Source organism: Neovison vison, chromosome X, assembly GCF_020171115.1.
Source record: "Neovison vison isolate M4711 chromosome X, ASM_NN_V1, whole genome shotgun sequence".
Lineage (NCBI taxonomy): Eukaryota > Metazoa > Chordata > Mammalia > Carnivora > Mustelidae > Neogale > Neogale vison.
In genome coordinates this window covers 80,046,615-80,118,703 of record NC_058105.1, presented here as the reverse complement: position 1 = coordinate 80,118,703, position 72,089 = coordinate 80,046,615, and positions in this window count along the sequence as shown.

The window sequence follows — 72,089 nt, the reverse complement described above, 5'->3', positions numbered from 1 at the left end:
CGAAGGAAGCCCAACCAAGAAAAAACAGATGGTGTGTGTGTATGTGTGTGTGTGACCAAAGGATAGTGTTCTGAATGACACAGTGGCCTTTTAGTTTGATCAGAGTTGTCAAGGTCCCCAGAGAGCTGCTATCCTGGCTTGGTCATAAAACAGATCTTCAGGTGGTAAGGATGTTCTAAAGTCAAGGAGAGGTGATTTCTGTGGTTCTGGGGTGTCTGTTCCACTTGGATCTGGGCCAGCCTTCAGAGGAGGGGTCTGGTTTAAGCAAGTCAAGATCACAGGGGCTCTGCTACTCAGCCCCATGCTTAGGATGTACCTCCAGCACTGAATAGAGCTCCAGCTGTGTCATATAGGAAACTGAGGCAAGTGCTCACACATACAGACTGTGGCTCTCAGGTGGTCATTCCAGGTAGCTGTGATTTGTTCAGTGGGGAGGCTTCATAACAATGTAAGAGGAAGCAAGAGTACTTCCACACTCTGACTTGCCAGCAGGTTTGGACCTGTGGTTATAAGACTGCCTTGAGAGTCAGACTGTTTGGGGTCAAAACTTTACTCCCCCAGTTGTTTGCTGAGTACCCTCGACCAATCCATCTGAACAGCTTCTGCAGCACATCTCTAGCTTATAAAATGGGCATCACAATATAACCCACATTATTGAGTTGTTTGGAGTATTAAGTGTTACCAAGGTGCTCTGAAGTGTGCCTGGTACATAATAGATGCTCAGCAGACAAGGAGGCTCAACAAATAGGCAGGTGCCTGACTTCAGCTAGAGGAGTTCAGTGGGGGCAGCAAGTGTAGCTGACCTATACCCAATCTGGTAACTACATGATTTGCAACTCCTTGTGCATGTTCTAGTCCTGCTCTTTTTGCAAGGTCCAAGTGCCCTCCTGCCTACTCAAGTTACTGCTCCAGCAATTCTGTCTGGTTCCTGTGCTGTTGATTTCCCCTCCTCCCTGCTGCATACTTCCCTCCAGCACAATACTATTTCTCCCATCTGAAGTAATTCTTTTCTTAACTCTCTCTTCACACACCAGATGCTGGCCAATTTCTTTGCTCCCCTTTGCAGCACCTCCCATTGTCTCTTAAACCTGTCCAAAGCAGGCCCTATCACCCAAACCTTCCGATGAAGCTGCTCTCATCAAGGTCGCCAGAGGCCTATGCATTGCTAAATCCAACGGTCAATTCTCACTTCTCTTATCTCATCTGGTGTCAGCACTTTGAGCATAGTGGACCACTGACTCTCCCTTCACATACTTTGCTTCACGTGGCTCCTGGGACACTACATTCTTGGTCTACAGTGCTGGTGGAACTTCTTAGCCTTCTCAGTCAGCATCTCCTCTTCCCCCTGATCCCTTTATGCTACAGGTCTCTGTCCATGATCTTCTGCTTTTCCTTATGTGCACTCACTCCCTAACTGATCTCATATAGTGTCATGGCTTTTAAATGCCTTCTGTACATCTTAGGCACAACTTTTCAGCCAAATTCCTGACTTCTATACAACCAAATTCTATACAACTGCCTATTCAATTCACATTGAGTGTCAAAGAGACATCTTAATTCAACATGTCCAGATCTGAATACCTGATCCTCTCCTCCAACTATAAAACCTGTTCCAGCTACAGCCAGTTATCAGTTGACAGACATTCCATCCTACTCCTTGCTCAGGAAAAAACAAACAAACAAACAAACAAACAAAAACACCCCCCCAAAAAAAAAAAAACCAAAGCAAAACAACCCCACCCTAAACCCTGGAGTCAGCGTTGACTCCTTCCTCTCTGATATTCCCCATCCAAATCATCAGGAATTCTGTTATATCAACCTCAAAATGTATCCAGAAACTGAGCAGCTGTCACCATATATACTGTTACCTGTAGATGATCCAAACCACCATCATCTCTAGCCTGACTTTCAGCAATAGCTTCTGACCAGGTGTTCCTGCTCCCACCCTTGCCTGTTTTCACTCTATTCTTAACATAGTAAGTAGTCAAAAGATAAGTGAGATTGTGCCACTCCTCTGCTCAGTCCCCCCTCACTATCCCCATCCTCTGCACCCCCCCACATTCTACTGCAAACAAGAGCCAAGTTCCTTAAAATAGCCTACTAGCCCCCACATAATGTAGGATTCTATTAATCTCTGACCTCATATCCGACTTGTCCTTTTTGCTCATTCCACAGCAGCCACACTGGACTGTCCACCCTTCCTCAAATGTGCTTAAACACTCCTGGGCTTTGGAGCCTTTGCACTAACTGGTCCTTCTGCTAGGAACAAAACTTCCTTTATATATCAGCAAGGTGGACACCCTCAACTTTTTCATTTCTTTCCGTCCTGCCTACCCTTTAGGAGAATTTAATGATTCCTTTCTTTCCTGACATTTCTAATCCACCTTTACCTTGTTCTGTGTGAGCTTACAACTCCCCCCGCCCTGCACCCCTGCCAACAAGAGTTAAGCATCACCTTCTTAGGTACTGCCTAATTTGTTATTTAAAAGGTTTACCTTTTATTTTCTGGTTTTTTTTTTCCTCAAAAGAGCTTGTGATTTGTTCATATATGTATCCCAGGTGACTGGAACTGTGACTAGCACAAATAGACCTTTGTAAATGTGTGTCAAATGAGCAAATGGATGAATTGTTAGACAATCACAACATCCAAAATAACACAGGCCTGGTTATTTTTGAAACTTTAAAGGCCGAGAATGAATCCAAGGGCCTCCTTGGTCATAGTTATAGGAGGGGTTTCAGGCACTTCTCATAGGTTGCCCACTTTGAGATAACATCTGCAAGGGTGTCATTTGTCACAAGGAACTGAGGCAGAGGTTGACCAGTCCAGAACTGGGCCTGATTTTCACCAGCAGCTTATGGGCTCTACCCTCCCCTCCAAACCACCCTGTATGAGTTTTATGTCTGTTAAGTGATGAGCAGTACAAACCTAGAGTCTACTTTCCTTCCCAAAATCTGTTCTGCAAGCCCTGGATTGTTCCAGAGCTATTCTTCTATATAGCTTTGACTGAGTTGAGACCTTCCTTTGTGCAAGCTCCTCACACAGATTTTCAAAGAAATTCCATTAGCTCTTTGATGTTTAATGGTTTCATGGCTCACAATCCCTGGAGTAACCTGTATATAGGTCTCAGTACATCTTCATAGCAATCACCCTTCTCCACCACCACCACTGCTTTCAAAATAATTCCCTTCAGAAGACTGGAATTCTTTGCTTCTGCCAAAGGAAGGAGACAGAGGGATCCTGGCCCCTACCCACCTCACGAGGTGAATGAGAACCCAGGCAGAATCCATATCTTTCATGTCTTTCACCATGTCCGTGGTCTGCTCGTCACCTGACTGCTGGGGCCATGGCCACAACACTGGTCTCAAGGAAGACTCACCCTCCAGCCTGTCTTCTTGCATGGGCAGATAGCCAACTGCTTGCCGCTTGTATCTTATCCCAGGCACTCTAATCTGCTCAAGGTAGAGTTCCGGTGACCCATCGTACCTTCTGGATTGGAAACAGCATCAGCCAGCAATATTGCAGGCCCAGAAAGGTTGCAGTTTGGTTGGTTCACTGTGTGATAACCAGGACCTGGGAATCTGAGGATTGATGGCATGCTCGGGGTGGGATGTTTCTGAGCAACATATTGTGATTGAGAAGGATACATTTGTCTTGGAAGGAAATATTCATTCTACACACAGCAGCTCTTGAAAGATGCCTAGCAATTGGGGCCACAATAATTCAGATTAAAGGAATATCCACAGCTAATCCCCAAATGGCTTACTAACCTTATTTTCCCATGCCTCCTCACCCCACCCCAGCATGCTCCTTCTCACTTTTACCCTGGGTTGTGGTGGAGGTAGAAGACAGAGGACTTCCCCAAGGCTGGGTGGAGCCCCGGGTGCCCTGGTGATGCAGTCTGTTGTTTTACTATAGTAGTGTGGGCTTCAGACTTGCTTGGCCCTGGCCCTGGCTTCCTGTCCAAGGCTGTCACTGGCCAACCAGGTGATCCTAGCAACTTGCTTCTGATATCTGACCCTGAGTTTCCTCCTCCATAAACTTGGCCTGGTGGTGCCTACCTTGCTGGTCTGTTGCAAACATTAGAGACAATGTATGAAAACAAACATCAAAGTTCCTGGCATGATTTAGGCACTCAGGAAATGGCAGCTGCCACTCTTGCTATGCACTGGGGACTTTTGAGCTCTCTATTACTGAGTCCCCTAAACAACTGGAGTACTCTAGGACCCAGAAACTCAATCTACTTCAGAGGCATTCTGGCAACTGAAACTGCAGCTTTTCCACTCACTGTGTGGAACCTCTTTGGGGATAGGGCCAGCTTAGGTTGCTGACTTACACAGCAAGAGGTTCCCAGCTTGTGTCCCCTCTAAGTACTGCTCAAAGCTCAAAGAATTTATGTAAATGAAACAATGAATATTCTCTTTTTCTCACCACCTTCCAGAAGCTCCTTTCCCTCCCTCTCCCTTAGCCCTGTCATTTTTCTCACAGCCACCGGAAATCCCACCCTTGCTCATTTTTTGCTTAATCAAATGAAGATTAACTCTTTGCAGCACCAATGTAGTGTGTTGTTGGGGGGTGCAAAGGAGTGGGAGATGCACTAAACCTCCAGGCCAAGGGAGGAATGAGTCTGGGTCATTAATTGCTTCCTTGCTGCGCTAAGGCAGGTCACCCAAGCCTCTGTGTCTCCCTGTGGAGCCTCCTGCATGAGGCCTTCAGGATTCTAGCAGTCATCTCTTCTACAGTGCAGCTTGCAGTATACTCCCACTCTCTACTGGGTACTACTGGTTCTCTGACTGAATTGAGCTTCTTGGCCCACACGTGCAAATAACCAGTTTAGACAATTGGATGATTATTCCCCACCAGAGCCAAAGAAACCATAGACTCAGGCAGGTGTTAGGACATTATTTCTTCCCCTGAGCTAGCTGGAGCTTCCTGTGAAACAGGGGTAATCTTACTGACCTGGCAGAGGTAATATGTGGCAAGCCCCTGGTATGGAGGAGATTCTCAATAATATTTGCTCTGCAGTCTCTCCCACTTACTAGCTGACTGACTTGTATGAGCCCCTTTTCTATAAAAGGGAGAGAGTTGAAAGTCAGCCTTATTCCCCAAAGGATTCAAGGCTGCAGTTGGGGTTACTGAGACCTGTCCCATGGACTTTACGTGTTTCCTTTGAAGACAGAGACCTTGCGAGTGCACTGGCAAGCAGACATGGACAGCAGGGTGGTCTATGGAAAAGCACTCTGGATTTGCAGGGGCCAGATGTGGGGTCTTGGTCTTGTCCAGGATCTGTCACTTGCCACCCTTGTGGCGCTAGACAGGAAAGTCACTTAGTAATCCGAACGTCAGATTCATACCTTATCTACCTCTGGATGTGGCATTGACAAACAGGGATCCTCTGGGGCCAGAATCATGCCTTTTCATTCTCTGCAGCCCCAGTTTCTGTCACACTGCCTGAATCATAGAATGTTCTCACTCTTTTCTTATTTGCTGAGTGAATTTGGAGCTGCTGAGGTGTCATAGTTCCCACTTTCGTTTGAAGCCTCCTGTGTCTGCAGGCTGATGTCTATGGGTCCCTGGGCCCAGGGATGTCTGTTGGTCCCTGTGGGTCCCAGGTCCTATGGGACCCGGGCTCCAGTGACTTTACCTTGTACACAGCTGGAAACAGGATAAGACGACTGGAGGCAAAAGAAAGAGGGTACCCTGGCCACTCTTTTCTGTGTGATAGCTGCTCCCTCTGAGCCCCAAAAAGCTAGATGAGGCACCTCTCCTTGGGGTTCCCTATTAGAGGACTTAGTTCACACAGTGTTTAGCTCTAAGGGTAGATGTGGTAGGTTTTGGGGGTGGCCAGAACATCTTATCCATGTTCTTTGCCTGTAGCTGAAAAGAATGTGAAGGATGACTCCTACAATCTCCAGACTTGCTGCAGGGTGAGGTAGAGGATTCAGAACTCCCTGGTGATAGAATAGATTGGAAGAGCATTGAGATTCCTTGGTACAATGACGTGAGAAAGTGTGAAAGCTCCTGGAGGTGGGCGGAAACGTGATACCACATGCTTACTGTACCATGGGCCACCATGCCAGGTAGCCCTCTGGACTCTCTACTCTGGCTGAAGGAGACAGTCAAAGTGCTAACTCTGCTCCCCTCTCCCCCTGAAATGCATACAACTCCCCCTCCACACACACACACTTTTTTAAAAAACGATTTTATTTATTTGTTTTTGACAGACAGAAATCACAAGTAGGCAGAGAGGCAGGCAGAGGGGCGGGGGGGGGGGCGGGAAGCAGGCTCCCCGCTGAGCAGAGAGCCTGATGCGATGCGGGGCTAGATCCCAGGACCCTGGGATCATGACCTGAGCCGAAGGCAGAGGCTTTAACCCACTGAGCCACCCAGGCGCCCCCCCCACACACACACTTTTAAAACAACTGGCACACCTTAACAAACTGTAGTGTCTGAGATAAGTGCCCCGTTACCTTTCAGAATTGCCACAGGTCGAGTCTTCTGACTTACCCAAGAGTCTCTGCTTGTTTGCCTTTTAAAATTATTATTCCAGGATCCTCATTATTATTAACCATCTTTGTTCTCTTTAAAATCAGCCATAGCTCCCACCCTTTGAGGCTCCAGCTCTGCTCACCTCTTCCCCACCCTATTTCTTTTTCTTGACTTTCCCCTTGACATAACCTTAATCGTTCAGTGGAGAATTTGTTTTTTCCCTAATGTCCACACTGCCGTTAGTGGCTTCACAGTTACTCCCTTCTCCATCTTCAAGAGTATTTTCAGAACTCAGGTTGTCATCTCACCAAGAATTTTCTGAAAGTCCCATCTCTTTAATTTCTGTAGTACCCCACAATGTCCTTTTTCCTGCAACCACCCCTGTCAACCCTGCCGTCCTCTCAAGCTGATTTAAGTGTATTTTCTATTTCTACAGTACCCTGTGATATACCTTCCCTTTGCCAACGCCCCCTCCCTCCAAGCTGGGTTAGGTATTCAAAAATACCCGATACACAGTATTTTCACAGAATGCTTTGCTGCCCCTTTCCAAATTCCCCCAAACTTGTTTAAGCATCTCTTGGGTTCTCATAGAATCCTGTGATGTCCCCTCTTTCCCATCCCACCCTCAAGACAGGTCACATAAGTGTTTCTGCATTTTCATGGCATGCCATACTCACTCCCTGTTACACTGTTTACCACACTGCCAGTTTACATATTTGTTTCTCCTGTGTAATCTAGAACATTCTTTTCAACTGAGGGCTGTGTGCCATGGAGTATCCCTGGAACGTAGACTGGTGCCTCACATATAACTGGTGGTCAAAAAATGAACAAGGTGTCCTTGTCATTGTGCTTTTTTTTAAAAATACAATGGAGAAACTAAGTCATGGTAATTTTAATTTTAAAAAAATTAATTTAATTAATTTATTTATTTATTTAAGATTTTATTTATTTATATGGCAGAAAGAGTACAAGCTGGGGGAGAGGCAGATATTGAGGGAGAAGCAAGCTCCCTGCAGAGCTGGGGAAGTGCGATATGGGACTTAGCCCCACTACTTCGGGTTAATGACCTGAGTTGAAGGCAGTGGCTTAACCTTCTGAGCACCCAGGCACCCTCATTTTATTTTTTTGTTTACATTGACAATGTCTACTTTAGTTTTTGAGTTTTGTGTTAATTTGTTTCCATGCAGTTTTTTTTCCAATTTATTTATTTTCAGAAAAACAGTATTCATTATTTATTCACCACACCCAGTGATCCATGCAAACCATGCCCTCTATAATACCCACCACCTGGTACCCCCACCTCCCACCCCCCCCGCCACTTCAAACCCCTCAGATTGTTTTTCAGAGTCCATAGTCTCTCATGGTTCACCTCCCCCTCCAATTTACCCAAAAGCACATACCCTCCCCAATGTCCATAACCCCATCCCACTTCTCCCAATCCCCCTCCCCCCAGCAACCCACAGTTTGTTTTGTGCATGCAGATTTTTAAATTTCATATGTGCAATATAATGCTTTAATAATTCTTCGTATCTCCCTTTTATCTACAAGGCAAATGTAGTCCTGTATCCAGTCATCTATTTAACCCATATTCCTATCCCCTCTCCACTGGTGACCAGTGGAGAGTGACCAGTGACTCTACAATTACGGCTGTTTATTGATTTGTTTCTCCTCTTCCCCCCCTTTTTCATGTTTTTTTTCCAAATTATTTATTTTCACAAAAACAGTATTCATTATTTTTTCACCACACCCAGTGCTCCATGCAAGCCGTGCCCTCTATAATACCCACCACCTGGTACCCCAACCTCCCACCCCCCACCTCTTCAAACCCCTCAGATTGTTAATCAGAGTCCATAGTCTCTCATGGTTCACCTCCCCTTCCAATTTACCCCAACTCCCTTCTCCTCTCTAACACCCCTTGTCCTCCATGCTATTTGTTATGCTCCACAAATAAGTGAAACCATATGATAATTGACTCTCTCTGCTTGACTTATTTCACTCAGCATAATCTCTTCCAGTCCCGTCCATGTTGCTACAAAAGTTGGGTATTCATCCTTTCTGATGGAGGCATAATACTCCATAGTGTATATGGACCACATCTTCTTATCCATTCATCCGTTGAAGGGCATCTTGGTTCTTTCCATAGTTTGGCGACCGTGGCCATTGCTGCTATAAACATTGGGGTAGAGATGGCCCTTCTTTTCATGACATCTGTATCTTTGGGGTAAATACCCAGGAGGACAATTGCAGGGTCATACGGAAGCTCTATTTTTAATTTCTTGAGGAATCTCCACACTGTTCTCCAAAGAGGCTGCACCAACTTGCATTCCCACCAACAGTGGAGGAGGGTTCCCCTTTCTCCACATCCCCTCCAACACATGTTGTTTCCTGTTTTGTTAATTTTGGCCATTCTAACTGGTGTAAGGTGATATCTCAATGTGGTTTTAATTTGAATCTCCCTGAGATCTAATGATGATGAAAATTTTTTCATGTGTCTGATAGCCATTTGTATGTCTTGATTGGAGAAGTCTCTGTTCATATCTTCTGCCCATTTTTTGATATGTTTGCCTGTTTCGTGCTTCAATATCAGCCACAGCAACTTCTTTCAAGATATGTCTCCAAAGGCAAAGGAAACAAAAGCAAAAATAAACTTTTGGGACTTCATCAAAATCAAAAGCTTCTGCACAGCAAAGGAAACAGTCAAAGAAACAAAGAGGCGGGGGAACAAGATGGCGGGGGAGTAGAAAGAGGCGCCTTTTCAGCCGGGACCCCAAAGTGAGCTGATTACCTACCAAAGAACTCCCATCACCAATGAAATCAGCCTGAGATCAGAATTATACACGTCTGGATCTCTACAGGGGCAGAAGACGCCAGTGGGCAGGTAAAGCGGAATGGTAACATAGGACTGATACTGGAAGATAAACAAAAGGGGGAGGGAGCCACCAGAGGCGACCGGTTGGAAAGTAATACCCCAATACGAGCGAGAGTGCCCTGCGTCTGTTGACCAGCATTAATTCAGAGACTGGTTTAAAGCACTCCAAAAGAGCAAAGGATCGTGGGGGGGAAATTTTGGGAATCGGGGCAACTAGGGACAGGGACTTAAGTCCCCGGTCCCAGGACAGCCTCCCCGGCACTGAGGTAGAGAGAGTGCGGCAGAAAAACCAGCTTCTGGTCCCTAAGCCGCCAGCACGCCTGAGAATGCATGGGTTCTGGCTCCTGTGAGGGGATGGGAGCCATGCCGGGCGGCAGAATGCGCGCTAGCCCTACCACAAAGCTTGAGATACGCGCACACGACCCTCATGCTCCCCTGAGTTACAAGGGCCCGGCCAGCGCTCTTTGACCCGCGCCATTGTTTCAAAGCCTAAGCCATGGGTGCAACTCTTCCCCTGACAGAGGTGCGCAAAAGCCCAGCCTGGGGCTTACGGACCAGCACCCCATTCTCAGTGCCTGAGCTGCGCGCCCGACCCACAGCTGCCTCTGAAAGAGGTGCGCGCAAGCCGGGCACTCCCAGCCGGGTCTAGCAGCAAAATTTCAGTGTGCGATTGCTGCTTGGAACCTCTCTGGTGGTCGGGAGCTGCCAGAAAGCCGACACTGCCTTGGCTTTGGGTACGAGCAAAAGATCCTGCGCCCCCAGGTTCTGCAACTTGGAACCTGCTTTGCCAGCGGCCAAGGGGGAACTTATTCAGGTTCTGCACCCAGACTGAGGCTTCTCTCTGAGAGGGAGATCAGGGTGCGGTTTGGTTTCCTCTAATACTACAAAAACCATCAAAGGCGGTCAAGGTGAGAGAAAAAAAAGTGAACAAGCATAAAAACCGCCAGAGAACAAAAGCCTGAAAAAAACCAGTTTCCTCATAGCCCAACCCCTTGAGGGGGGTGGGAGGACTTAACTCAGGAAACATCATTGACTGACAACCCACGTGGCAGGCCCCTCCCCCAGAAAAGGACTACAAGAGAACAACCACTACTTCATAGGAAAACTTGTATTCTTCACTCGTTCCCACTATTCCAGTTCATATATATTTTTTTACACATAGGTAATTTTTTAACCTATTTACCATCACAGCGAGTTGTACAGTACATCAAATTCCATAATACCTTTCTAACCTGAACTTTTTGATACATACACCTATATTTTTCTTTTGCATTTTTATTTTTTGAATTCCTTTTTTAAAATTTTAGTTTAGTTTAGTCTAGTTTATTCCTTTTTATATTTATCCTCTAACATTCATATGAGTTAAACTTCAAAGGAATCCCCTTTCCCCAATCAATACTACCCCTATAGGTAAACAAATTTTTAATCCCCTTTATCTTAGGAAAGTTGAGTCCTTTAACAAAGATATCAAGATACATCCAGGAAGAATCAAAATAATCTTCCTCGCACACACTGAGAATTTATAAGAACTCTCCCATCTTTTCCCACCAGTGTTTCTGTGTTTTTTGTGTTTGTCCTGATAGCATATAAATTTTACACTTTTGGTTCTTTTTGACGAGGTTCTTTCTTTATTTGCATATATATTTTTTTCTCTTGTCAAATACTTGTATCAGTCTTTTTATCTCTTTATGTTTGTGTACTTCATAAATCTTACCTTGGGGCCCATCTGGGCTGAACCTTCTTTTTCATCTTCCCTTTCTTTCCAGTATCTCTCTCTCTCTCTCTTTTCTTTTTCTTCTTTTCTTTTTTTTTCTTTTTCTTTTTCTTTTCTTTTGTCTCTCGTTTGGGTGGGGAATCCTGATTGCTCAGAAGTGTTCCAGGGTGCACCTTGACTGCACCAGAGTTGATACATCCAGCTACATCTGTTCAGTCATCTCCCACCAAAATGACAAGGAGGAGAAATGCCCAACAGAAGAAAAATACAGAGGATGGACCTTCTGCAACAGAGCTAACGGCTATCAACATAGACAATATGTCGGAAAGAGAATTCAGGCTAACAATTAACCAGGCAATAGCTAGGTTGGAGGAAGCCATGGATGACGAAACAGAATTGATTAGGGCCGAACTGAAAGCGACCAGACAGGATGTTCACAATGTTAGGTCAGAGCTGAAAGCTACCAGGGAGGAGGTTCACAATGCTCTCAATGAGTTCCAATCTAATCTAAACTCTCTCAAAGCTAGAGTAACTGAGACAGAAGATAGAATTAGTGATCTGGAAGACAAACAGAGAGAAAGGATCAGGAGGAAGCCTGGAACAAACAGCTTAGAAACCATGAAAACAGAATCAGGGAAATAAATGATGCCACGAAGCGTTCCAACGTCAGAATTATTGGAATCCCTGAAGGGGAGGAGAAAGAAAGAAGTCTAGAAGATATAGTGGAACAAGTTCTTCATGAAAATTTTCCCAATCTCGCGAATGGAACCAGTGTTCAAGTACTAGAGGCTGAATGGTCTCCACCCAAGATTATACATTCCAAAAAACATCACGACACCTGATAGTCAAATTGAGGAATTATAATTGTAGGTATAATCTCTTGAAAGCCGCCAGGGCAAAGAGGCTCCTTACTTACAGAGGGAAGCCCATCAGAATAATGTCAGACCTGTCCACAGAGACCTGGCAAGCCAGAAGAGGCTGGCAAGATATATTCAGGGCACTAAATGAGAAGAACATGCAGCCAAGAATACTTTATCCAGCAAGACTGACATTCAAAATGGATGGAGAGATAAAGAGTTTTCAAGACCAGCAAGGCTTAAGACTGTGCAACCACCAAGCCGACACTGCAGGAAATATTAAGGGGGGTTCTATAAAAGAGGAAAAATCCCAAGAATAGCATTGAACAGAAATATAGAGACAGTCTACAGAAAGAAAGACTTCAAAGGTAACTCGATGTCAATAAAAACGTATCTATCAATAATCACTCTCAATGTGAATGGCCTAAATGCACACATAAAATGGCACAGGGTTGCAGATTGGATAAAACGACAGGACCCATCCATATGTTGTCTACAAGAGACCCATTTTGAACCTAAAGATACACGCAGACTGAAAGTTAAGGGATGGAATAGCATTTTTCATGCGAATGGGCCTCAAAATAAGGCTGGGGTAGCGATTCTCATATCAGATAAATTAGACTTCAAACTAAAGACTGTAGTCAGAGATACAGAAGGACACTACATAATCTTAAAGGGACTATCCACCAAGATGATCTAACAATTGTAAATATCTATGCCCCCAATATGGGAGCAGCCAATTACTTAAGAAAACAGTTAATCAAGATAAAGAGTCATATTCATATGAATACACTAATCGTAGGAGATCTAAACATGCCTCTTTCAGAATTAGACAGATAATTGAAGCAGAAAATCAATAAAGAAACAAGAGCATTGAATGACACTTTGGACCAGATGGACCTCATAGATATATACAGAACATTCCACCCTAAAACAAAAGAATACTCATTCTTCTCAAGTGCACATGGAACCTTCTCCAGAATAGACCACATACTGGGTCACAAATCAGGACTAAACTGATACCAAAAGACTGAGATGATTCCCTGCATATTCTGAGATCACAATGCTTTGAAACTGGAGCTCAATCACAAGGAAAAGTTCAGAAGGAACTCAAACACTTGGAAGCTAAAGACCACCTTGCTTAAGAATGCTTAGATCAACCAGGAGATCAAAGAAGAACTGAAACAATTCATGTAAACCAATGAGAATGAAGACACTTCGGTCCAAAACCTATGGGATACAGCGAAGGCGGTCCTAAGGGGAAAATACATACCGATCCAAGCCTCGCTCAAAAAAATTGAAAAATCTAGAACACACCAGCTGTCTCTACACCTTAAAGAACTGGAGAATCAACAACAAATCAAACCAACTCCACACATAAGAAGGGAAATCATCAAGATTAGAGCTGAGATCAATGCGGTAGAAACCAGAGATACAGTAGAACGTATCAATGAAACTAGAAGCTGGTTTTTTGAAAGAATCAATAAGATCAATAAACCATTGGCCACACTAATCCAAAAGAAAAGAGAGAAAGCCCAAATTCATAAAATTATGAATGAAAAGGGAGAGATCACAACTAACACCAAGGAAGTAGAAACAATCATCAGAAGTTATTACGAACAGTTATATGCCAATAAGCTTAGCAACCTAGATGAAATGGATGCATTCCTGGAAAAATATAAACTACCAAATTTGAACCAGGAAGAAATCGACAACCTGAATAGACCGATATCTAATAACGAGATTGAAGCAGGGATCAAAAATCTCCCAAAAAACAAGAGCCCAGGACCTGACGGATTCCCTGGGGAATTCTACCAAACCTTCAAAAAAGAAATAACACCTATTCTCCTGAAGTTGTTTCAAAAAATTGAAGCAGAAGGAAAACTTCCAGACTCTTTCTATGAAGCCAGCATTACCCTGATCCCCAAACCAGGCAAGGACCCTACCAAAAAGGAGAATTTCAGACCAATATCACTGATGAATATGGATGCTAAGATTCTCAACAAGATCCTAGCCAACAGGATCCAACAGCACATTAAAAAGATTATCCACCTTGATCAGGTGGGATTCATCCCTGGGCTACAAGGATGGTTCAACATTCACAAATCAATCAATGTGATACAACAAATTAATATGAGAAGAGAGAAGAACCACATGGTCCTCTCAATTGATGCAGAAAAAGCATTTGACAAAATCTGCCCATTTCTTGACTAAATTATTTGTTTTTTGAGTGTTGAGTTTGAGAAGTTCTTTATAGATCTTGGATATCAGCCCTATGTCTGTAGTGTCATTTGTGAAACACTTCTCCCATTCCATGGATTGTAATAGTTTTATTAACTATTTCCTTTGCTGTGCAAGAAATATTTATCTTGATGCATTCCCAAAGTTCATTTCTGCTTGGTTTCTTTTGCCTTAAGAGACATGTCCGGAGAGAAATTGCTGTGTCCAGTGTCAAAGAGGTTACTGCCTATGTTCTTCTCTAGGATTTTGATGGATTCCTGTCTCATATTGAGGTCTTTCATCCATTTTGAGTTTATTTTTGTGTATGATGTAAGAGAATTATCTTGTTTCATTTTTCTGCAAGTGGCTGTCCAATTTCCCCAGCCCTTTATTGAAGAGACTGTCTTTTGTCCATTGGATGCTCTTTCTTGCTAGGTCAAAATTAGTTAACCATAGAGTTGAGGGTCCATTTCTGGGCCCTCTATTCTGTTCCACTGATTTAGGTATCAGTTTTTGTGCCAATACCATACTGTCTTGATGACTACTGCTTTGTAATATAGCATGAAGTCAGATATTGGGATGCCGCCAGATTTGGTTCTCTTTTTCAACTTTCCCTTGGCAATTCGTTGTCTTTTCTGGTTCCACACATATGTTAGGATTCTTTTTTTTTTAATTTTTTAAAATTTATTTTCAGCGTAACAGTATTCATTGTTTTTGCACCACACGAGTGCTCCATGCAATACGTGCCCTCTTTAATACCCACCACCTGGTTCCCCCAACCTCCCACCCCCCACCCCTTCAAAACCCTCAGATTGTTTTTCAGAGTCCATAGTCTCTCATGATTCACCTCCCCTTCCAATTTACCCCAACTCCCTTCTCCTCTCTAACACCCCTTGTCCTCCATGCTATTTGTTATGCTCCACAAATAAGTGAAACCATATGATAATTGACTCTCTCTGCTTGACTTATTTCACTCAGCATAATCTCTTCCAGACCCGTCCATGTTACTACAAAAGTTGGGTATTCATCCTTTCTGATGGAGGCATAATACTCCATAGTGTATACGGACCACATCTTCCTTATCCATTCGTCCGTTGAAGGGCATCTTGGTTCTTTCCACAGTTTGGCGACCATGGCCATTGCTGCTATAAACATTGGGGTAGAGATGGCCCTTCTTTTCACGACATCTGTATCTTTGGGGTAAATACCCAGGAGGGCAATTGCAGGGTCATAGGGAAGCTCTATTTTTAATTTCTTGAAGAATCTCCACACTGTTCTCCAAAGTGGCTGCATCAACTTGCATTCCCACAAAGAGTGTAAGAGGGTTCCCCTTTCTCCACATCCTCTCCAACACATGTTGTTTCCTGTTTTGTTAATTTTGGCCATTCTAACTGGTGTGAGGTGGTATCTCAATGTGGTTTTAATTTGAATCTCGCTGATGGCTAGTGTTGATGAACATTTTTTCATGTGTCTGATAGCCATTTGTATGTCTTTATTGGAGAAGTGTCTGTCCATATCTTCTGCCCATTTTTTGATATGATTGTCTGTTTTGTGTGTGTTGGGTTTGAGGAGTTCATTGTAGATCCTGGATATCAAACTTTTGTCTGTACTGTCATTTGCAAATATCTTCTCCCATTCCATGGGTTGCCTCTTTGTTTTAATGACTGTTTCCTTTGCTGTGCGGAAGCTTTTGATTTTGATGAAGTCCCAAAAGTTCATCTTTGCTTTTGTTTCCTTTGCCTTTGGAGACATATCTTGAAAGAAGTTGCTGTGGCTGATATCGAAGAGATTACTGCCTATGTTCTCCTCTAGGATTCTGATGGATTCCTGTCTCATGTTGAGGTCTTTTATCCATTTCGAGTTTATCTTTGTGGACGGTGTAAGAGAATGGTCGAGTTTCATTCTTCGGCATATAGCTGCCCAGTTTTCCCAGCACCATTTATTGAAGAGATTGTCTTTTTTCCACTGTATATTTTTTCCTGTTTTGTGGAAGATTAGTTGACCATAGAGTTGAGGGTCCATATCTGGGCTCTCTACTCTGTTCCACTGGTCTATGTGTCTGTCTTTATGCTAGTACCATGCTGTCTTGGTGATCACAGCTTTGTAATAAAGCTTGAAATCAGGTAACGTGATGCCCCCAGTTTTATTTTTGTTTTTCAACATTTCATTAGTGGTTCGGGGTCTCTACTGATTCCATACAAATTTTTGGATTATTTGCTCCAGCTCTTTGAAGAATGCCAGTGGAATTTTGATCGGAATGGCATTAAAAGTATAGAGTGCTCTAGGCAGTATAAACATTTTAACAATGTTTATTCTTCTGATCCAAGAGCATGGAATGGTCTTCCATCTTTTTGTGTCTTCTTCAATTTCTTTCATGAGTGTTCTGTAGTTCCTCGAGTCCAGATCCTTTACCTCTTTGGTTAGGTTTATTCAGAAATATCTTATGGTTCTTGGTGCTATAGTAAATGGAATTGATTCTCTAATTTCCCTTTCTGTATTTTCATTATTAGTATATAAGAAAGCCACTGATTTCTGTACATTGACTTTCTTTCCTGCCACGTTGCTGAATTGCTGTATGAGTTATAGTAGTTTGGGGGTGGAATCTTTTGGGTTTTCCATGTAAAGTTGACAAGAGTCATCTGCAAAGAGAGAGAGTTTGACTTCTTCATTGCCAATTTGGATACCTTTTATTTCTCTTTGTCGTCTGATTGCTGTTGCTAGGACTTCTAATACTATGTTGAACAAGAGTGGTGAGAGTGGGCATCCTTGTCTTGGTCCTGATCTCAAGGGGAAGGCTGTGAGCTTTTTCCCATTAAGGATGATACTTGCTGTGGGTCTTTCATAGATAGATTTTATGACGTTCAGGAATGTTCTTTCTATCCCTATACTTTGAAGCGTTTTAATCAGGAACAGATGCTGCGTTTTGTCCAATGCTTTTTCTGCATCAAAAAGAGGACCATGTGGTTCTTCTCTCTTCTCTTGTTGATTTGTTCTATCACATTGATTGATTTGCGAATGTAGAATCACCCTTGCAACCCAGGGATTAATTCCAGTTGGCCATGGTGGATTATGGTTTTTTTTTTAATAAATTTTTTTATTTTTTATAAATATATGTTTTTATCCCCAGGGATACAGATCTGTGAATTGCCAGGTTTACACAGTTCACAGCACTCACCAAAGCACATACCCTCCCCAATGTCCATAACACCACCCCCTTCTCCCAAACCCCCTCCCCCCAGCAACCCTCAGTTTGTTTTGTGAGATTAAGAGTCATTTATGGTGTGTCTCCCTCCCAATCCCATCTTGTTTCATTTATTCTTCTCCTACCCACTTAAGCCCCCATGTTGCATCACCACTTCCTCATATCAGGGAGATCATATGACAGTTGTCTTTCTCCGCTTGACTTATTTCGCTGAGCACGATACGCTCTAGTTCCATCCATGATTTTGTTAACTGTTTCCTTTGCTGTGCAAAAGCTGTTGATCTTGATGAAATCCCAATAGTTCATTTTTGCCTTTGCTTCCCTTGCCTTTGGCGATGTTCCTAGGAAGATGTTGCTGCGGCTGCGGTCGAAGAGGTTGCTGCCTGTGTTCTCCTTTGATGGCTGCATAGTATTCCATTGTGTATATATACCACTTCTTCTTTATTCATTCTTCTGTGGATGGACATCTAGGTTCTTTCCATAGTTTGGCTATTGTGGACATTGCTGCTATAAACATTCAGGTGCACGTGCCCCTTTGGATAACTATGTTTGTATCTTTACGTTAAATACCCAGTAGTGCAATTGCTGGGTCATAGGGCAATTCTATTCTCAACATTCTGAGGAACCTCCATGCTGTTTTCCAGAGTGGTTGCAGCAGCTTGCATTCCCACCAACAGTGTAGGAGGGTTCCCCATTCTCCGCATCCTCGCCATCATCTGTCATTTCCTGACCTGTTGATTTTGGCCATTCTGACTGGTGTGAGGTGATATCTCATTGTGGTTTTGATTTGTATTTCCCTGATGCCGAGTGATATGGAGCACTTTTTCATGTGTCTGTTGGCCATCTGGATGTCTTCTTTGCAGAAACGTCTGTTCATGTCCTCTGCCCATTTCTTGATTGGATTATTTGTTCTCTGGGTGTTGAGTTTGTTAAGTTCTTTATAGATTTTGGACACTAGTCCTTTATCTGATATGTCGTTTGCAAATAACTTCTCCCATTCTGTCAGTTGTCTTTTGATTTTGTTAACTGTTTCCTTTGCTGTGCAAAAGCCTTTGATCTTGATGAAATCCCAATAGTTCATTTTTGCCTTTGCTTCCCTTGCCTTTGGCGATGTTCCTAGGAAGATGTTGCTGCGGCTGAGGTCCAAGAGGTTGCTGCCTGTGTTCTCCTCAAGGATTTTGATGGATTCCTTTCTCACATTGAGGTCCTTCATCCATTTTGAGTCTATTTTTGTGTGTGGTGTAAGGAAATGGTCCAATTTCATTTTTCTGCACGTGGCTGTCCAATTTTCCCAACACCATTTATTAAAGAGGCTGTCTTTTTTTCTATTGGACATTCTTTCCTGATTTATCAAAGATTAGTTGACCATAGAGTTGAGGGTCTATTTCTGGGCTCTCTATTCTGTTCCATTGATCTATGTGTCTGTTTTTGTGCCAGTACCATGCTGTCTTGATGATGACAGCTTTGTAATAGAGCTTGAAGTCTGGAATTGTGATGCCACCAACTTTGGCTTTGTATTTCAATATTCCTTTGGCTATTCGAGGTCTTTTCTGGTTCCATATAAATTTTAGGATTATTTGTTCCAATTCTTTGAAAAAGATGGATGGTACTTTGATAGGAATTGCATTAAATGTGTAGATTGCTTTAGGTAGCATAGACATTTTCACAATATTTATCTTCCAATCCAGGAACATGGAACATTTTTCCATTTCTTTGTGTCTTCCTCAATTTCTTTCATGAGTACTTTATACTTTTCTGAGTATAGATTCTGTGCCTCTTTGGTTAGGTTTATTCCTAGGTATCTTATGGTTTGGGGTGCAATTGAAAATGGGATTGACTCCTTAATTTCTCTTTCTTCTGTCTTGTTGTTGGTGTAGAGAAATGCAATTGATTTCTGTGCATTGATTTTATATCCTGACACTTTACTGAATTCCTGTACATGTTCTAGCGGTTTTGGAGTGGAGTCTTTTGGGTTTTCCACATAGAGTATCATATCATCTGCAAAGAGTGATAGTTTGACTTCTTCTTTGCCGATTTGGATGCCTTTAATTTCCTTTTGTTGTCTGATTGCTGAGACTAGGACTTCTAGTACTATGTTGAATAGCAGTTGTGATAATGGACATCCTTGCCGTGTTCCTGACCTTAGCGGAAAAGCTTTCAGTTTTTCTCCATTGAGAATGATATTTGCGGTGGGTTTTTCATAGATGGCTTTGATGATATTGAGGTATGTGCCCTCTATACCTACACTTTGAAGGGTTTTGATCAGGAAGGGATGCTGTACTTTGTCAAATGCTTTTTCAGCATCTATTGAGAGTATCATATGGTTCTTGTTCTTTCTTTTATTGATGTGTTGTATCACATTGACTGATTTGCGGATGTTAAACCAACCTTGCAGCCCTGGAATAAATCCCACTTGGTCGTGGTGAATAATCCTTTTAATGTACTGTTGAATCCTATTGGCTAGTATTTTGGTGAGAATTTTTGCATCTGTGTTCATCAAGGATATTGGTCTATAGCTCTCTTTTTTGATGGGATCCTTGTCTTGTTTTGGGATCAAGGTGATGTTGGCCTCATAAAATGAGTTTGGAAGTTTTCCTTCCATTTCTATTTTTTGGAACAGTTTCAGGAGAATGGGAATTAGTTCTTCTTTAAATGTTTGGTAGAATTCCCCCGGGAAGCCGTCTGGCCCTGGGCTTTTGTTTGCTTGGAGATTTTTAATGACTGTTTCCATCTCCTTACTGGTTATGGGTCTGTTCAGGCTTTCTATTTCTTCCTGGTTCAGTTGTGGTAGTTTATATGTTTGTAGGAATGCATCCATTTCATCCAAATTGTCAAATTTGTTGGCGTAGAGTTGCTCATAGTATGTTCTTATAATTGTTTGTAATTCTTTGGTGTTAGTTGTGATCTCTCCTCTTTCATTCATGATTTTATTTATTTGGATCGTTTCTCTTTTCTTTTTGATAAGTCTGGCCAGGGGTTTATCAATTTTATTAATTCTTTCAAAGAACCAGCTCCTAGTTTCTTTGATTTGTTCTATTGTTTTTTTGGTTTCTATTTCATTGATTTCTGCTCTGATCTTTATGATTTCTCTTCTCCTGCTGGGCTTAGGGTTTCTTTCTTGTTCTTTTTCCAGCTCCTTTAGGTGTAGGGTTAGGTTGTGTACCTGAGACCTTTCTTGTTTCTTGAGAAAGGCTTGTACCACTATATATTTTCCTCTCAGGACTGCCTTTGTTGCGTCCCACAGATTTTGCACCGTTGTGTTTTCATTATCATTTGTTTCCATGATTTTTTTCAATTCTTCTTTAATTTCCCAGTTGACCCATTCATTCTTTAGAAGGATGCTGTTTAGTCTCCATGTATTTGGGTTCTTTCCAAACTTCCTCTTGTGGTTGAGTTCTAGCTTCAGAGCATTGTGGTGTGAAAATATGCAGGGAATGATCCCCATCTTTTGATACCGGTTGAGTCCTGATTTAGGACCGAGGATGTGATCTATTCTGGAGAATGTTCCATGTGCACTAGAGAAGAATGTATATTCTGTTGCTTTGGGATGAAATGTTCTGAATATATCTGTGATGTCCATCTGGTCCAGTGTGTCGTTTAAGGCCCTTATTTCCTTGCTGATCCTTTGCTTGGATGATCTGTCCATTTCGGTGTGGGGAGAGTTAAAGTCCCCTACTATTATTGTATTATTGTTGATGTGTTTCTTTGATTTTGTTATTAATTAGTTTATATAGTTGGCTGCTCCCACGTTGGGGGCATAGATATTTAAAATTGTTAGATCTTCTTGTTGGATAGACCCTTTGAGTATGATATAGTGTCCTTCCTCATCTCTTATTATAGTCTTTGGCTTAAAATCTAATTGATCTGATATAAGGATTGCCACTCCTGCTTTCTTCTGATGTCCATTAGCATGGTAAATTCTTTTCCATCCCCTCACTTTAAATCTGGAGGTGTCTTCGGGCTTAAAATGAGTTTCTTGGAGGCAACATATAGATGGGTTTTGTTTTTTTATCCATTCTGATACCCTGTGTCTTTTGATTGGGGCATTTAGCCCATTAACATTCAGGGTAACTATTGAGAGATATGAATTTAGTGCCATTGTATTGCCTGTAAGGTGACTATTACTGTATATTGTCTCTGTTCCTTTCTGATCTACCACTTGTAGGCTCTCTCTTTGCTTAGAGGACCCCTTTCAATATTTCCTGTAGAGCTGGTTTGGTGTTTGCAAATTCTTTCAGTTATTGTTTGTCCTGGAAGCTTTTAATCTCTCCTTCTATTTTCAATGATAGCCTAGCTGGATATAGTATTCTTGGCTGCATGTTTTTCTCTTTTAGTGCTCTGAAAATATCATGCGAGCTCTTTCTGGCCTGCCAGGTCTCTGTGGATAAGTCAGCTTCCAATCTAATATTTTTACCATTGTATGTTACAGACTTCTTTTCCCGGGCTGCTTTCAGGATTTTCTCTTTGTCACTAAGACTTGTAAATTTTACTATTAGGTGACGTGGTGTGGGCCTATTCTTATTGATTTTGAGGGGCGTTCTCTGAACCTCCTGAATTTTTATGCTCGTTCCCTTTGCCATATTGGGGAAATTCTCCCCAATAATTCTCTCCATAATACCTTCTGCTCCCCTCTCTCTTTCTTCTTCTTCTGGAATTCCAATTATTCTGATGTTGTTTCTTGTTATGGTGTCACTTATCTCTCGAATTCTGCCCTCATGGTCCAGTAGCTGTTTGTCCCTCTTTTGCTCAGCTTCTTTATTCTCTGTCATTTGGTCTTCTAGATCACTAATTCTTTCTTCTGCCTCATTTATCCTAGCAGTGCGAGCCTCCATTTTTGATTGCACCTCATTAATAGCTTTTTTGATTTCCACTTGGTTATATTTTAGTTCTTTTATTTCTCCAGAAAGGGCTTTAATATCTCCCGAGAGGGTTTCTCTAATATCTTCCATGCCTTTTTCAAGCCCGGCTAGAACCTTGAGAATTGTCATTCTGAATTCTAGATCTGACATATTGCCAATGTCTGTATTGATTAGGTCCCTAGCCTTCAGTACTGCCTCTTGTTCTTTTTTTTGTGGTGAATTTTTCCGCCTTGTCATTTTGTCCAGATAAGAGTATTTGAAGGAGCAAGTAAAATACTAAAAGTGTGGCAACAACCCCAGGAAAATATGCTTTAACCAAATCAGAAGAGATCCCAAATCGTGAGGGGAGAGAAATGGGATAAAAAGAGGTTCAAAAAAAAAAAGAAAGGAAAAAAAAAAGGAAAAAAAGGAATTAAAAAAAAGAAAACGAAAAAAGAAAAGCATGAAAAAGAAAAAATATATATATTAGATAAACTAGTTAAAAAAAAGTTAAAAATGAAAAGGGTAAAAGTTAAAAAAAATTTTTTTTTAAAATTTTAAAAAATTAAAAAAAAATTTAAAAATTTAGCAGAAGTAGAGAAAAAATTGAAAAAGAAAAAAATTACTTTATCTGCAAGACTAAAAAATCACAGGGAGAAAGCCATGAGTTCCGTGCTTTGCTTTCTCCTCCTCTGGAATTCTGCTGCTCTCCTTGGTATTGAAACCGCACTCCTTGGTAGGTGAACTTGGTCTTGGCTGGATTTCTTGTTGATCTTCTGGGGGAGGGGCCTGGTGTAGTGATCTCAAGTGTCTTTGCCCTAGGCATAATTGCACCGCCCTTACCAGGGCCGGGCTGAGTAATCCGTTGGGGTTTGATTTCAGGAGCTTTTGTTTCCTGAGCGCTTTTTGTAGAGATCCGGAGGACGGGAATACAAATGGCAGCCTCCTGGTCTCCGGCCCGGAGGAGCCGAGAGCCCGGGGCCCCACTCCTCAGTGCGCCCTCAGAGAACAGCGCCCAGTAATTCCCATCTGCCTGACCTCCGGCCTAGCTCCGAGCTCACCGAGCCTGCGACCGGTTCAAGGCAACACTGAGCTGTGAGCTTACTGTCGGCTCTGTCTCTGTAGCCAGCTTTCTCACTCCAATACCCGCAAGCTCTGCAACACTCAGACATCCCCGATCCTTCTGTGACCCTGCAGGACCTGAGGCCATGCTGAACCCGCGTGGGCTTCGCCCGGGTTTAGCCTCTGGAGCGATGTCCCTCAGCGGAACCGACTTTTAAAAGTCCTGATTTTGTGCTCCGCTGCTCCGCCGCTTGCCGGGAGCCGGCCCCTCCCCCCGGGGTCTATCTTCCCATTGCTTTGGATTCACTTCTCCGCCAGTCCTACCCTTCAGAAAGTGGTTGTTTTTCTGTTTCTAGAATTGCTGTTCTTCTCTTTGATCTGCCGATGGATTTGCAGGTGTTTGCAATCTTTAGATAAGCTCTCTAGCTGATCTCCTGCTAGCTGAAGTAGTCTCAGCCTGCTACTTCTCCTCCATCTTGACTCCTCTTCCCTCTGGATTACGTTTTTAATGTACTGTTGGATCCTATTTGCTAGGATCTTGTTGAGTTTCTTCGCGTCCATAGTCATCAGTGATATTGGTCTGAAATTCTCCTTTTTGGCAGGATCTTTGCCTGGTTTGGGGATCAGGTAATGCTGGTTTCATAGAAAGAGTCAGGAAGTTTTCCTTCTGCTTCAATTTTTTGAAAAAGCTTTAGGAGAATACGTGTTATTTCTTCTTTGAAAGTTTGGTAGAATTCCCCAGGGAATCCATCAGGTCCTGGGCTCTTGTTTTTTGAGAGTTTTTTTTTTTTCCCAATTTATTTATTTTCAGAAAAACAGTATTCATTTTTTTTTCACCACACCCAGTGCTCCATGCAAGCCGTGCCCTCTATAATACCCACCACCTGGTACTCCAACCTCCCACCCCCCGCCACTTCAAACCCCTCAGACTGTTTTTCAGAGTCCATAGTCTCTCATGGTTCACCTTCCCTTCCAATTTACCCAAATTCCCTACTCCTCTCTAACGACCCTTGTCCTCCATGCTATTTGTTATGCTCCACAAATAAGTGAAACCATATGATAATTGACTCTCTCTGCTTGACTTATTTCACTCAGCATAATCTCTTCCAGTCCCGTCCATGTTGCTACAAAAGTTGGGTATTCATCCTTTCTGATGGAGGCATAATACTCCATAGTGTATATGGACCACATCTTCCTTATCCATTCATCTTCCTTATCCATTCATCTTCCTTATCCATTCATCCGTTGAAGGGCATCTTGGTTCTTTCCATAGTTTGGCGACTAACTATGGCGACTGTGGCCATTGCTGCTATAAACATTGGGGTACAGATGGCCCTTCTTTTCACGACATCTGTATCTTTGGGGTAAATACCCAGGAGTGCAATTGCAGGGTCGTAGGGAAGCTCTATTTTTAATTTCTTGAGGAATCTCCACACTGTTCTCCAAAGAGGCTGCACCAACTTGCATTCCCACCAACAGTGGAAGAGGGTTCCCCTTTCTCCACATCCTCTCCAACACATGTTGTTTCCTGTTTTGTTAATTTTGGCCATTCTAACTGGTGTAAGGTGATATCTCAATGTGGTTTTAATTTGAATCTCCCTGAGGGCTAATGATGATGAGCATTTTTTCATGTGTCTGATAGCCATTTGTATGTCTTGATTGGAGAAGTGTCTGTTCATATCTTCTGCCGATTTTTTTCTTTTTTTTCTTTTTTTTTTTCCTGCCCATTTTTTGATGTGTTTGTCTGTTTCGTGTGGGTTGAGTTTGAGGAGTTCATTATAGATCCTGGATATCAACCTTTTGTCTGTACTGTCATTTGCAAATATCTTCTCCCATTCCGTGGGTTGCCTCTTTGTTTTTTTGACTGTTTCCTTTGCTGTGCAGAAGCTTTTGATTTTGATGAAGTCCCAGAAGTTTATTTTCGCTTTTGTTTACTTTGCCTTTGGAGACGTATCTTGAAAGAAGTTGCTGTGGCTGATATCGAAGAGATTACTGCCTATGTTCTCCTCTAAGATTCTGATGGATTCCTCTCTCACGTTGAGGTCTTTTATCCATTTTGAGTTGATCTTTGTGTACGGTGTAAGAGAATGGTCGAGTTTCATTCTTCTACATATAGCTGTCCAGTTTTCCCAGCACCATTTATTGAAGAAACTGTCTTTTTTCCACTGTATATTTTTTCCTGTTTTGTCAAAGATTAATTGACCATAGAGTTGAGGGTCCATATCAGGGCTCTCTACTCAGTTCCACTGGTCTATGTGTCTGTTTTTATGCCAGTTTTGGGAGGTTTTTGATCACCCCTTCAATTTCATTACTAGATATTGGTCTATTCAGGTTCTCAGTTTCTTCCTGATTCAATTTTGGGAGTTTACAGTTTTCCAGGAATGCATCAGTTTCATCTAGGTTGCTTAGCTTATTGGCATATAACTGTTGATCATAACTTCTGATAATTGTTTCTACTTCCTTGGTGTTAGTTGTGATCTCTTCCTTTTCATTCATAATTTTATGTATTTGAGCTTTCTCTCTTTTCTTTTGGATTAGTGTTGCCAATAGTTTATTGATCTTATTGATTCTTTCAAAAAACCAGCTTCTAGTTTCATTGATACGTTCTACTGTATCTCTGGTTTCTACCTCATTAAACTCAGCTCTAATTTTGATTATTTCCCATCTTATGTGTGGAGTTGGTTTGATTTGTTTTTGATTCTCCAGTTCTTTAAGGTGTAGAGACAGCTGCTGTGTTCTGGATTTTTCAATTTTTTTTTGAGGGAGGCTTGGATGGCTATGTATTTCCCCTTAGGACCGCCTTTGCTGTATCCCATAGGCTTTGGACCGAAGTGTCTTCATTCTCATTGGTTTCCATGAATTGTTTCAGTTCTTCTTTGATCTCCTGGTTGAGCCAAGCATTCTTAAGCAAGGTGGTCTTTAGCTTCCGGGTGTTTGAGTTCCTTCAGAACTTTTCTCTGTGATTGAGCTCCAGTTTCAAAGCACTGTGATCTGAGAATATGCAGGGAATAATCTCAGTCTTTTGGTATTGGTTGAGTCCTGATTTGTGACCCAGTATGTGGTCTATTCTTGAGAAGGTACCATGTGCACTTGAGAAGAATGTGTATTCTGCTGTTTTAGCGTGGAATGTTCTGTATGTATCTATGAGGTCCATCTGGTCCAATATGTCATTCCATGCTCTTGTTTCTTTATCGATCTTCTGCTTTGATGATCTATTTCTGAGAGAGGCAAGTTAAGAACTCCAATGATTTGTGTATTCATATCAATATGACTCTTTATCTTGATTAACAGTCGTCTTATGTAATTGGCTGCTCCCATATTGGGGGCATAGATATTTACAATTGTTAGATCATCTTGGTGGATAGTCCCTTTAAGAATTATGTAGTGTCCTTTTTTAATTTAATTTAATTTAATTTTTTTAATTTTCCTTTTTAAAGTATTTTTTAAAAGATTATTTATTTATTTATTTGACAGAGATCACAAGTAGGCAGAAAGGCAGGCAGAGAGAGAGGAAGGGAAGCAGGCTCCCCGCTGAGGAGAAAGCCCGACGCGGTGCTCGATCCCAGGACCCCAAGATCATGACCCGAGCTGAAGGCAGCGGCTTAACCCACTGAGCCACCCAGGCGCCCCTCCTTTTTAAAGTTTTTTTCCAATTTATTTATTTTCAGAAAAACAGTATTCATTATTTTTTCACCACACCCAGTGCTCCATGCAAGCCGTGCCCTCTATAATACCCACCACCTGGTACCCCAACTTCCCACCTGCCCCGCCACTTCAAACGCCTCAGATTGTTTTTCAGAGTCCATAGTCTCTCATGATTCACCTCCCCTTCCAATTTCCCCCAACTCCCTTCTCCTCTCTAACTCCCCATGTCCTCTATGCTATTTGTTATGCTCCACAAATAAGTGAAACCATATGATAATTGACTCTCTCTGCTTGACTTATTTCACTCAGCATAATCTCTTCCAGTCCCGTCCATGTTGCTACAAAAGTTGGGTATTCATCCTTTCTGATGGAGGCATAATACTCCATAATGTATATGGACCAGATCTTCCTTATCCATTCATCCGTTGAAGGGCATCTTGGTTCTTTCCATAGTTTGGCGACCGTGGCCATTGCTGCTATAAAACATTGGGGTACAGATGGCCCTTCTTTTCACGACATCTGTGTCTTTGGGAGTGCGATTGCAGGGTCATAGGGAAGCTCTATTTTAAAATAAAGAAAATAAATAAATAAAAAGAATTATGTAGTGTCCTTCTGTATCTCTGACTACAGTCTTTAGTTTAAAATCTAATTTGTCTGATATGAGAATCGCTACCCCAGCCTTTTTTTTTTGAGGCCCATTGGCATGAAAGATGCTTGTACATCCCTTCACTTCCAGTCTGGGTGTAACTTTAGGTTCAAAATGGGTCTCTTATAGACAACATATGGATGGGTCCTGTCGTTTTACCCAGTCTGCAACCCTGTGCCGTTTTATGGACGCATTTAGGCCATTCACATTGAGTGTGATTATTGATAGATACGTTTTTATTGACATCTTGTTACCTTTGAAGTCTTGCTTTCTGTAGATTATCTCTATATTTCTGTTCAATGCTATTCTTGGGCTTTTTCCTCCTTTAAAGAAGCCCCCTTAATATTTCCTACCGTATCGGCTTGGTGGTTGCAGTCTTTTAAGCCTTGCCGGTCCTGCAAACTCTTTATCTCTCCATCCATTTTGAATATCAGTCTTGCTGGATAAAGTATTCTTGGCTGCATGTTCTTCTCATTTAGTGCCCTGAATATATCTTGCCAGCCCTTTCTGGCTTTCCAGGTCTCTGTGGACAGGTCTGTCGTTATTCTTATGGGCTTTCCTCTGTACATAAGGATCTTCTTTGTCCTAGCTGCTTTCAAGAGGTTCTGCCTACAATTATAATTCTTCATTCTTACTATTAGGTGTCTCGAGGACTTTCGAGAATCTGTAATCTTGGGGGGAAACCTTTTGGCCTCTAGTACATGAACGCTGGTTCCATTCACGAGATTTGGAAAATTTTCATGAAGAACTAGTTCCACTATATCTTCTAGACTTCTTTCTTTCTCCTCTCCTTCAGGGATTCCAATAAATCTGACGTTGGAATGTTTCATGGCATCATTTATTTCCCTGATTGTGTTTTCGTGGCTTCTAAGCTGTTTGTTCCAGGCTTCCTCCTGATCCTTTCTCTCAATCTGTTTGTCCTCCAGATCACTAATTCTATCTTCTGTCTCAGTTACTCTAGCGTTGAGAGAATTTAGATTAGATTGGAACTCATTGAGAGCATTGTGAAGCTCATCCCTGGTAGCTTTCAGCTCTTCCCTAATATTGAAAACATGATCTCTGGTCATTTTCAGTTTGGCCCTAATCAATTCCGTTTGGTCACCCATGGCTTTCTCCAACCTAGCTATTGCTTGGATAATTGTTATCCTATGTTGATAGCCATTAGCTCTGTTGCAGAAGGTCCATCCTCTGTATTTTTCTTCGGTTGGGTATTCCTCCTCCTAGTCATTTTGGTGAGAGATGGCTGAACGGGTGTAGCTGGGTGTATCGACTGTGCTGCAGTCCAGGTGCACCCTGGAATGCTTCTGAGCAATCAGGGTTCCCCACCCAAATGAGAGGAAAAAGAAAAGGAAAAGAAACAAAGAGAGAGGGAGAGAGACAGGAAAGAAAGGTGAGATAAAAGAGAAGGTTTAGCCCAAATGGGCCCCAAGGTAAGATTTATGAAGTATACAAACAGACACAGACAAACAAAAAGACTGATAAAAGTATATGACAAGAGAAAAAATAATATATATATTTGAATATATATATATTTATGCAAATAAAGGAAGAACCTTGTCAAAAAGAACCCCAAGTGTAAGATTTATATACTATCAGGACAAACACAAAAATACAGAAATACTGGTGGAAGAAAAGGATGGGAGAGTGGTTGTAAATTTTCATTGTGGGTGAGGAAGGTTGTTTTGATTCTTCCTGGATGTATCTTGATATCGAAAACCTAAGTATTACAGGCGCTCTTTGATTAGGAGAATCTTGGGTGAGGCATATGGGCATGAAGCAGGGGAAATCAGCCTAATTTAGTGTAATCAGGGAAGGTACTTTTGAGTAAATAAATGACTTTTAGATTTGAAAGTTCAGGAGTTAAGCAGGGAAAAGGTCAGGGAAAGTATTACATAAAAATGGAACAATATATTTGAAGACCTAGAAGCCAAATTGAACACAGGGATTTTAGTTATGTTAAGTCATTCTCTCTAGAAGCCAAGTTTTATTGCCTTTATATGCATAATCTTATGGTCTCAAGGTACACATAGAACTTTTAGTTCATCATATTTTACTCAATAGATGCATCAAAATTCATTCCAGCATAAACCCACCACTAAATATGTAGAGTATTTGCTCATATTTAGAAGTGATGCTATTGTCCTCATGCTGATCATACACATTTGTACATATATCCATTTACTTAGTATGTTTTTCCAGTCATAGAGTTTCTAGTTCAGATTGTTCTGCACATTTAAATATGGATGCATATATCTAGGCTGACTTCTTGGAATAGTTCTGTCATTTCATAGTATTACTAGCAGTGTGTGAAGAGTAACTGTTTTACCACATCTAACACCAGCCCTAAGCATTTTCAAGTATATTACAAATTAGCAATCTGATTAGGTGAGATACCATATCTCCATGTATTTATTATAGTTTTAGAGATATAATTGGTAGACAACAAATTACACATAGTTAAGGTATAAAATATGATAAGCTTTGACAGATGTATACCTGTGAAACCTCATCATAACCAGGATAATGATTATATTCTTCACCACCAAGTTCCCTAGCCCCTTTGTAATCTATTCTTACAGTTTCTCCTTATCCCTTTCACATCCCCATATAAACACTGATCTGCTTTCTATCACAATAGATTGTTATGTTTCTTACATTTAATATAAATGGAAACAAACAATACCTACATTTTGTTGGTCTAGCTTCTTTTGCTCAGCAAAATTATTGTGAAATTCATCCATGATGTTTGTACATCAATAGGCTTTTTTTTTTTTTCTGAATAGTATTTGTGGAGATACACCGCATCACCACAATTTATTTATGTTGAGCACATTTTTGTGTACTTATCTACTGTCCATATATCTTCTTTGGTGAAGCATGTGTTCATATCTTTGGCCCATTTGTTTATTGGGTAGCTCATTCTTTTAAATTAATGAGTTTCAAGTATTTTGCATATATTCTAGATGCAAAATGTTTATAAGATACATGATTTGTAAATATTTTTATCCCAGCCACTACCAGCTCTTTAATTTTCTTAATGTCTTTTAAAGATAAAAAGTTGTAAATTTTCATATAGTCAAATTACTGTAAATTTTTTCCCTTTGTGGATAATGCCTTTGGAATTATGTAAACTTGGAACAGAAAGAGTGGGGAAGCGCTTCTTCTTCAATAACTAGAATAATTTATAGAAAAGGAATTATTTCTTCCTTAAATGTTTGGTAGAACTCAATAGGAAATCCACTGAGGCCTGTATTTTTCTTTGTGGGATGGTTCTAAGCTATAAATTCAATTTCTTGTAAGATCATATCGGTTATCTATGATCATAACCGATCATGTAAGATCATATCGGTTATCTATTTTTTCTTGAGTGAACTTTGCTGGTTGTATCCTTCAAGGAATTGTCCATCTAATCTAAGTTGTGTAATTTATTGGCAAGAAGTACTTCAAAATATTCCCCTATCCTTTGAACATCTCTGGAATTCTCAACACTCATTCCTGACATTGATTATGTGTGCCTCATATCTTATCATTCTTATCATCTGAGTAGTTTGTCAATTTTACCAACTTCACAAAGAACTTTTTTTATTGAATTCTCCATTGTTTTCTGCTTTCTATTTCATTGATTTTTATAAGTTTTTATTTTACTTCCACTTAGTAAACATACATTGTATTAGTTGAAGCCACAGCAAAAAGAGAAGTTAAGAAAACAATCCCACTTTTAACTGCTCCAAAAGTAATAATTAGGAATAAACCTAATCAAAGAGGTGAAAGAACTATACTCTAAAAGTATAAGAAAACTGATGAAAGAAATTGCAGATGATACAAAGAAATGGAAACACGTTCCATGACCATGGATTGGAAGAACAAATATTGTTAAGATGTCTATACTACCCAAAGCAATCTATACATGTAATGCAATCTGTATCTAAATACCAACAGCAAATATCTTCTCCCATTCCGTGGGTTGCCTTTGTTTTTTTGACTGTTTCCTTTGCTGTGCAGAAGCTTTTGATTTTGATGAAGTCCCAAAAGTTTATTTTCGCTTTTGTTTCCTTTGCCTTTGGAAACATATCTAGAAAGAAGTTGCTGTGGCTGATATCGAAGAGATTACCGCCTATGTTCTCCTCTAGGATTCTGATGGATTCCTCTCTCACATTGAGGTCTTTTATCCATTTTGAGTTTATCTTTGTGTACAGTGTAAGAGAATGGTGGAGTTTCATTCTTCTACATATAGCTGTCCAGTTTTCCCAGCACCATTTATTGAAGAGACTGTCTTTTTTCCACTGTATATTTTTTCCTGTTTTGTCAAAGATTATTTGCCCATAGAGTTGAGGGTCCATATCTGGGCTCTCTACTCTGTTCCATTGGTCTATGTGTCTGTTTTTATGCCAGTACCATGCTGTCTTAGTGATCACAGCTTTGTAATAAAGCTTGAAATCACGTAACGTGATGCCGCCAGCTTTATTTTTGTTTTTCAACATTTCCTTAGCAATTTGGGGTCTCTTCTGATTCCATACAAATTTTTGGGTTATTTGCTCCAGCTCTTTGAAGAATGCCGGTGCAATTTTGATCGGAATGGCATTAAAAGTATAGATTGCTCTAGGCAGTATAGACATTTTAACAATGTTTATTCTTCCGATCCAAGAGCATGGAATGGTCTTCCATCTTTTTGTGTCTTCCTCAATTTCTTTCATGAGTGTTCTGTAGTTCCTCAAGTACAGATCCTTTACCTCTTTGGTTAGGTTTATTCCCAGGATCTTATGGTTCTTGGTGCTATAGTAAATGGAATTGATTCTCTAATTTCCCTTTCTGTATTTGCAAATGACAGTACAGACAAAAGGTTGATATCCAGGATCTATAATGAACTCCTCAAACTCAACACACACAAAACAGGCAAACATATCAAAAAATGGGCAGAAGATAAGAACAGACACTTCTCCAATCAAGACATACAAATGGCTATCAGACACATGAAAAAATGTTCATCATCACTAGCCCTCAGGGAGATTAAAACTAAAACCACATTGAGATATCACCTTACACCAGTTAGAATGGCCAAAATTAACAAAATAGGAAACAACATGTGTTGGAGAGGATGTGGAGAAAGAGGAACCCTCTTCCACTGTTGATGGGAATGCAAGTTGGTGCAGCCTCTTTGGAGAACAGTGTGGAGATTCCTCAAGAAATTAAAAATAGAGCTTCCCTATGACCCTGCAATTGCACTAGGGTATTTACCCCAAAGATACAGATGTCGTGAAAAGAAGGGCCATCTGTTCCCCAATGTTTATAGCAGCAATGACCATGGTTGCCAAACTATGGAATGAACCAAGATGCCCTTCAATGGACGAATGGATAAGGAAGATGTGGTCCATATACACTATGGAGTATTATGCTTCCATCAGAAAGGATGAATACCCAACTTTTGTATCAACATGGACGGGACTGGAAGAGATTATGCAGAGTGAAATAATCAAGCAGAGAGAGTCAATTATCATATGGTTTCACTTATTTGTGAAGCATAACAAATATCATGGAGGACAAGGGGTGTTAGAGAGGAGAAGGGAGTTGGGGTAAAATGGAAGGGGAGGTGAATCATGAGAGACTATGGACTCTGTAAAACAATCTGAGGGGTTTGAAGTGGCAGGGGGGTGGGAGGTTGGGGTACCAGGTGGTGGGTATTATAGAGGGCACGGCTTGCATGGAGCACTGGGTGTGGTGAAAAAAATAATGAATACTGTTTTTCTGAAAATAAATAAATTGGAAAAAAAGAATATCTGAAATCAACAGCATAAGGAATAAGAGGTGTTAGTGAGGATCTGGAGAAAAAGAAACCCTCTTGCACTCTTGGTGGGAATGCAAACTGGTTCAGTCACTCTGGAAAACAGTATGGAGGTTCCTCAAAAGTTAAAGATAGAACTACCCTATGATTCAGCAATTGCACTACTGGGTATTTATCCAAAGAATAAAAAATACTAATTCAAAGGGATACATGCACCCTATGTTTATTGCAGCCTTATGTACAATAGCTAAATTATGGATGCAACCCTAGAGTCCTATCAATTGAAGAACGGATAAAGAAGGGAAGGTATTGATAGATAGATAGATATAGATATTACTCAGCCATAAAATATGAATGGGTTCACCTAACCAAAGAGGCTAAGAATCTATACTCAGAAAACTATAAAGTACTCATGAAAGAAATTGAGGAAGACACAAAGAAATGGAAAAATGTTTCATGCTCCTGGATTGGAAGAATAAATATTGTGAAAATGTCCATGCTACCTAAAGCAATCTACACATTTAATGCAATTCCTATCAAAGTACCATCCATATTTTTCAAAGAAATGGAACAAATAATTTTAAAATTTATATGGAACCAGAAAAGACCTCGAATAGCCAAAGGGATATTGAAAAAGAAAGCCAAAGTTGGTGGCATCACAATTCCGGACTATTACAAAGCTGTCATCATCAAGACAGCATGGTACTGGCACAAAAACAGACACATAGATCAATGGAACAGAATAGAGAGCCCAGAAATAGACCCTCAACTCTATGGTCAACTAATCTTTGACAAAGCAGGAAAGAATGTCCAATGGAAAAAAGACAGCCTTTTTAATAAATGGTGTTGGGAAAATTGGACAGCCACATGCAGAAAAATGAAATTAGACCATTCCCTTACACCACACACAAAAATAGACTCAAAATGGATGAAGGACCTCAATGTGAGAAAGGAATCCATCCAAATCCTTGAGGAGAACACAGGCAGCAACCTCTTGGACCTCAGCCGCAGCAACATCTTCCTAGGAACATCGCCAAAGGCAAGGGAAGCAAAGGCAAAAATGAACTATTGGGATTTCATCAAGATCAAAGGCTTTTGCACAGCAAAGGAAACAGTTAACAAAATCAAAAGACAACTGACAGAATGGGAGAAGATATTTGCAAACGACATATCAGATAAAGGACTAGTGTCCAAAATCTATAAAGAACTTAACAAACTCAACACCCAGAGAACAAATAATCCAATCAAGAAATGGGCAGAGGACATGAACAGACGTTTCTGCAAAGAAGACATCCAGATGGCCAACAGACACATGAAAAAGTGCTCCATATCACTCGGCATCAGGGAAATACAAATCAAAACCACAATGAGATATCACCTCACACCAGTCAGAATGGCTAAAATCAACAAGTCAGGAAATGACAGATGCTGGCAAGGATGCGGAGAAAGGGGAACCCTCCTACACTGTTGGTGGGAATGCAAGCTGGTGCAACCACTCTGGAAAACAGCATGGAGGTTCCTCAAAATGTTGAAAATAGAACTGCCCTATGACCCAGCAATTGCACTACTGGGAATTTACCCTAAAGATACAAACGTAGTGATCCAAAGGGGCACGTGCACCCGAATGTTTATAGCAGCAATGTCCACAATAGCCAAACTATGGAAAGTACCTAGATGTCCATCAACAGATGAATGGATAAAGAAGAAGTGGTATATATACACAATGGAATACTATGCAGCCTTCAAAAGAAACTAAATCTTGCCATTTGTGACAACATGGATGGAACTAGAGCGTATCATGCTTAGCGAAATAAGTCAAGCGGAGAAAGACAACTATCATATGATCTCCCTGATATGAGGAAGTGGTGATGCAACATGGGGGCTTAAGTGGGTAGGAGAAGAATCCATGAAACAAGATGGGATAGGGAGGGAGACAAACCATAAGTGACTCTTAATCTCACGAAACAAACTATGGGTTGCTGGGGGGAGGGGAGTTGGGAGAAGGGGGGTAGGGTTATGGACATTGGGGAGGGTATGTGCTTTTGGGTAAATTGGAAGGGGAGGTGAACCATGGGAGACCATGGACTCTGAAAAACAATCTGAGGGGTTTGAAGTGGCAGGGGGTGGGAGGTTGGGGTACCAGGTGGTGGGTATTATAGAGGGCACGGCTTGCATGGAGCACTGAGTGTGGTGAAAAAATAATGAATACTGTTTTTCTGAAAATAAATAAATTGGAAAAAAATACCTGTGATATAGTGAAGACTGTGCCGCAGAAAGAAGGCACTGATGCAGGGGAATTCTGGAGACCTCTCTGTGCTTGAAATTGGATATTTTTGGCATGTAAGGAGAAATCAATAAAAAAGTTGAGCATGAAAAAAAAAGAATTAAAGAAATATTTTGTTCTAATGATGCTGTATAATTACATTTTCTATAGTAAATACGTTATCTGGAAAGTGAAATTACATGATATATATAAATCCTGAGTTTGTATAATAGCATGAATGTGAAAGAATGTAAAAGCTCTTCCTGTTTTCAAAAAAGGAATGTAATTGATTTCACATCTTTCAGTAAAGAACCGAAGATTCAAAATGCATTACTGATGTTATGCTGTAGTTGCTTATAAACATTTTATACTAATTATTTGCAAAATCCTTGACAATTATTGTATAATCATTTAGATATTTCTTTAGAACTTACTTTAGAAAGTTCTGCAAAGACATGTTGCAATAATTATTAAATTCTTATTTAGGAACTGCGAAAAAATTATGAATGGGTTCTTAATATCTGCAACAATATGGATGAAGCTGGAGAGTATAATGCTAAGTAAAATAAGTCAGTCAAAGACAAATGACACATGATTTCACTTATATACGGAATTTAAGAAACAAAACAAATGAGCAAAGGAAGAAAAAGTGAGACAAAGAAAGAAACAGACTCTTAGTCATAGAGAGCAAACCAATGCTAGAGGAAGAGGGGATGGGGGAATGGATTAAATAGGTGATGAAGATTAAATAGTGTACTTGTGATGAGCAGCAGTTGATATATGAAATTGTTGAGTTGCTATATTGTACCCCTGAAATTAGTATAACATTGCATGTTAACTAACTGAAATTAAAATGAGAACTTAACAGTTTTCTTAAGTAATTGGCTGCTCCCATATTGGGAGCATAGATATTTACAATTGTTAGATCATCTTGGTGGATAGTCCCTTTAAGGATTATGTAGTGTCCTTCTGTATCTCTGACTACAGTCTTTAGTTTGAAGTCTAATTTATCTGATATGAGAATCGCTACCCCAGCCTTCTTTTGAGTCCCATTGGCATGAAAGATGCTTCTCCACCCCTTCACTTTCAGTCTGCGTGTATCTTTAGGTTCAAAATGGGTCTCTTGTAGACAGCATATGGATGGGTCCTGTCGTTTTATCCAATCTGCAACCCTGTGCCGTTTTATGGGTGCATTTAGGCCATTCACGTTGAGAGTGATTATTGATAGATACGTTTTTATTGACATCGAGTTACCTTTGAAGTCTTTCTTTAATCAAGATAAAGAGTCATATTGATATGAATACACTAATCGTAGGTGATCTTAACACGCCTCTTTCAGAATTAGACAGATCATCGAAGCAGAAACTCAACAAAGAAACAAGAGCATTGAATGACACATTGGACCAGATGGACCTCATAGATATATACAGAACATTCCACCCTAAAACAGCAGAATACTCATTCTTCTCAAGTGCACACGGAACCTTCTCCAGAATAGACCACATACTGGGTCACAAATCAGGACTCAACCGATACCAAAAGACTGAGTGATTCCCTGCATATTCTCAGATCACAATGCTTTGAAACTGGAGCTCAATCACAAGGAAAAGTTCCGAAGGAACTCAAACACCTGGAAGCTAAAGACCACCTTACTTAAGAATGCTTGGATCAACCAGGAGATCAAAGAAGAACTGAAACAATTCATGGAAACCAATGAGAATGAAGACACTTCGGTCCAAAACCTATGGGATACAGCAAAGGCGGTTCTAAGGGGAAAATATATAGCCATCCAAGCCTTGCTCAAAAAAATTGAAAAATCCAGAACACACCAGCTGTCTCTACACCTTAAAGAACTGGAGGATCAACAACAAATCAAACCAACTCCACACATAAGAAGGGAAATCATCAAGATTAGAGCTGAGATCAATGAGGGAGAAACCAGAGATACAGTAGAACGTATCAATGAAACTAGAAGCTGGTTTTTTGAAAGAATCAATAAGATCGATAAGCCACTGGCTACACTAATCCGAAAGAAAAGAGAGAAATCCCAAATTCATAAAATTATGAATGAAAAGGGAGAGATCACAACTAACACCAAGGAAGTAGAAACAATCATCAGAAGTTATTACGAACAGTTATATGCCAATAAGCTTAGCAACCTAGATGAAATGGATGCATTCCTGGAAAAATATTAACTACCAAAATTGAACCAGGAAGAAATCAACAACCTGAATAGACCGATATCTAATAACGAGATTGAAGCAGTGATCAAAAATCTCCCAAAAAACAAGAGCCCAGGACCTGACGGATTCCCTGGGGAATTCTACCAAACCTTCCAAGAAGAAATAACACCTATTCTCCTGAAGCTGTTTCAAAAAATTGAAGCAGAAGGAAAACTTCCAGACTCTTTCTATGAAGCCAGCATTACCCTGATCCCCAAACCAGGCAAAGACCCTACCAAAAAGGAGAGTTACAGACCAATATCACTGATGAATATGGATGCTAAGATTCTCAACAAGATCCTAGCCAACAGGATCCAACAACACATTAAAAAGATTATCCACCATGATCAGGTGGCATTCATCCCTGGGCTACAAGGATGGTTCAACATTCGTAAATCAATCAATGTGATACACCAAATTAATATGAGAAGGGAGAAGAACCACATGGTCCTCTCAATTGATGCAGAAAAAGCATTTGACAAAATCCAACATCCGTTCCTGATTAAAACGCTTCAAAGTATAGGGATAGAGGGAACATTCCTGAACCTCATCAAATCTATCTATGAAAGACCCACAGCAAATATCATCCTCAATGGGAAAAAGCTTGCAGCCTTCCCGTTGAGATCAGGAACAAGACAAGGATGCCCACTTTCACCACTCTTGTTCAACATAGTATTAGAAGTCCTAGCAACAGCAATCAGACAACAGAGAGAAATAAAAGGTATCCAAATTGGTAATGAAGAAGTCAAACTCTCTCTCTTCGCAGATGACATGATTCTTTATATGGAAAACCCAAAAGACTCCACCCCCAAACTACTAGAACTCATACAGCAATTCAGCAGCGTGGCAGGATACAAAGTCAATGTGCAGAAATCAGTGGCTTTCTTATACACTAACAATGAAAATACAGAAAGGGAAATTAGAGAATCGATTCCATTTACTATAGCACCAAGAACCATAAGATACCTGGGAATAAACCTAACTAAAGAGGTAAAGGATCTATACTTGAGGAACTATAGAACACTCATGAAAGAAATTGAAGAAGACACAAAAAGATGGAAGACCATTCCAGGCTCTTGGATCGGAAGAATAAACATTGTTAAAATGTCTATACTGCCTAGAGCAATCTATACTTTTAGCCATTCCGATCAAAATTGCAGCGGCATTCTTCAAAGAGCTGGAGCAAATAATCCTAAAATTTGTATGGAATCAGAAGAGACCCCGAATCGCTAAGGAAACGTTGAAAAACAAAAATAAAGCTGGCGGCATCACCTTACCTGATTTCAAGCTTTATTACAAAGCTGTGATCACCAAGACAGCATGGTACTGGCATAAAAACAGACACATAGACCAGTGGAACAGAGTAGAGAGCCCTGATATGGACCCTCAACTCTATGGTCAATTAATCTTCGACAAAACAGGAAAAAATATACAGTGGAAAAAAGACAGTCTCTTCAATAAATGGTGCTGGGAAAACTGGACAGCTATATGTAGAAGAATGAAACTCGACCATTCTCTTACACCGTACACAAAGATCAACTCAAAATGGATAAAAGACCTCAACGTGAGACAGGAATCTATCAGAATCTTAGAGGAGAACATAGGCAGTAATCTCTTCGATATCAGCCACAGCAACTTCTTTCAAGATACGTCTCCAAAGGCAAAGGAAACAAAAGCGAAAATAAACTTCTGGGACTTCATCAAAATCAAAAGCTTCTGCACAGCAAAGGAAACAGTCAAAAAAACAAAGAGGCAACCCACGGAATGGGAGAAGATATTTGCAAATGACAGTACAGACAAAAGGTTGATATCCAGGATCTATAATGAACTCCTCAAACTCAACCCACACGAAACAGACAAACACATCAAAAAATGGGCAGAAGATATGAACAGACACTTCTGCAATCAAGACATACAAATGGCTATCAGACACATGAAAAAATGCTCATCATCATTAGCCCTCAGGGAGATTCAAATTAAAACCACATTGAGATATCACCTTACACCAGTTAGAATGGCCAAAATTAACAAAACAGGAAACAACATGTGTTGGAGAGGATGTGGAGAAAGGGGAACCCTCTTCCACTGTTGGTGGGAATGCAAGTTGGTGCAGCCTCTTTGGAGAACAGTGTGGAGATTCCTCAAGAAATTAAAAATAGAGCTTCCCTACGACCCTGCAATTGCACTCCTGGGTATTTACCCCAAAGATACAGATGTCGTGAAAAGAAGGGCCATCTGTACCCCAATGTTTATAGCAGCAATGGCCACAGTCGCCAAACTATGGAAAGAACCAAGATGCCCTTCAACGGATGAGTGGATAAGGAAGATGTGGTCCATATACACTATGGAGTATTATGCCTCCATCAGAAAGGACGAATATCCAACTTTTGTAGCAACATGGACGGGACTGGAAGAGATTATGCTGAGTGAAATCAGTCAAGCAGAGAGAGTCAATTATCATATGGTTTCACTCATTTGTGGAGCATAACCAATAGCATGGAGGACAAGGGGCGTTAGAGAGTAGTAGGGAATTTGGGTAAATTGGAAGGGGAGGTGAACCATGAGAGACTCTGGACTCTGAAAAACAATCTGAGGGGTTTGAAGTGGCGGGGGGTGGGAGGTTGGGGTACCAGGTGGTGGGTATTATAGAGGGCACAGCTTGCATGGAGCACTGGGTGTGGTGAAAAAATCATGAATACTGGTTTTCTGAAAATAAATAAATTGGGGAAAATAAAAGAAAAAAAAATAAAAACAGGGATTATAAACTGTAAAAAAAAATAAAAAAAAAATAAAAACAGGGATTATAAACTGTAAAAAAAATGAGAACTTAAAAAGCAAAAAATAAGAAAAAAATCAATAAAAGAAAAAAAGAAAAGAAAAGAACAGAACATGCATCATTACTACTTTACCAAGTAGCAGGTTTGAAGCTCTGCACTGGTCATAGATGATAGAGATCTTTCAGGATCTAGGAACATGGAGGAGCAATCATTAGCTATAGTCTAAGGGATAAGCAAGCTTTATAAACATGTCTCATAATGAATGATAGCTACATTTGAACATCTGTCATATAAGTAATGTGTTGCTAGAGAACCCCAACTCTACTACTTAAAAGGCTTAGTTATTTAAACCCTTTTATTTCATTTCCTCACCTGTAAAAGGGGGATTTTGACACTAACTTTTCAAGGTATTTGGGAAATTACCAAGTGTAGAGTCTAGCCTGCAGGTAATTATCTATAAAGTTCATCAACAAGAGTTTGTCCACTGTCCTCCCACTTCCACATTGTAAGATCCTCAATAACAATGACCCTGTCATCATCATTTCTATGTTCCTCATGAATTCCTGCACAACATCTAAAAGTTTGTCAATGTTGGTATCAATAAATGCTTATGAAACAGATCTAAACCAGACTTTAAGCTTACTTATTTAAAACTTGAAGTGTTTAACTTGGAGATTCCTTGAAACTCTGACTCCCTGGGGACACCTGGGTGGCTCAGTCAGTTAAACTTCTGTGTTTGGCTCAGGTCTTGATCCCAGAATCTGAGGATTAAGCCCCATGTCAGGCTTCTTGCTTAGCAGGGAGCCTGCTTGTCCCTCTGCCTCTGCCTGCTGCTCCTCCTTCTTGTGCTCTCTCTCTTTCTTTCTGTCAAATAAATAAATAAAGTCTTAAAAAAAAGAAACTGACACCCTGAATTTCTATGGAAGTTGACCATTAAGATTACATTAATATCAATATTCTTTATACAGAAAATTAAATTTATTGCATTGTGATCATTTCCATTATTTTTTTCAGTTTTTATTTTAATTTAGTTAACAGTGTTATATTAGTTGCCGGTGTATAATATACTGATTCAACAATTCTATACATCACCCAGTGATTATCATAAGTGAATTCCTTAATCAGCATCACTTATTTAATGCACTGACCCACCACTGTCCCCAGTGGTAACCCTCTGTGGGTTTTTCATAAATGACCTTTATTATATTCAGGTATGTTCCCTCTAACTCCATTTTGTTGGGAGTTTTTTATCATGAATGAATGTTGTACCTTGTCAAATGATTTTCTGTATCTATTGAAATGATCATATGGTTCTTATCCTTTCTTTTATTAATGTGGTGTGTATTACATTGATTTATTTGAGAATGTGGAACCACCCTTGCAAATCAGGAATAAATCCCACTTGGTGTGGTAAAAAAAATTAATGTGTTGATGGATTTGGTTTACTAGTATTTTTGTTGAGGAGTTTTGCATCTTTGTTCATCAGGGATATTGGCCTGTAGCTCCTATTTTCATTGTCTTTATCTGCTTTTAGTATTGGGGTAATGCTGGTTTATAGAATGAGTTTGAACATTTTCCTTCATTTTCTATTTATTGGAATAGTTTGGTAAGTACTAATTCTTTAAATGTTTGGTAGAATTCACCTGTGAAGCCGTGTGGTCCTGAACTTTTGTTCGTTTGTTTTTTAATTATTGATTCTATTTATTTGCAGTTTATAAGTGTGATCAAATTTTCTATTTCTTCCTGTATTAGTTCTGGTGGTTTATATGTTTCTAGGGTTTCTTCATTCCTTCCAGATTACCTAATTTGTTGGTGTATAGTTGCCCATAATATTCTCTTATAATTATTTGTATTTCTCCAGTGCTGGATGTGATCTCTCCTCTTTCATTAATGATTTTGTTTATTTAAGTCCTTTCTTATTGATAATACTGGCTAGAGGCTTGCCAATTTTATTTATTCAAAGAACCAGCTCCTAGTTCCACTGGTCTATTCTTTTTTTTTCCTTTTTACCATTTTTATCTCCTCTAATCTTCATTATTTCCCTCTTTCTGTTGGGTTTAAGGTTCATTTGTTCTCTTTTAAGGTCCTTTACGTATAGGGTTAGGTTGTTCAAGATTTTTTCTTGCATTTTGAGGTAGACATGTAATGCTATTAACCTCCCTCTTAGAACCACTTTTATTGCCCAAAGGCTTTGAACCATTGTAGTTAAATTTTCATTTGTTTCTATGTACTTTTTATTTTTTTTTCTTTTATTTCCTGGTTGATTCATGAATCGTATAGTAACACATTATTAAGTTTCCATGTACTTCTGGTCTTTCCCTATTTTTTATTGTGGTTTTCTTATAGTTTTATAGTGTCAGGATCAGAAAAGCTTCATGATATGACTTCAGTCTTTTTGTATTGATGAGGCCTGTTTTGTGACTGAATACATGATCTGTTCTGGAGAATGTTACATGTGCACTTGAAAAGAATGTTCATTCTTCTGTTTAAGGATGGAATGTTCTGATAATATCTATTAAATACATCTGTTCCAGTGTGTCATTTAAACCTTATTTTCCTTGTTGATTTTCTGTTTAGTTATCTGTTGATATAAGTAGGTTGTTAAAGCACCCTACTATTATTACACTGTTACCTATTAGTTCCCTCATGTTTGTTATTAACAGTTTTATGTATTTGGGTGTTCATAGGTTGTGTGAATAAATGTTTCAATTACATCTTCTTGTTGGATTATGCCCTTTAAATTATTTTTTTCTTTTCTCCTTTCTTGTCTGGACATAATGACTAGATGGAAAAATTTACCCCAAAAGAAAGAACATGACTCACCACCAGAGATTTAATCAAATATGGATATAAGTAAAATGTATCAATTAGAATTTAAAACAACAATTATAAAGATACTAACTAGGCTTGGGAAAAAAGTGTAGAAAACAGTAGAAAATCCCTTACTATAAAAATAAAATAATTAAAATCTAATTAGACCAAAATTTAAAATGCTCCTACTGAGATGCAGTCACAAATGAAGGCTTTAGCAGTGAAGATAAATGAGGCAGAAGAGTCAATCATATAGAAAACAAGAAGAAAATAAGGAAGCTGAAAAGAAGAGAGAAGCACAACTACCAAGGGAGATTTTGAGAACTCAGCAATTAAATAAAGCAAAATAATATCTGGGTAAAAGGGGTCCCAGAAGATGAAGAGCATGAGAGAGGGACCAAAGGTTTATTTGGACAACTTATAGCTGAGAATTTCCCTAATCTGGGGGAGGAAACAGGCATTCAAGTCCAGAAGACACAGAGAATCTCCCTCAAAATCAATAAAAATAGGTCAACACATTGACATATAAAAGTGAAACGTGCAAATTTCAAATATAAAAACAAATTCAAAATGCAGCTTGGGATGAGGGGTCCTTCTGTACAAAGGTAGATACATGAGGCTGACAGCAGACCTGCCCACAGAGACCTGGAAGGCCAGAAAGGACTGGCATGATATAGTCACCATGTTAAATGGGAAAAAATATGGAAACAAGAATATTCTTTCCAGCAAGGCTGTCATTCACTATAGAAGGAGAGAAAAAACGTTTCTTTTTTTTTAGGATTTTATTTATTTATTTGACAGAGATCACAAGTAGGCAGAGAGGCAGGCAGAGAGAGGAGGAGGAAGCAGGATCCCAGCTGAGTAGAGAGCCCAATGCGGAGCTCGATCCCAGGATGCTGGGATCATGACCTGAGCTGAAGGCAGAGGCTTAACCCGCTGAGCCACCCAGGTGCCCCTAAAACGTTTCTTATTTGAAAAATAAAAGAATTTGTGAACACTAAATCAGCTCTGCATGAAATATTCAAGGGTATCCTTTGATTGAAGAGAGAGTCCAAAAGCCACAAAGACCAGAAAGGAACAAAGATAATTTACAGGAACAGTGACATTAAAGGTAATAAACTGGGAATAACTTCACATATTTCAATAATTACTCTGAATGTAAATAGACTAAATGTTCTAATCAAAAGACATAGGATATTGGAATGGATAAAAATACAAGACCCATCAATATGCTGCTTGCAATAGAATATTTTAGACTTGAAGACACCTCCAGATTGAAAATGAGGCAGTGGAGAACCATTTATCATGCCAATTGGACATCAAAAGAGAACTGGGATGGCAATCCTTATAACAAACTATATTTTAAACCAAAGACTGTAATAAGATATGAAGAAGGAAACTATATCATAATAAAGCAACCTATTCAACAAGAAGATCTAACAATTATAAATATTTATGCCCCTAATGTGGGAACAGCCAAATATATAAACCAATTAATAGCAAAATTAAAGAAAAAAACATTGATAATAATATAGTATGAGTAGGGGAAATTAGCACTGTACTCACAAAAATGGACAGATTGTATAAGCAGATCAACAAGCAAAAATGGCTTTGAAAGATACATGGCACCAGATGGACTTAAGAGATATATTCACAGCATTTCTTGCTAAAGTGGCAGAATACACATTCTTCTCCAGTGCACATGGAACAATCTCCAGAATAGATCACATACTGAGTCACAAATCAAGTCTCAACTGGCACAAAAAGGTTGAGATTAATCCATGCATATTTTCATACCACAGTGCTTTAAAACCTGAAGTCAGCTACAAGAAAGAAAAATGGTAGGACCACAAATACATGGATATTAAAGAGCATCCTGCACAACAAAGGAAACAGTCAACAACAACAAAAAAGGCAATCCATGGAATGGGTTCATAAATGACACTACAGACAAAGTGCTGATATCCAAGATCTATAAAAAACTCCTCAAACTCAACACTCAAAAAACAGATAATCATGTCAAAAAAATGGCAGAAAACATGAACAGACACTTCTCCAAAGAAGACATACAAATGGCTAACAGACACATGAAAAAAATGTTTGTCATCATTAGCCACCAGGGAGATTCAAATCAAATCCATGTTGAGATATTGACATATTGAGATACCACCTTACACTAGTTAGAGTGGCCAAAATTAACTTGTAAACAACAAGTGCTGGAGAGGATGTAGAGAAAGAGGATCCCTTTTATACTGTTCGTGGGAATGCAAGTTGGTGCAGCCACTTTGGAAAACCACATGGAGATTTCTTAAGAAATTAAAAATAGAGCCACCCTATAACCCTACAATTGCTCTACTGGGTATTTACCCCCAAAATACAGATGTAGTGAAAAGAAGGGCCATCCGTACCCCAATGTTCATAGCAGCAATGACCACAGTGGCCAAACTGTGGAAGGAGCCAAGATGCCCTTCAACAGACGAATGGTTAAAGAAGATATGGTCCATATATAGAATGAAATACTACACAGCCATAAGAAAAGATGAATACACAACTTTTTTATTAACAGGATTGGAATGGAAGAGATTATGCTGAGTGATATAAGTCAAGCAGAGAGAGTCAATTATCACATGGTTTCACTTACTTGTGGAGCACAAGGAATAACATGGAGGACATTAGAAGAAGGAAAGGAGAAGTGAATTGGGATAAATCAGAGGGGGAGATGAAGCATGAGACTGTGGACTCTGAGAAACAAACCAAAGGTTTTGGAGGGGAGGAGTTTGGGGGGTTAGGTGAGCCTGCTGGTGGGTATTAAGGAGGACATGTATTGCATAGAGCACTGGGTGTGGTGTATAAACAATGAATTTTGGAACACTGAAAAAAATAAAATAAAATTAAATTAAATTTTAAAAAATGAACCTTGGAACACTGAAAAAATAAAAAATAAAAAATAAAAAGAGCACCGTACTAAAGAGAGTCAATTATCATATGGTTTCACTTATTTGTGGAGCATAACAAATAGCATGGATGACAAGGGGCGTTAGAGAGGAGAAGGGAATTTGGGTAAATTGGAAGGGGAGGTGAACCATGAGAGACTATGGACTCTGAAAAACAGTCTGAGGGGTTTGAAGTGGCGGGGGGGGTGGGAGGTTGGGGTACCAGGTGGTGGGTATTATAGAGGGCACGGCTTGCATGGAGCACTGGGTGTGGTAAAAAAATAATAAATACTGTTTTTCTGAAAATAAATAAATTGGAAAAAAATAAAAAATTAAAATAAAAAAAAAGAATAAATGGGTCGATCAGAAAATTAAAGGAGAACTAAAAAAAAATACATGGAAGAAAATGAAAAGGAAAACACAACAATTCAGAACTTTTGGGATGCGGCAAAGGCAGTCCTAAAATGAAAGTATATAGTAATGCAGGCCTTTTTCAAGAACCAAGGAAAGTCTCAATTACACAACCTAGATTTATACCTAAAGGAGCTGGAAAAATGGCAACCAATAAAGACTGAATCTTGCAGAAGAAGAGAAATAATAAATATTAGAGTAGAAATCAAGATATAGAAATTTTAAAAAAACCACAGTAGAACAGATCAATGAAACTAGGAGCTGGTTCTTTGAAAGAATTAATGAGATTGGAGGAGTCAAGATGGCGGAGAAGTAGCAGGCTGAGATTACTTCAGCTAGCAGGAGATCAGCTAGATAGCTTATCTAAAGATTGCAAACACCTGCAAATCCATCGGCAGATCAAAGAGAAGAACAGCAATTCTAGTAACAGAAAAACAACCACTTTCTGAAAGGTAGGACTGGCGGAGAAGTGAATCCAAAGCAACCGGAAGATAGACCCCAGGGGGAGGGGCCAGCTCCCGGCAAGCGGCGGTGCAACGGAGCACAAAATTGGGACTTTAAAAAGTCTGTTCCGCTGAGGGACATTGCTCCAGAGGCTAAACCGGGGCAAAGCCCATGCGGGGTCAACGTGGCCTCAGGTCCCGCAGGGTCACAGAAGGATCAGGGTGTCTGAGTGTCGCAGAGCTTGCGGATATTGGAACGGGAAAGCCGGCTACAGAGACAGAGCCGACAGTAAGCTCGCAGCTCTGGGGTACCTTGAACAGGTTGCAGGCTTGGTGAGCTCGGAGTGTGGCCGGAGGTCAGGCAGACGGGAGTTACTAGGAGCTGTTCTCTGAGGGCACACTGGGAAGCGGGGCCCCGGGCTCTCGGCTCCTCCGGGCTGGAGACCAGGAGGCCGCCATTTGTATTCCCATCCTCCGGAACTCTACGGAAAGTGCTCAGGGAACAAAAGCTCCTGAAAGCAAACCCAAACAGATTACTCAGCCCGGCCCCTGGTAAGGGCAGTGCAATTCTGCCTGGGGCAAAGACACTTGAGAATCACTACACCAGGCCCCTCCCCCAGAAGATCAACAAGAAATCCAGCCAAGACCAAGTTTACCTACCAAGGAGTGCAGTTTCAATACCAAGGAGAGCAGCAGAATTCCAGAGGAGAAAGCAAAGCACGGAACTCATGGCTTTCTCCCTGTGATTTTTTTAGTCTTGCAGTTAATTTAATTTTTTTCTTTTTCATTTTTTTTCTCTTCTTCTGCTAAATGTTTCTTTTTAACTTTTACCCTTTTCTTTTTTAACGTTTTTTAACTAGTTTATCTAATATATATATATTTTCTTTTTTATATTTTTCTTTATTCGTTTTTTCTTAAAATTCTTTTCTTATTTTCCCTTCTTTCTTTTTGAACCTCTTTTTATCCCCTTTCTCCCCCCCTCACGATTTGGGATCTCTTCTGATTTGGTTAAAGCATATTTTCCTGGGGTTGTTGCCACACTTTTAGTATTTTACTTGCTCCTTCATATACTCTTATCTGGACAAAATGACAAGGCAGAAAAATTCACCACAAAAAAAAAGAACAAGAGGCCATACCGAAGGCTAGGGACCTAATCAATATGGACATTGGTAATATGTCAGATCTAGAGTTCAGAATGACAATTCTCAAGGTTCTATGCAGGCTCGAAAAAGGCATGGAAGATATTAGAGAAACCCTCTCCAGAGATATAAAAGCCCTTTCTGGAGAAATAAAAGAACTAAAATCTAACCAAGTTGAAATCAAAAAAGCTATTAATGAGGTGCAATCAAAAATGGAGGCTCTCACTGCTAGGATAAATGAGGCAGAAGAAAGAATTAGTGATCTAGAAGACCAAATGACAGAGAATGAGGAAGCTGAGCAAAAGAGGGACAAACAGCTACTGGACCATGAGGGGAGAATTCGAGAGATAAGTGACACCATAAGACGAAACAACATTAGAATAATTGGGATTCCAGAAGAAGAAGAAAGAGAGAGGGGAGCAGAAGGTATACTGGAGAGAATTATAGGGGAGAATTTCCCCAATATGGCAAAGGGAATGAGCATAAAAATTCAGGAGGTTCAGAGAACGCCCCTCAAAATCAATAAGAATAGGCCCACACCACGTCACCTAATAGTAAAATTTACAAGACTTAGTGACAAAGAGAAAATCTTGAAAGCAGCCCGGGAAAAGAAGTCTGTAACATACAATGGTAAAAATATTAGATTGGAAGCTGACTTATCCACAGAGACCTGGCAGGCCAGAAAGAGCTCGCATGATATTTTCAGAGCACTAAAAGAGAAAAACATGCAGCCAAGAATACTATATCCAGCTAGGCTATCATTGAAAATAGAAGGAGAGATTAAAAGCTTCCAGGACAAACAAAAACTGAAAGAATTTGCAAACACCAAACCAGCTCTACAGGAAATATTGAAAGGGGTCCTCTAAGCAAAGAGAGAGCCTACAAGTGGTAGATCAGAAAGGAACAGAGACAATATACAGTAATAGTCACCTTACAGGCAATACAATGGCACTAAATTCATATCTCTCAATAGTTACCCTGAATGTTAATGGGCTAAATGCCCCAATCAAAAGACACAGAGTATCAGAATGGATAAAAAAACAAAACCCATCTATATGTTGCCTCCAAGAAACTCATTTTAATCCCGAAGACACCTCCAGATTTAAATTGAGGGGGTGGAAAAGAATTTACCATGCTAATGGACATCAGAAGAAAGTAGGAGTGGCAATCCTTATATCAGATCAATTAGATTTTAAGCCAAAGACTATAATAAGAGATGAGGAAGGACACTATATCATACTCAAAGGGTCTGTCCAACAAGAACTAACAATTTTCAATGTCTATGCCCCCAATGTGGGAGCAGCCAACGATATACACCAATTAATAACAAAATCAAAGTAACACATCAACAACAATACAATAATAGTAGGGGACTTTAACTCTCCCCTCACTGAAATGGACAGATCTTCCAAGCAAAAGATCAACAAGGAAATAAAGGCCATAAACGACACACTGGACCAGATGGACATCACAGATCCATTCAGAACATTTCATCCCAAAGCAACAGAATATACATTCTTCTCTAGTGCACATGGAACATTCTCCAGAATAGATCACATCCTCGGTCCTAAATCAGGACTCAACTGGTATCAAAAGATTGGGATCATTCCCTGCATATTTTCAGACCACAAAGCTCTGAAGCTAGAACTCAACCACAAGAGGAAGTTTGGAAAGAACCCAAATACATGAAGACTAAACAGCATCCTTCTAAAGAATGAATGGGTCAACTGGGAAATTAAAGAAGAATTGAAAAAAATCATGGAAACAAATGTTAATGAAAACACAACGGTTCAAAATCTGTGGGACACAACAAAGGCAGTCCTGAGAGGAAAATATATAGCGGTACAAGCCTTTCTCAAGAAACAAGAAAGGTCTCAGGTTCATAACCTAACCCTACACTTAAAGGAGCTGGAGAAAGAAAAAGAAAGAAACCCTAAGCCCAGCAGGAGAAGAGAAATCATAGAGATCAGAGCAGAAATCAATGAAATAGAAACCAAAAAAACAATAGAACAAATCAATGAAACTAGGAGCTGGTTCTTTGAAATAATTAATAAAATTGATGAACCCCTAGCCAGACTTATCAAAAAGAAAAGAGAAAGGACCCAAATAATTAAAATCATGAATGAAAGAGGAGAGATCACAACTAACACCAAAGAAATACAAACAATTATAAGAACATACTATGAGCAACTCTACGCCAACAAATTTGACAATCTGGAAGAAATGGATGCATTCCTAGAAACATATAAACTACCACAACTGAACCAGGAAGAAATAGAAAGCCTGAACAGACCCATAACCAGTAAGGAGATGGAAACAGTCATTAAAAATCTCCAAGCAAACAAAAGCCCAGGGCCAGACGGCTTCCCGGGGGAATTCTACCAAACATTTAAAGAAGATCTAATTCCTATTCTCCTGAAACTGTTCCAAAAAACAGAAATGGAAGGAAAACTTCCAAACTCATTTTATGAGGCCAGCATCACCTGGATCCCAAAACCAGACAAGGATCCCATCAAAAAAGAGAGCTATAGACCAATATCCTTGATGAACACAGATGCAAAAATTCTCACCAAAATACTAGCCAATAGGATTCAACAGTACATTAAAAGGATTATTCATCACGACCAAGTGGGATTTATTCCAGGGCTGCAAGTTTGGTTCATCATCCGCAAATCAGTCAATGTGATACAACACATCAATAAAAGAAAGAACAAGAACCATATGATACTCTCAATAGATGCTGAAAAAGCATTTGACAAAGTACAGCATCCCTTCCTGATCAAAACTCTTCAAAGGGTAGGGATGGAGGGCACATACCTCAATATCATCAAAGCCATCTATGAAAAACCCACCGCAAATATCATTCTCAATGGAGAAAAACTGAAAGCTTTTCTGCTAAGGTCAGGAACACGGCAGGGATGTCCATTATCACCCTGCTATTCAACATAGTACTAGAAGTCCTAGCCTCAGCAATCAGACAACAAAAGGAAATTAAAGTCATCCAAATGAGTGAAGAAGAAGTCAAACTATCACTCTTCGCAGATGATATGATACTATATGTGGAAAACCCAAAAGACTCCACTCCAAAACTGCTAAAACTTGTACAGGAATTCAGTAAAGTGTCAGGATATAAAATCAATGCACAGAAATCAATTGCATTTCTCTAAACCTACAACAAGACAGAAGAAAGAGAAATTAAGGAGTCAATCCCATTTACAATTGCACCCCAAACCATAAGATACCTAGGAATAAACCTAACCAAAGAGGCACAGAATCTATACTCAGAAAACATAAAGTACTCATGAAAGAAATTGAGGAAGACACAAAGAAATGGAAAAATGTTCCATGTTCCTGGATTGGAAGATAAATATTGTGAAAATGTCTATGCTACCTAAAGCAATCTACACATTTAATGCAATTCCTATCAAAGTACCATCCATCATTTTCAAAGAATTGGAACAAATAATCCTAAAATTTATATGGAACCAGAAAAGACCTCGGATAGCCAAAGGGATATTGAAAAAGAAAGCCAAAGTTGGTGGCATCACAATTCCAGACTTCAAGCTCTATTACAAAGCTGTCATCACCAAGACAGCATGGTATTCCACCAAAAGACACATAGATCAATGGAACATAATAGAGAGCCCAGAAATAGACCCTCAACTCTATGGTCAACTAATCTTTGACAAAGCAGGAAAGACTGTCCAATGGAAAAAAGACAGCCTCTTTAATAAATGGTGTTGGGAAAATTGGACAGCCACATGCAGAAAAATGAAATTAGACCATTCCCTTACACCACACACAAAAATAGACTCAAAATGGATGAAGGACCTCAATGTGAGAAAGGAATCCATCCAAATCCTTGAGGAGAACACAGGCAGCAACCTCTTGGACCTCAGCCGCAGCAACATCTTCCTAGGAACATCGCCAAAGGCAAGGGAAGCAAAGGCAAAAATGAACTATTGGGATTTCATCAAGATCAAAAGCTTTTACACAGCAAAGAAAACAGTTAACAAAATCAAAAGACAACTGACAGAATGGGAGAAGATATTTGCAAACGACATATCAGATAAAGGACTAGTGTCCAAAATCTATAAAGAACTTAGCAAACTCAACACTCAAAGAACAAACAATCCAGTCAAGCAATGGGCAGAGGACATGAACAGACATTTCTGCAAAGAAGACATCCAGATGGCCAACAGACACATGAAATAGTGCTCCATATTACTCGGCATCAGGGAAATACAAATCAAAACCACAATGAGATATCACCTCACACCAGTCAGAATGGCCAAAATCAACAAGTCAGGAAATGGTAGATGCTGGCGAGGATGCGGAGAAAGGGGAACCCTCCTACACTGTTGGTGGGAATGCAAGCTGGTGCAACCACTCTGGAAAACAGCATGGAGGTTCCTCAAAATGTTGAAAATAGAACTACCCTATGACCCAGCAATTGCACTACTGGGAATTTACCCTAAAGATACAAACTTAGTGATCCAAAGGGGCACGTGCACCCGAATGTTTATAGCAGCAATGTCCACAATAGCCAAACTATGGAAAGAACCTAGATGTCCATCAACAGATGAATGTATAAAGAAGAAGTGGTATATATACACAATGGAATACTATGCAGCCATCAAAAGAAACGAAATCTTGCCATTTGTGACAACATGGATGGAACTAGAGCGTATCATGCTTAGTGAAATAAGTCAAGCAGAGAAAGACAACTATCATATGATCTCCCTGATATGAGGAAGTGGTGATGCAACATGGGGGCTTAAGTGGGTAGGAGAAGAATCCATTAAACAAGATGGGATTGGGAGGGAGACAAACCATAAGTGACTCTGAATCTCACAAAACAAACTGAGGGTTGCTGGGGGGAGGGGGGTTGGGAGAAGGGGGGTGGGGTTATGGACATTTGGGAGGGTATGTGCTTTGGTGAGTGCTGTGAAGTGTGTAAATCTGGCGATTCACAGACCTGTACCCCTGGGGATGAAAATATATGTTTATAAAAAATAAAAAAATTATTAAAAAAAGAATTAATGATATTGATATGCCTCAAGCCAGACTTATCAAAAAGAAAAGAGAAAAGCTTATTTCCCAGGTATCTTATGGTTTTTGGTGCAACTGAAAATGGGATCAATTCCTTAATTTCTCTTTCTTCAGTAACATAATTAGTGTATAGAAATGCAACTGATTTCTGTTCATTGAGTTTATATCCCATCACATTACTGAATTGCTATATGAATTCTAGCAATTTTGCTGTGGATTCTTTTGGGATTTTCACATAATAAAGTATCATGTCATCTGCAAAGAGAGACCATTTGACTTCTTCTTTGCCAATTTGAATGCCTTTTGTCTCTTTTATTGGCTGACTGCTGAGGCTAGGTCTTCTAGCACTATGTTGAGCAATAGTGGTGAGAGTGGGCATCCTTGTCATGTTCCTGACTTTAAGGGAAAAGTTCTTAATTTTTCCTCATTGACAATGATATTCATTGTGGGACTTTTCATAGATGGCTTTTATGATATGGAGGTATCTTGCCTCTATCTTTACACTCTGAAGAGTTTTCATCAAAACAAGGATGCTGTATTTTGTCAAATGGTTTTTCTGCATCAATTGAGAGGATCATATGGTTCTTGCCCTTTCTTCTATTACTGTGATCTGTCATATTGATTGATTTGCAAATGTGGAACCATCCTTGTATCCCAGGAATAAATCCCACCTGGTCTTGGTGAATAATCCTCCTAATGTATTGTTGGATTATATTGTCTATGATCTTGTTGAGTATTTTGGCATCCATGTTCATTAGGGATATTAGTCTGTACTTCTCTTTTTTGTTGGGGTCTTTGTCTATTTTGGGATAAATGTAATGATAATGATAAATGATAGAACAGGTTTTGAAATTTTCCTTCCATTTTGATTTTTTAGAAGAGTTTCATAACAGATATTAATTCTTCTTTAAATGTTTGGTAGAATTTCCCTGGGAACCCATTTGACCCTGGGTTCTTATTTTTTGGGAGGTTTTTGATTAATGCTTCGATTTACTTCCTGGTTATTGGTCTGTTCAGATTTTCTATTTCTTTCTGTTTCAGTATAGGTGGTTTATAACTTTCCAGGAATGCATCCATTTCTTTCAGACTGCCAAATTTGTTGGCATATAGTTGCTGATAATAATTTCTAATGATTGTTTCTATTTCTTGTTATTAGTAGTGATCTCTCCTATTTCATTCATGATTTTATTAATTTTTGTCCTTTCTTTTTGCTTTTGGATAAGTCTGGCCAGAGGTTTATTGATCTTATTAATTCTTTCAAAGAACCAGCCACTGTTTTTTTTTCCTGGTTTCTATTTCATTTATTTCTGCTCTAATATCTATTATTCATTTTCTTCTGTTTGGTTTGGACTTTATTTGCTGTTCCTTCTCCATATACTTAAGGTTTAAAGTTACCTCGTGAATTTGGGATTTTGAGAGAGGCTTGGAAGGCTAGGTTCTTCCCTCTTAGGACTGCCTTTGCAGTGTTCCATACATTTTGTAGCAGTGTGTTTTTGTTTTCATTAGTTTGCATAAATTGTTATATATAATTGTTATATATAATTAATACATATATTAAAGTTCTTCTTTAATTTCCTGGTTGACTCAATCAATCCTTAGCAGGAAGGTCTTTAACTTCCAAGTGTTTGAATTTCTTCCAAAATTTTTTCTTCTGATTGAGTTCCAGTTTTAAAGCATTGAGGTCTGATAACATACATGGAATAATCTCAGTCTTTTGGTATCAGTTGGGATATGATTTGTGATCCAGTATGTGATCTAGTCTGGAGAAAGTTTTTTTTTTTAAAGATTTTATTTATTTATTTGACAGAGATCTCAAGTAGGCAGAGAGGCAGACAGAGAGAGAGGAAGGGAAGCAGGCTCCCTGCTGAGCTCAATCCCAGGACCCTGAGATCATCACCTGAGTTGAAGTCAGAGGCTTTAACCCACTGAGCCACCCAGGTGCCCCAATTCTGGAGAAAGTTTTATGTGCACTCGAGAAGAATGAGTATTCTGTTATTTTAGGATTGAATGTTCTTTTTATATCTGTGAAATCCATCTGGTCCAAAAAATTGTTCCACATCACTTGCAATCAGAGAACTATAAATCAAAACCACAATGAGATACCACCTTACACCATTTAGAATGGGTAAACTTAACAAGACAGGGAACCGCAAATGTTGGCAAAGATATGGAGAAAGGGGAACCTTCCTACACTGGGAATGCAAGCTGGTACAACCAGTCTGGAAAAGAGTATGAAGGTTGCTCAAGACATTAAAAATAGAGCAATCATTTGACTGAGTAATTGTACTACTAGATATTTACCCCAAAGATAAAAGTGAAAAGAAGGGGTCCATGCACCCCAATGTTCATAACAGCAATGTCCACAATAGCTAAACTGTAGAAGGAGATAAGGTGTCCTTCAACAGATGAATGGATAAAGAAGATATGGTTCATATATACAATATAATATGACTCAGGCATTAGAAATGATGAATATGTACCATTTACATCAGCAAGGATGGAACTGGAAGGTATTGTGCTAAGTGAAGTCAGTCACTCAAAGAGAGACAGTTATATGGTTTCACTCATATGTGGAACATAAGGAATAGTGCAGAGGACATTAGGGGAAAGGAGGGAACACTGAAAGGGAAGAAACAAAAGAGCGAGAAAACCATATGAGATTCTTGACTCTGTGAAATACATTGAAGGCTGAAGAAAGGGAGGTGGGTGGAGGGATGGATAACTTGGTCATGGGCAATAAGAAGGGCATGTTATGTGATGAACACTGGGTGTGGTATGCAACTAATGAAACATTGAACATTATATCAAAAACTAATGATGTACTACTATATTGGTTAATTGAATTTAAGAAAAAAGAAAGGAGAAAGGACCCAAACAAATAAAATCATGAATTAAAGAGGAGAGATCACAACCAAGACTGAGGAAATCCAAACAATAATGAGAATATAATGAGCAATTATATGCCAACAAATCAGGCAATCTGAAAGAAATGGAAGCATTCCTAGTAACAATATAAACTACCAAGACTGAAACAGAAAGAAATAGAAAAACTGAACAGACCTAGAACCAGCAAAGAAATTGAATCTGTAATAAAAATCTCCCAACAAACAGGAGTCCAGACCTGGATGGCTTCCCAATGGAATTCTATCAAACATTTAAAGAATTAATATGTGTCTTCTGAAACTGTTTCAAAAATAGAAGTGGAAAGAAAATTTCCAAACTCATTGTATGAGCCCAGCATATCTTGATCCCAAAACCAAAGACCCCATCAAAAAGAATTACAGACCAATATCCCTAATGAACATGGATGCAAAAATTCTCACCTAGTTACTAGCAAATAGGATCCAACAAGACATTAATGATAGGATAAGAATCATATTATCCTTTCAATAGATACAGAAAAATTATTTGACAAATACAGCATCCTCTCCTGACTAAAACTATATGTAGGGATAGAGGGAACATGCCTCAGCATCATAAAAGCCATATACAAAAATCCCACAGCACATACCACCTTCAATGGAGAAAAGCTGAGAGCTTCTTCTGTAGGGTCAGAACATGACAGGGATGTCTACTTTCAGCACTGTTATTCAATATAGCACGGAAAGTCCTAGCCTCAAGAATCAGACAACAAAAAGAAATAAAAGGCAATGAAATTAGCAGAGAAGAAGTCAAACTTTCCCTCTTCACAGATGACATGATACTCTATGTAGAAAACCCAAAGGTTCCACCCAAAAATTGCTAGAACAGATACAGGAATTCAACAAAGGGTCAGGATACAAAATCAATGCACAGAAATCAGTTGCATTTTTATACATGGTCTATGAGGCAGAAGAAAGAGAAATCAAGGAGTGGATCTCATTTACTATTGCATGCAAAGACATGAAATACCTAGGAATAAACCTAACCAAAGAGGTAAAGGATCTGTATTCTGAAAAATATAGAAAACTTATGAAAGAAATTGAAAAAGACACAAAGAAAATGAAAAACATTCCATGCTCATAGATTGGTAGAATAAATGTTAAGATGTTTATGCTACCCAAAGAAATCTAGACATTCAATGCAATCTGTATCAAAATGTCAACATATATGTTGGCAATATAAACAACAGTTTATATTGTTACTATATTCTTATACTATATTGTTACTGTTCCAGCTCTGTGAAATATTTTTCACAGAGCTGGAACAAACAATCCTAAAATTTGTATGGGACCATAAAATACCCCAAATATCCAAAAGAATGTTGAAAAATAAATTAACGTTGGAGGCATCAAAATTCCAGACTTCAAGCTGTATGACAAAGCTGTAATAATCAAGATGGTATATTACTGGCACAAAAACAGACACACACATCAGTATAACAGAATAGAGAACCCAAAATTGTACCCTCAAACTCTATGGACAACTAATCTTCAATGACGCCAGAAAGAATATCCAGTGGCTAAAAGACAGTCTCTTTAATGATGCTGGGAAAATTGGACAGCCACATGCAGAGGAATGAAACTCGACCATTCTCTAACACCATACACAAAGATAAATTCAAAATGGATGAAAGACCTCAATGTGCGACAGGAAACCATCAGTATCCTAGGGGAGAACATATGCAATAACCTATTTGACATTGGCCACAGTTACTTCTCTCAAGACGTCTCTAAAGGCAAGGGAAACCAAAGCAAAAATGAACTTTTGGGACTCCATCAAGATAAAAAGCTTTTGCACAACAAAGGGAACATTCAACAAAACTAAGTAGCAACCCACAGAATGGGAGAAGGTATTTGCAAATGACATTACAGATAAAGGACTGGTATCCCAGATCTATAAAGAACTTATCAAACTCAACGCCCAAAAAACAAATAATTCAGTCAAGAAATGGGCTGAAGACATGAACATACATTCCTCCAAAGAAGACATATAAATGGTCAACAGATGCATGAAAAAATGCTCAACATCAGAGAAATACAATTCAAAACCATAATGAGATACCATCTGACACTAGTCAGAATGGCTAAAATTAAGAACAGGAAATAGCAAAAGTTGGCAAGAATGCAGAGAAAGGGGATCCCTCTTAAATTGTTGGTGGGAATATAACCTAGTGCAGCCACTCTGGAAAATAGTATCATTCCTCAAAATGTGAAAAAGTGAAAAAAAAAAAAAGCTATCCTAAGATCCAGCAATTGCACTACTAGGTATTATCTAAAGGATACAAACACAGTGATTTAAGGTGGTACAACACCCCAATGTTTATAGCAACAATATGAGCAATGGCAAAAGATGGAAAGAGCCCAGATATGTGTTGAGGGATGAATGGTTAAGAATGAGTGATATATATATGTATATATATATATATATATATATATATATATATCTCAATAGATTTCTGAATAGATGATAGATTAGATAGATAGATATAGATGTAATGGAATATTATTCAGCCATCAACAAGAATGATATCTTGTTATTTGCAATGGCACAGATGGAACTAGAAGGTATTATGCTTAGTGAAAAAGTCAGAGAATGACAAATGCCATATGATTTCACTCAGGTGGGGTTTAAGAAAGAAAACCAATGAACATAGGAGAAGTGATGAAAAAATAAAATACGAGAAAAAAAAAAGGGAGGCAAACCACAAGAGTCTCTTAACCACAGGAAACAAACTGAGTGTTGCTGGAGGGGAGATTCGGGGTGGGGAATGGAGTAACTGGTTGATGGGCATTAAGGAGAGCACTTGAAATAATGAGCATTGGGTGTTGTATACAGCTGATGAATCACTAAATTCCACCTCTTAAACTAATAATACAGTGTATGTAATTAAAATGAATTTAAATAAAGAATTAAAACAAGTAAATTGAGTCCAGTAGTCAGAATATAGATGGGTCTTGTTTTTTTTAAATCTATCCTATCACCTTATGTCTTCTGATTTCAGTGTTTTGTCCATTTACATTCAAAGTAATTATTGATAGATGTGTATTTATTGTCATTTTATTGCTTTTTTGTTTCTGAAGATTTTCTCTTATCTTTTCTTCTTTTTATTTCTTTCATGATTTGCTGATTTTCTTTAGTATTGCATTTGTATTTCTTTCTCTTTATTCTTTTCATATTAGTGATTATTGATATATAGTTATCATTAGTTTTGTAATATGACCTTTTCTTCATATAGTAGTCCATATGTTGATAGTGGTTTAATTTGTACCCATTCTTTACTGCTCTCCTCCCCATGTTTTAGGTATACATTGTTATATTTTATATACTTTTACTTTTTGAGTTCCTTGACTGTTATTTTACAGAAATACTCATTTTTATTGCTTGTGTGTTTCCTTTCTTTATACTATCACTTTTGGTGTCTTTCCACTCAAAGCATCCCCTTTAATGTTTCTTGGAGGACTTGTTCAGTCATCATGAACTCCATTAGTTTTTGTTTGGGAAACTATCTCTCCTTCTACTGTGAATGATAGCTTTGCTGGATAGAGCATTCCTGATTGTAGATTTTTCAGATTCAGCACTTTGAATATATATAATGACACTCCTTTCTTGGGAGAGAAACTTGGAAAATTTCTCCTAAGAAATCCCCTTCTAACCTAATAAGTGTTCCCTTGTAAGTTACTGTATTCTTTTAAATTGCTGCTTTTAGTTCTCTTTCTTTATCATTATATTTTGCCAATTTAACTACAATATGTCTTGGTTTGGGTCTGCTTTTGTTGTTTTTGATGAGCGTTCTCTTTGCCTCCTGGATCTAGATATTTTTCTTTTCTCAGAATATGAAAGTTTTCAGCTATTATTTCTTCAAATAAATTTTCTGCCCCCTTTCTCTCCCTTTTTCCTCTGGGACTCCCATAATATAAATGTTATTATGCTTGATGGAGTCACTGAATTTCCTAAGTCTATGCTAATTTTTCAGAATTTTTTTTTCACTTTTTTTTTTGCTTGATTCCTTTCTCTTATTCTGTCTTCTAGGTTATTAATTTGTTCCTCTGCCTATTCCAGCCTGTTGTTCATTCCATCAAATGCACTTCTCATTTCATTTTTTTGGAGCCCTTTATCTTGGATATGTATTACTTATTGCTGTTTTAAGGGTGTCACCCATGTCTTCCACTCTTTATTCTTGTATTTATGATCATTATTTTAAATTTTCTATCAGGCATGTTACTTATATCTGTTTCACTTGATATCTGGCCATTTTGTTGTCCTGTTCTTTCATTTGGGGTTATTTTCTTTGTCCTCTCATTTTGTCTGAGTCTCTGAGCCTTTTTCTGTTTGTTAGAAAAGTCAGCTACATCTCCTGTCCCAAGCACAATGGCCTTATGAAGAAGAGGTCCTATAGTGCCCTGCCATGTATTGTCTCCTGTTCTCCAGGCCTGGTGCATCTGGGAGTGTCTCCATTGTGTGTCTTGTGTATGCTCTACTATTTTGTCCTAGCTGCTTTATCCTTTAGGCCAGTCATCTGCATAAGCTCTCTTCCAATTGTGGAAAGTCTTTGGTCCATGGCCTTAGTGTGATGCATTTTAACTAGATGTGCTCTGATCTGGTTGTTAGACCTGTTGCTACTGCTGTTGCAAAGGATGCACTGCAAATTTCGTGCATCAGGAGATGCACTGTGAGTAGGGATTTGGGATAGCCTTCTGGGGAAGGGTCCTGCCATGCTGGGACTGAAGCAAACGTGACTTCGAAGGTCATATTTATCACAGCGTGGGTGGGCAAAACTTGGTGTAAGCAAGTTAGGTAGCAAGTGCCACTGTTGAACTGGATTCCATAGAAGGCCCTGTGTTTATGTTGTGGGTTAGGGGAGAGAAATGGTACAGGCCAATTCCTTTCTTCCTGGAGAGGTCTTTCTGTGAATGCTGCCTCTTTGGGATGCATTCTAAGATGAAGGAGTAACCTCCTTGCTGTGTGCCCCAGGCCCTCTTCAGATCACTGTTTCCACACTGCATGCCTGTGGGTTGTTTGTCTGCCTTCTCCAAGAGCAGCACAATGTCCTGCAGGCTCTACTGCAGCCAAGCCTGCTAACATTTAAAACTCCTGGGTTTAAGCCATGCTGGTTTTGAGAACTCAATAAATTTGGCTCCTCTTATTTTCCAAGCCAATTGCTATGGGGATTTGTTTTCCCTATGAGCCACCCTATGTGCTAGCCTGTCTCTAGCCCTTCTCCACAACAGTGGCTTCTTCCCTATCCTAGTGGCCATGATTTATTTCTCTCCCAATCCTTATCTCTGTATTTCCTACCTTCTTCAATGTGGCCTCTTCTCTAACTTAAGTTGAGGAGTTTCTTCTTTCAGACTTCAGATCAATTTCTGGAGTATTTAGGATGATTTGATAGTTACTTAGTTGTATTGATGGGACAAGATGAGCCTGTGGTCCTGCTACTCTATCACCATTTTCCAGTCTCTGTTCTTTGATTTTTTTTTTTTTTTTGGTGGTTGTTCTTTGATTTTAAAATGGCAGTAATTATCATGGTCCTAATTTGTTTCTTCATAAAAATATATGATAAATGATTAAAGGTAAGCCACCTCACTCTTTAAACTTCATTTGACTACAGTAGCCAAACTGTGGAAAGAGATGAGATGCCCTTCAACAGATGAATGGATAAAGAAGTGGTCCATATATACAATGGAATATTACTCAGCCATCAGAAAGTATGAATACCCAACTTTTCATCAACATGGATGGGACTGGAGGAGATTATGATGAATGAAATAAGTCAAGCAGAGAAAGTCAATTATCATATGGTTTCACTTATTTGTGGAACATAAGGAATAGCATGGAGGACATTAGGAGAAGGAAAGGAAAAGTGAATGGCGGGAAATCAGAGGTGCATATGAAGCATGAGAGACTGTGGACACTGAAAAACAAACTGAGGTTTTTAGAGGGAAGGGGATGAGGGATGATTGAGCCTGGTGGTGAGTATTAAGGAGGGCACATTTGCATGGAGCACTGTGTGTTGTACATAAACAATGAATCTTGGAACACTGTATCAAAAACTAATGATATATTTTATTATGACTAACATAACACAATAAAAATTTCAAAAAATAAGAAAAAATATTTAAAGAAAAAAAATGTGATAGTCTTATCACATTTTGAAATATTTGCTTACTAAAGTCATCTTGGGCATTGACTTTTGGGAAGAAGTAAGGGCTAAATTTATACAGTTTTAGGCTTAAATCCTTGCTCTGCTCCCTGCTTCTAAGGAAGGAAAAAAGTAGGTGTTGGTAATCTGTAAAGTGACAGAGTGGGAGTGAAGCAGCATTTTTAAAGAGTAAGCTGCATAGGAATATAAACAATCAACAAAACAAAAGGATAACTTACTGAATGAAAGAATACATTTACAAATCTGATAAAGGGTTAATATCCAAAATATATAAAGAACTTACACATCCCAACACCAGAAAACCAAATAATCCAATTTAAAAAATGGGCAGAAGACATGAACAGACATTTCTCCAAAGAAGACATACAGATGACCAACAGACACATGATGCTCAATATCACTAATATCACTAATCATCTTGGCAATGAAAATAAAAATCACAAAGAGATATAACTTCACACCTGTTGGAATGGCTAAAATTAGCAATACAAGAAACATGTTGGCTAAGATGTGGAGAAAAGGGAATCCTCATGTACTGTTGGCGGGGATGCAAGGTGGTGAAGCCACTCTGAAAAACAGTATGAAGTTTCCTCAAAAAAAATTAAAAATAGAATTACCATAGGATCCAATAATTGCACTACTGGGTATTTATCCAAAGAGTATAAAAACACAATTCAAAAAGATATATACACACCTATGTTTATTGCAGCATTATTTGCAATAGCCAAATTATGGAAGCAGCCCAAGTGTTCACTGATAGATGAGTGGATAAAAAAGAGGTGGTATATATATATATATATATATCCAAAGAAGTATTACTCAACTATGAGAAAAGAATGAAATCTTGTCATATGAAACAACATGGTTGGATCTAGAGAGTTTAATGCTAAGTGAAATAAGTCACTTATATGGGGAATTTAAGAAACAAAGAAAAAAAGAGACAAAGAAACAAACAGACTCTTAAATACAGAGAACAAACTGGTGGTTACCAGAAGAGAGGTGAAAGGGGTATGGGTGAAATAGACGGAAGAGATTAAGAGTACACTTGTCATGATTAGCACTGAGTAATGTATAGAAATGTAGAATTACTATATTAACACACGAAAATAATATAGCACCATATGTTAATTATACTGGAATTAAAAAAATAATAGTTTTTTTTAAAGGTTCCTCAAAAAGTTAAAAGCAGGGCGCCTGGGTGGCTCAGTGGGTTGGGCCGCTGCCTTCGGCTCAGGTCATGATCTCAGGGTCCTGGGATCGAGTCCCGCATTGGGCTCTCTGCTCAGCAGGGAGCCTGCTTCTTTCTCTCTCTCTCTCTGCCTGCCTCTCCGTCTACTTGTGATTTCTCTCTGTCAAATAAATAAATAAAATCTTTAAAAAAAAAAAAGTTAAAAGCAGAACTGCCCTATAATCCAGCAATTGCACTACTAGGTTTTTGCCCAAAGAATACAAAAATACTAATTCAAAGGGATACATGAACCTCGATGTTTATGGCAAAATTTTCTACAATAGCTAATTTATGGAAACAGCCCAAGTGTTCACTGACTGATGAATGGATAAGGAACATACTGTGTGTGTGTGTGTGTGTGTGTAAAGGAATATTAGTCAGCCATAAAAAGAATGAAATCTTGCCATTTGATGTGACATGGATGAAGATAGAGAGTATTATGCTAAGTGAAATCAGTCAGCAAGAGAAAGACAAATACCATATGACTTCACTTATAGATAGAATGGAATTTAAAAAACAAAACAAATGAGAAAAGGGGAAAAAGAGGAGAGAGTGAGGCAAACCAAAAAACAGAAACAGTTCTTAACTATGGAGAACAAACTGATAGTTAACAGAGGGAAGGTAAGTAGAGGGATGGGAAAAATTCATGATGGGGATTAAAAAGTACACTTGTGATGAATACCAGATATTGTATGGAAGGATTAAACCAATATATTGTACACCTGAAACTAGTATTACACTATAAGGTAACTAATTGGAATTTAAATACAAACTTTAAAAACAGATTTATTAAGTAAGCATCACTGAAGTGACATCTGAAAAAAGCGTTAAGGAAAATGGGGAATTTTCATATGAAGATCTCTGAGGAAGAATATTCCAGATAGAGTGAACAACCTTTATAAAGGCCCAAGTGTGGTTATGAACCTGGCATGTTTGAGGAATAGCCAGGAGGTCAGCGTGACTGATGCAGAGGAAATGAGGAAGAGAAGAGCAGGTGAGATAAAAAAATAATCGTTATGGATGGAGTCTGTAGGGGGTTTTAAGGAGGTTCACTTTTAACCTGAGTCCAATAAAGATCTATTGCTGGGATAAAAGCAGAAAATCAGTTTAAAATGGACTTACTAGCTATTGTATTAGGAGTAGAAACTACAGGAGCAAGAGACAGTAGTGGCTTGTATGAGAGCACAGCAGTAGTAGATGAAAGAGAAGTTTGGAATCTGGAATTGTGTGTGTGTGTTGCTAATATTAAAGATATATTTTCTTCAGATAACACTAGTAATAATCTGTCCAAAATTTAAAAAAAGATATTATAGGAGTTTTCAAACACAAAAGTAGAGGGAATACTACAAAACAAATTAGAATGAAATAACACACTGAATATTTATTATTGAGATTGAACAGTTAGCTCCATGTGGCTGATTTCAATGCATCTACACCACCCTGCCATTGACAAATGTTGAATCATGATGGTTTATTTAGATTATTTTCTGTTCTTTTTAATGTTTAATAATGTCTATAATAAAAATATATAATGGAAATCTTTCTATGCCAGCTAAAATACACTTGCATTGCATTTTTTGTATCATATATTTTTGCACTATATAACCACTTACATCCTTTTAATTTTTTACCTACTGAAAATATTACCTAGTTTTTTAAAAATGTAGATACATAAGTAAATTCAAAGTAAAGTTAGGATGTAGTCTCACATGTGTGTACACATTATGACTGAAATACTCCTTTTTAAACTTTATTTTATTTTTTCAGTGTTCCAAGATTTATTGTTTATGCATCACACCCAGTGCTCCATACAATAAGTTGGTGCAGCCACTTTGGAAAACAGTGTGGAGATTCCTTAAGAAATTAAAAATAGAGCTGCCCTATGACCCTGCAATTGCACTACTGAAATACTCCTTTTTAAAAAGATTTTATTTATCCATTTGACAGAGAGAGAAATAATGAGAGAGAACACAAGCAGAGTGAGCAGCAGGCAGAGGGAAAGGGAGAAGGAGACTCCCTGCTGAGCAAGGAGGTCAATGCAGAGCTCCATCCCAGCACCCTAGGATCATGACCTGAGCTGAAGGCAGACACTTAACAAACTGAGCCACCCAGGTGCCCACGATTAAAAGTCTTAAAATGTGAAGGTCACTTCTGCTCCATCTTCTCACACTCTCTTCCTGTGATATATCACTTTTTTTAAATTTTTTTTTAAATTTTTTTTCAATTTATTTATTTTCAGAAAAACGTTATTCATTATTTTTTCACCACACCCAGTGCTCCATGCAAGCCGTGCCCTCTATAATACCCACCACCTGGTACCCCAACCTCCCACCCCCCCCGCCACTTCAAACCCCTCAGATTGTTTTTCAGAGTCCATAGTCTCTCATGGTTCACCTCCCCTTCCAAAAGTGATATATCACTTTTACTACCTCCAGAAACTCTGTCTTCAGGAAACACCACTCTCAGCCAATTGTCACCCTCAAGCGGAGGAAGGTAATAGGAGACCCACTGCCAGGGATCTGGTTACTTCTGGGATCTCAACCTTTTCTCTCCAGAGAGCAGAGGTTTACTTTGTTGTGCAGCAAATAACCAAACCATCCCCACTCACAGAGAAGTACACATACCTTCAGGGTGCCTGTCCTCCCTCCTCCTTCAGGTTACACCCAAGTGTCAGTATTTCTAAACTATTCAAGACCACTTCCCCAAAGACTGCTGGGAGGTACAGCTCCCACAGCTTGCCTGAAGGACAGCTCCATAGTATTAACTCCTTTCCCAGGGCAGGGGCAGTGTGTCATTATTGTGGTTGTAAGTGAAGAATGCTAAAAAGACACTAAGAGATCCTTGCCTAGTATTTGATGGGGGGGGCAAAAGGGGAAGAATAGAAAGATGGAATGTCTAAACAGTACAGATTTTAAGAATTAATCTTTCTATTTTAGTATTTATGTATAAACATCCAAATATGTGACTGGTGATAGTGTTCTGCAAAGAGAATAGTTATGCTACTCTATGGGAAACAAACATTCTATTTTGGAAGTTATATATTGAAATTTCTATTTCTAAAATAAATGTTTATGTGTGTCAACACTGGCAGCATGTAATGTATGTTTATAATTATGTTCTGTGTTTTCCTTCTGGTTACATGTAGAGTTACAAGGTGTGTGAATAAAAAAGTTCTCAAGTTCCAGTATAATTTTTAGATATCATGGGCACTTTGTTTCCAAGTTTGCCAGAATGGAGAAGATCCTAGGCAATTGAAATAAATTATTTTTAATGTACTGAATTGTATAATTAACCTATAACTTATTTCTGTGTTTCAGATACAATTATTTTTCTAAAAAGAAAGTTTTCATTTATACCCTTTCTGTTATAGACCAAAAAAGAAAAGGAAACAAATTTATTAAATATTAGTGTTTATCAGAATTGCTTACTTTAAAATAAAAGAGTAGAGCAAACGATATATAAAAGGAAGAGATGCAGAAAAGTTTCTTTCTAAATATTTTGTTCATGAATCTGTAATGCTGAGTCAAGTGGTCAACATGTCTCCACAAAGAAAAGGTAGAGACTCCCTAGAAATGGCAATACCTGGAGTGACTTAATAGAGGTCAATTTGAGATTTATATTTTCAGGTCTACCCTTTAATAAGAGGAAACAAAATTAAATATTTTTATTTTCTGAAAAAATTGAGTATTTTATTAATATTAATATTAATTAATATTAATTTTAATAATATCAATTTAATTTTAATATTGACTGATTTTAGATTGATACTAAATATTAACATTTAATTCTTAATATTCATTTTAATATTAATATTAATATTAATTTCCTCCCGAGATGATCTTAAGGGTATTTCTAAAGGGGATAAATCAAAGTGGAAACACCCTCTGGATGCAAATGCTACATAATTCGGTTTTTGAATGGGTTTTGAGATAAGCAGTGACTCTCTGTTATTTATACATTAGTTAAGATTAAGGTTATATTTAAAAATGGCAAAATAGGTTAATATGTTTGTCTTCTAGAGCCCTTTGGAATTAAATAACCTACAGATTGATTTATTAACCCATTTAATCCTCAAAACACTGATGAGGGAGGTATTTGAAATTCTGCTTTTATAAATGGAAAAAATAAGGAAAATGGAAGCTATGTATCATATGAATTAAAGATAAGTATGCAGCAAAGTTACAAAGCTTTTATAATAAAAACTCAAGTTGTGATTCAATGAAAGGCATATGATAACTTGCCAAGAGTATTGGCAATCATTTGACAAGTTGAGACCTCTAATAATTAATCAATGCTACTTATTGGATTTCAGGAGGGTCCCCATCATTTCCTAAATAATAAAGGCAGTTTAACATGCCTGAGCTGTTTGTAAAGTAACATACATACAAACAATGTGATTTATACTGAATACATACTTTCCTTCTGGGCATCTGGAATCTTGGTACATGCTAGGCAGAAGGTGCCTAATAACAAGCCTCCAAAAGAAAAATGCACCACTGAGAATCTAAAGCACTTTCCTAGTAGACAAAACTTTATACATGTTGTCATAAATCATTGTTAATGGAATAAATTGTGTGACTCCAATGGGAAGAGTCTCTGGGAATCTCAGGCAGATCCCTTCCAGACTTAACCACATGTGCCTTTTCCTTGTCTTGGTTTTGGTTTGTATCCTATGGCTATAATAAATCTTATTTGTGAGTACAACTACATGCTGATACTTGCATGCCTTCCCAGGGAGTTATCCAAACTAAGGGTGTTGGGGACCCTTGACATAATATGTGACCCAGTGCTGGCTGGCCAATATGCTGGCAGGGGATGTCTGCTGGAGTAATGGGAGTGGGAAAGGTTGCCTTCCCCTTAAGAAAAAGACCTGGAAAGAAGATATGGCCCTTTTTTGACCATGGACATTGTCATTCCAGGATGTGAGGAATGGAATGGTGTAGACACTAGGGAACCAACCTGAGAATGAAGCCAACCTGAGGATGGTAAAGATGAGGACCTGGTAAAGTAAATGACCTGTTTTCACTGAGCTACTGACAATCCCTGCCTGGATTTGTATCTCTAGTCATGTGAAACTATGAATTTCTTTATTTCTCAATGCATATTGAGTAGGGATTTTCTGTGTTTTGCAGTAAGTGATATTCTTACTGATACAGAGCTTAGAAAAGCAATATAAGCATGTTCTTGGAACCATGGACAATGAGTTTGCATTCACAAGTTTTGCAACCTCAAGTAAGATCCTAGAATTTATTTTGCCTCAACTCTTCATCAGTAATATGAAGACAAGAAGTGTGGCTAGTTCACAGTTTTTGTTGTTACTGCTAGAATTTTAAAAAGGTACTATTGGGGTGCCTGGGTACCTCAGTGGGTTAAAGCCTCTGCTTTCAGCTCAGGTCATGGTCCCAGGGTCCTGGGATCAAGCCCCACATCGGGCTCTCCGCTCAGCAGGGAGCCTGCTTCCTCCTCTCTCTCTGCCTGCCTCTCTGCCTGCTTGTGATCTCTGTCTATCAAATAAATAAATAAAATCTTTCAAAACAATAAAAATAAAAAGGTACCATCTTTAGTCTACCTAATAAAATGCTTAATGCTTTGACGTACTATCATTTTCTATCATCATCATCATTATTATATTTAAATTTCAGTTGTTAACATAAAATGCAATATGGGCTTCAGGAGTAGAATTCAGTGATTCACCACTTAAATACAACACCCAGTGCTTGTCAAAAGAAGTGCCCATCACCCATCTAGCCTAAACTTCACCCCCTTCCCTCCATCAACTTACAGTTTGTTCTCTGTTGTTAAGAGACACTCATCCGTTTTGTTTCTTAAATTCCACATATGACTGAGATCCTATTGTATTTGACTTTCTCTGACTGACTTATTTCATATACTTTAGCACCCTCCATGTCATGGCAAATGGCAAGACTTTGATCCTTTTTAAAAATTATGTTATGTTAGTCAGCATACAGTACATCATAAGATTTTTTAAAATTTAATTTTATTTTTTCAGTGTTCCAAGATTCATTGTTTATGCACCACACCCAGTGCTCCATGCAATACATGCCCTCCTTAATACCCCTACCAGGCTCATTCATGCCCCCATCCCCTCCCTTCCAAAACCCTCAGTTTGTTTCTCAGAGTCCACAGTCTCTCATACTTCATCTCTCCCTCTGATTTCCCCCAATTCACTTTTCCTTTCATTCTCCTAATGTTCTCCATGTTACTCCCTATGCTTCACAAGTGAGTGAAACCATACAATAATTGACTTTCTCTGCTTGACTTATTTCACTCAGCATAATCTTCTCCAGTCCTGGCTTCCATCAGAATTGGTGAATACGCAATTTTTGTATCAGCATCATTAGTTTTTGATATAGTGTTCAGTGATTCATTATTTGTGTATGACACCCAGTGTTCATTACAACACATGCCCTCCTTAATACCCATCACTGGGCTACACCATCTCCCCAACTCTGCCCATCTGAAACCCTCAGATTATTTCCCAGAGTCCATAGTCTCTCATGGTCCATCTCCCCTTCTGATTTCCCCTTCTTCAGTTTTTCCTTCCTTCCCCTAATGTCCTCCATGCTTTTCCTTATGTTCCACATGTGAGTGAAACATATGATAATTGACTTTCTCTTCTTGACCTGCTTCACTTAACACAATCCCTTTCAGTTCCATTCATGTCATTGCAAATGGTGGGTATTCATCCTTTCTGATGACTAAGGAACATTCCATTGTATATATGAACTGCACCTTCTTTATCCATTCATCTGTTAAGGAGCACCTCAGCTCCTTCCACAGTTTGGCTATTGTGGACATTGCTACTATGAACATTGGGGTTCACGTGCCCCTTATTTTCACTGCATCTATACTTAGGGGGTAAATAGCCAGTAGTGCAACTGCTGGGTCATTGAGTAGTTCTATTTTCAACTTTTTGAGGACTCTCCACACTGTTTTCCAAAATGACTGTACCAACTTGCATTCCCACCCATACTGTAAGAGGATTCCTCTTTCTCCACATTCTCACCAACATTTGATGTTTCTTGGTTTGTTAATTTTTGCCATACTAATGGTCTAAGGTGGTATCTCGGTGTGGTTTTGATTTGAATTTCCCTGATCACTAATGATGTGGAATATTTTGTCATCTGTCTGTTAGTCATTTCTATGTCTTCTTTGATAAGTGCCTGCTCATGTCCTTTGCCCATTTTTTGACTTGATTAATTTGGGGGGAGCGTGATAAGTTTGAGAAGGTCTTTATAAATCTTGGATACCAGCCCTTTATCTGTAATGTTATTTACAGATATCTTCTGCTATTCCATGGGTTGCCTCTTAGTTTTGTTGACTGTTTCCTTTGCTGTGCAGAAGATTTTATTTTGATGAAGACCCAAAAGTTCATTTTTGGTTTTGTTTCCCTTGCCTTTAGAGATGGTGTCATGAAAGAAGCTGCCGTGGTCAATGTCAAAGAGGTTACTGCCTATATTATTCTCCAGGATTTTGATGGATTCCTGTCTCACATTGAGGTCTTTCATCCATTTAGATTTTATCTTCATGTATGGTGTAAGAGAATGATCAAGTTTTATTCTTCTGCATGTGGCTGTTCAATTTTCCCAGCACCATTTATTGAAGAGACTGTCCATTAGATATTCTTTTTCCATTAGACATTCTTTCCTGATTTGTTGAAGATTAGTTGACTATAGAGTTGAAGGTCCATTTCTGGGGTCTCTAGTCTGTTCCATTGTGATGTGTTTGTTTTTGAGTCCATACCATGCTGTCTTCGTCATCAGAGATTTGTAATACAGCACAAGGCCAGGCATTGCAATGCCCCCAACTTTATTTTTCAACATTCCTTACTGGTTCTGAGTCTTTTCTGGTTCCATAAAAATTTTGGGGTTGTTTGTTCCAGCTCTGTAAAAAATTTCAATGGAAAAAAAATTAAAAAATAAAAAAAATAAAAAAATTTCAATGGTATTTTAATAGGGATGGCATTGAAAGTGTAGATTGCTCTGGGCTGTGTAGACATTTTAGCATGCTTATTCTTCCAACCCATAAGCATGGAATGGTCTTCGATCTTTTTGTGTCTTCTTCAGTTTCTTTCATCGGTGTTCTGTAGTTCCTCAAGTATAAATCCTTTACATCTTTGGTTAGGTTTATTCCAAGATATCTTATGGTTTTTGGTGCTATTGTAAATGGATTAGGTTCAATAATTTCTTTTTATTCTGTTTTGTTGTTACTGTATAGAAAAGAAACTGATTTCTGTGCATTGATTTTGTATACTGCCACATTATCGAAATGCTGTATGAGTTCTAGTAATTTGGGGGTGGAGTTTTTGGCTTTTCCACACAAAGTATTATGTTATCTGCAAAGTGAGAGTTTGACTTCTTCTTTGCCAGTTTGAGTGTCTTTTATTTC